Source organism: Ursus americanus, chromosome 8 (genome assembly GCF_024610735.1).
Source record: "Ursus americanus isolate L20-20 chromosome 8, mUrsAme1.1.p, whole genome shotgun sequence".
NCBI classification, from domain to species: Eukaryota; Metazoa; Chordata; class Mammalia; order Carnivora; family Ursidae; genus Ursus; species Ursus americanus.
In genome coordinates, this window is record NC_142134.1 from 73232186 (window position 1) to 73304274 (window position 72089).

At 40.2% G+C, this 72089-nt stretch overlaps 1 long non-coding RNA gene across 1 annotated transcript; it reads left to right on the forward strand.

The window, feature by feature from the left end:
- The first annotated feature begins 21299 nt into the window (after nucleotides 1-21299).
- On the forward strand, nucleotides 21300-45943 carry LOC148109606 (uncharacterized). The gene is made up of 3 exons (XR_015725410.1): nucleotides 21300-21479; nucleotides 33831-33934; nucleotides 45777-45943. It is a non-coding gene; the product is annotated as an uncharacterized LOC148109606 (long non-coding RNA).
- Nucleotides 45944-72089: the final 26146 nt, after the last annotated feature.

The following is a 72089-nucleotide window of genomic DNA, read 5'->3' on the forward strand; positions in this document are numbered from 1 at the left end:
CCCTGGTCTAACCGGCTTCCACTAGATAAGGCGAGGCTATGTGGAACAAAATAACACTGGATATTCCTTACCACAGATGGAGAGGTATCTTTAGAAGGACTAAGGGTGGAACAGTAACAATGATATCTCTAGTTAAGTGGCTTTCGTGGTGCAGCCTAGGAATAGGGATAGGGAAATTTGATCAATCCACTCAATACTGCAATGCTCTTGCATGGGATGTGCTCTCTGCCTAGAACTTGGAGTTCTTCTTCTTCCTACACCTTTTTTTTTTCTGTTTTCTCCCCTGCTCATCTTGTGATCATCCTTTGAGGCTCAGTCCACCCACTGCAGGTCAAGAAAGGTGTCCTCAACTTCTGTCCCTGTGCAGGTGTTTCCATTCTGATCTCAAAGAACCCTGTGCTTGCTTCTATTATAATCTTTTTCCATTTGATTAGTTGTCTTTTTCCTTATTTGTTTCCCCTTCTAGGTCTCAACAAGGCTAACAGGGTTAGCTTCTCATTTCTGTACATCTAGCCCCTGAAACGACATCTGACCCTCACTAAGACACACTATGAGATGAAACAGGGAAACAAGGCTCTCCTTCTTCTGTCCCAGGTCAGGATGAAAGCCCATTTTCTAGAGCAGATATTAGTTTGGTGCTCACATCTGTATAGCAACACTCCAGGATGAGAGTTTGAAGTCCTAGCGCACACACTGAGACCACAACCACGTATTCTTTTCCATGGATTTTCTGGAAATTTCTTCTTTTGCCATTTTCTCATCTCTTTTCTAGACCCACACTCTGTGTCAACTTGTCCCACAATTATCACATTCTTGTAATCACTATTCCTTCCCTTCTAGGTCTTTACATACAACCCCTACTGTCTTCTGTTGAAATCTAAGCCTCTGTTGAACTCCTCTGTTGAGGAAGTTTGTTTTGGAAGACTTGGGGTGTGAGACCCAGCTCCACATCTCTAAGTAAGTGACTGCAAACAAGTCACTTGATTTCCTCATCTCTAAAGTAAGAATTACAATTCCTTTTCTGCCCATCTCAAGAACTGCTGAAAGTATCCAGTGATATAAGCACAGAAGAAGGTTTCTAAGTCCTTGGCCAATGTTAGTGACAAGTATTATTCAGCTTCCTTTCCTACTCCCATTCCATCTCCCATCTTTGTTGCTTATTTACAATCTCTGACTTCCAGAAAGGATTTGAGGCAATTGTCTCAGCAATATACCTTTCTAAAGCTGTGTGAATTCAATTTAATAAATATTGATCTCCTGTTATATTAACTTTATTGAGCACTTGCTATGCCCCGGGAGCTGCATAAATCGTATCACTGAAACCACACACAAAACACTTGAGGGAAATATTTTTATTTACCTTTGCTTGCTGATGATTGTGTTGAGGTTTATGGATGTTAGATAACTTGGTCCAGGTTGCACTTAGAAGTTATGGACTCCAGATTTAACTCAGATCTCGAAGAGTCCAAAGTCTATGCACTTAACTGTTACTCTATACCACCCTTCATGTCCTGTGGCCCCAAATGAATCACTTTTTTGATGTCAAACTAATCTTTCACAGTCTTTTCCAAACATTATTCTGGAAGCTGTCCTGAAACTCTTGTCAAATTAGTGGATGGTGTTTATGCTCATAGGTACATACCACTCAAGGAGCCTGCCCGTGGGCTCTGTGTTCCTTGAGTAGGTGACTCATTTTCTCCCTGTAATTTTCATCTCACCTGTCAGTCTACCTAATTAAATTCTGAGCTCTTCAGAAAATATTAGAAGTGATATCTACGTACTGTATTCCCTGTCTAGTTCATTTTTTTTGACACAAGTTAATGTAAAAAGGTAATTACATTGTAATATGAGGGTTAGAAGTTTATTATGTCATATATCACAGTGTTTAATTTTGAAATTCAGATTCTTACATTCTTTTCCTTGAGCAGCAGAAACCATTAACTCAGAAAATGGAAACTGGAACTTCTGAGTTGTGAGGGAATGGAGAAAGTCCCCTAATCCAGAGTTTTTATTTTTGGATGTGAGAAGAGGGAAGCCTGGATCAGGGAAGTGACTTGGTTTGAAAAAGACATATATTTTGAGTGGTTCAAATTCTTATCTTTTTGATTCATCACTGTGCATCTAGTAATAGCAATACAGAAGAGTAGAAACAAGAGTAGATTAGAATAGGGGAGAATGAATACTGGTCTTGCTGTCCCCACCTGCTTCTTTTCTTCTTCTTCTTTTTTTTTTTTTTAGATTTTATTTATTTATTTAACAGAGAGAGAGACAGTCAGCAAGAGAGGGAACACAAGCAGGGGGAGTGGGAGAGGAAGAAGCAGGTTCCCAGTGGAGGAGCCTGATGTGGGGCTCGATCCCAAACGCCGGGATCACGCCCTGAGCCGAAGGCAGACGCTTCTTGATGCTGGCTGGGCCACTTCATTCCTCTGACACTCATATAGCTCCACCAGATAATGGAGAACAATGTCTACTGTTAGGTGATCATTAAGTCCCATCAAACTTGAATATTCTGCTGGTTGAGGTTTCCATTGTGTTCTAGAAGGTGGAGAACGCAACAGAGAAAACTTAGTCTTCACTTTGAAGGAATTTCATTAAAAGTTCCATGTTGAACATGCTCAGACACAGCAACACTCACATCATGAAGCTAAAACAACAAACTAGTTTTATGCTGAAAGGCATGAAAATGATAACTCATGTTGCACAAATTGAGAGGCATAAAGGTCATTAGGGGTGGCATTATCAGGTCATTTCCTATGATAAAAGCAAATCACTAAAGTAGCCCTCGAAGGACCACATAGAGAAAAGTGAGGACTGTGGTCCAAACAGAAATACCAGAACAGGCAAGTGTGGAGAAGTGGGAATGAGCACAGGCAGGAAAAGGATGGATAGGAGATCATGCAATGGGTGTCAAAGCCAATTTTGAGAATGGTGATGAAAATATTTAGACTGGTGCTTATATTTAACAAACAGCTATGGAGTTCCTACTATGTGTGAGGCCCTGTGCTAAGCTATGAAATGTGGCATTGAGCAGGACAGATACTGTCCTTTTCTGTCTGGCCCTTCCATTGTAGAAGGGGGGGGCACTAATTAGGATCATTAAAAATTAGATGTGATGAGCATTGTGGAAGGACTGGGAGTAAAAACAGAAGACCCCAACAAAAAGCTGTTCTCTGTAATATCTGCCACATCATCCACCCTCTCCTTTGCCTCCATATTCTTTAAAGCTCAGAGATGGCAATTGTCCTGCAGTCCTGTGCACTCTTGGTATATAGCTATTTAATTACATCTTTTCCTGGGGTGTCTGGGTGGCTCGGTTGGTTAAGCATCTGCCTTCAGTTCAGATCAGGATCTCGGGGTCCTGAAATTGAGCCCTGCATCAAGCTGGGAGTCTGCTTGTCCCTCTCTCTATCTGCCCTTCTCCCCTGCTTGTCCTCTCTCTCTCTCTCTCCCTCCCTCTCAAATGATTAAATAAAATCTTTAAAAAATAAAATAAAATAAGAAGAATTACATCTCTTCCCTCTGTTGTATTGTGAACTCATAGAGACTGGGGATGATGCTCTGCTTATGCTTAAATCTCCAACACCTAACTTAAAGCTTGTCATATACTACATGGAATGAGAGAATGAAATATCATCTTTCCTCTTCTATGAAAAACACATCACTATCCTCAGCTTTTCTCTAAATGGGCTCTGCCATGATAGCCCCAATGCTTTTGTGAACTATCAAGCTAGCATGCATTCCCATAAGGGCCAGCCTTCTGTGTCCCAACACTGTATGTATATGGTTGCTTAGCAATTCAGTGTAGGAAATATGACTTGATCGGCAGGCAAACACAAGCTTAGTTTGAAGGCAGAGCAATAATTTAACACATGCACGATGTTTGGGGCTGCCTCGTGCAGGAACATCATTAGCTGCAAAGGGGTGCGGAGAAGCAAGAGATATCCAGGAGTCTTTGATTGTTGTTTTGGAATGTTGCATTGCTTATTTCTCCTTTCCTAACTTGAATCTTAGGTTGACAATGAGGAGTGGATGGGATTTCAGAGGAGGATTAAGTAAATAAGTCATATTAAAATGACAAAATGGGTAAATAGAATATAACATGGAATGAAATGTAAATTGGATTTAGGCAAACAGTTTTATACAGCCTTACCATCCAACCTTATCCGACCGCTTCGGATTCCTACAGTGGCTTCTGTGCACAGTGCTATTACATGTTGCCACTCAAGGGCATTTGATGTTTTCTCTCTCTGGAAATCCATTTGCATTTAAATGATTTGAAATAATCATAAAAGCCAAGTGCTATGAAGTTTGAAATTAGTTACTGTCTATAAATTGCGATGCCATTAAAAGATGATTGTGGAGAGCTTTGCTGTCTCAAATGTAGGCAGATTAAAATCTAACAAAGTACACCTTGTTACAAACCTGTTAAGAATGATGGGATATAGAGTTAAATTGATTTGTTCCCCTACCAATGCCTGTAAACTCAATGCACTTGAGTTTATTCTTGGAGTAACAAACTTTTCATCTGGCCTGTGTCTTTCCTCTTTAAATCTATGGATGTTTTATAGAACTTACGAGATTTCATTCTTATCCTTTATGGAAAAATGAAAGGAAGGGGAACTGGGTTGCATTTTCTTTTTAAACCCAGGGCTCTGGGCAACATGCTTTGGAAGAGAAGCTTGGACGTCAGCAGGTGTACGTTTGAAAGCCTCAGATCAAAGTTATCTCCAATAGAAACTCCTATTCTAGCCATCCTGGAAGACTCACATAACAATATGGCAATGGCTAAAAGTGCAGGCTCAGGGGTCAGAAATTTAGTTTTAAATGATAGTTCTGACTGCCACTATCTATATGACCCTGGGTAAGTTGCTTGATCTTTTTGATTTCAAACTGGGAATAATAACAATATCTATATTACAGGATAATGGGTAGAGGAGAAAGAAATAAAGCACATAAACATTTAGTACAGTGCCCAGGGCATGGAGAGTACTCCACAAATGTTAGTTGTTATTTTTTACAAGGCATAACAAAGATGCTCCATCCTTGACTTTGGTTCCTAGTTTCAATTCTTAAGATGTTTTCACACATGGCCTCAGTATTATTTGATCCTTTTTTCCAAGAAGAAGTGAGACAACATTTATGTTCCTTCCCTTTGAATCTGGCTTCTTAATTTTTTTTTAAAGATTTTATTTATTTATTTGACAGAGATAGAGACAGCCAGTGAGAGAGGGAACACAAGCAGGGGGAGTGGGAGAGGAAGAAGCAGGCTCATAGCGGAGGAGCCTGACGTGGGGCTCAATCCCACAATGCCGGGATCACGCCCTGAGCCGAAGGCAGACACTTAACTGCTGTGCTACCCAGACGCCCCAGGCTTCTTAATTTTTGACCAATAGAATACAGAGGGAAAATGGCACCATGCCAGTTTCTGTGCCCAAGCTGGAAGAGACTGGCAGTTTCTGCTTCCCTGTTCTTGGCATGTTTATTCTTGGAACCCAGCCAGCATGCCACGGGGAAACTCGAGGCCCTCCAGGGAGAATCCCATGTGCAGAGAAACTAATAGCTAGCTAGATTGCTTTCTTAGGGCTGCTGCTCAAAAGTACCACAAACTGCACGGCTTGAAGAACAGAAATGTATTGTCTGACAGCTCTGGAGATCATAAATCTGAGCTCGAGGTGTCAGCATGTTTGGTTTCTTCTGGGGGCAACAAGGGAGCATCTGTTCCAGACCTCTCCGCCATTCCAGTAGATGGCCATCTTCTCCCTGTGTCTTCACAGTCTCCCTTCTATATATGTCTGTGTCTAAATGTCCCCTTCTTATAAGGACATTAGTTATATTGGGTTAGGAGCCCCACTAATGACCACATTTTAATTTGATTACCTCTATAAAAACCCTGTTTTAAAATAAGATCACTTTCTGATGTACCAGGAGTTAGAATTTCAACATGTGAATTTTGGGGGGATACAATCTAATCCATAGTACTTATATTTACTTGCCAGTTGCGTGAGTATGCTATCTTCAAAGTAGATCCGTCAGCCTCCATAGTACCACATGAACCTGGCACATATTACTAATTCATGAGGGAAATAAATGATTATTGTTATTTTAAGCCACTAAGTTTGGTTTGAGTTCTTATGTAGCAATACATAACTCAAACATGCTCTTCTGTGGACTGGACACTTATCGTTGATTTTCATAACATAATCTAAGAACTTTGTCTTCAGCTGATCCTTTGTTCAATTGACCCATTTTATTCCCAGCTGCCTTAGGTAGGGTTTATAATCAGGTTCTGGCCCCCAAGAGTGAAACCTCAGCTCTGTATAGAGTTAAAACTATACAATCTGCCCCCCATACCCAGTCAGTCCAAAACATAGAGTTTGGACATCTGGCCACCCACCCAAAGCACCCCTAAGGTCTCTTACAGACACAACGTGGCTTGTGACAAGGAGATGCCCATGAAAGAACTCTTGAAGAAGATAGGCTAGTGTATCAGAGAAGTGAGACTAATGTTAATTTTGCAGAGCACCTGGATGGCTCAGCCAGTTAAGCATCTGCCTTTGGCTGAGGTCATGATCTCAGGGTCCTGAGATGGAGCCCCACATCTGGCTCTCTGCTCAGCAGAGAACTCTGCTTCTCCCTCTCCCTCTCCCCCTCCCCCCGCTCATGCACTCATGCTCTCTCTCTCTCTTTCTCTCTCAAATAAATATTTTTTTAAAAGATTAATTTTGCAAAATGAGTCACTGCTTCTTCTGACCTTTACTATCCTAATATCTAAAAAAAGCCTGTTCACATAACTATTCTTAGCAATATAGTCCCATGGAGATTGACCTCCAATGGCATCAGCATGAGACTTCTTCGACTTCATTCTTATCAATTTTCCATCACCTTTCTGGATTGTTTCTTCTAGTTCTCTCTTTCTTTTAACTTAATTTTATTTAAATTCAATTAATTAACATATAGTAAATCATTAGTTTCAGAGGTAGAATTTAGTGATTCATCCGTTGCATATAACGCCCAGTGCTCATTACATCATGTGCCCTCCTTCATGCCCATCACCCAGTTCTCTTTCTGTTTAAATATCACATTTTGGAGAACCAGGTCTTGTGTGTGTGTGTGTGTGTGTGTGTGTGTGTGTGTGTGTGTGTCCCTAAGCAAGAGTAATGATAGTCTTTTCTACCTGAGACAACCAGGAATGGGAAAATCAAATGACACAACTGGCCAAAGTCTTAGAGAATATCAGGGTGGAAGCTGAGAAGACCCAGATCATATGATCATATATCAAGTTCAAAGAACAGGACAAGAGTTAAACCAGAAGAAAACAGTCTAGAGGCTCATTATTCCTCCACTTTCTCTTTGGTTTTCACTGTCTTCCCATCAATTTTCTTTCCTGGAATAGACACTGAGGGAAGTTGGGAAAATCCTATTTGCTTGGAGGGCCTGGGCCTAGGACTCCAGGCAGAGGAAATCCAGGTACCTCCAGATGCAGGGACTTTGATCGTTGATCCCCTGTGACCTCTGAGTTCTGGTTCAACTTCAGGAAGTGTCACAGAGACTCTGTAAGATTGAAGACTGTGGACAGGGTTAACACATTTTGCAGAGTGGCTCAAGCTACAGTTACTGATTAGAAGATATACCTTTGTACCTATGGAAATTTTTTTTTGCAAAAAGCATTATATTCTTAAGCTCAAAGGCTGGAATCATTGTGGGAACAAAATAATTAAGTGACTCATGAGGATAGGGCTATGTATGATTATCAGCACCACAGAAATTAAGGGAGAATGTGATTTTTTATAATAATTTTTTATTATGTTATGTTAGTCACCATATCCTTAGTTTTTGATGTAATGCTCCATGATTCATTATTTGCATATAACATCCAGTGCTCCATGCAATTTGTGCCCTCCTTAATACCCATCACCGGCCTATCCCGGTCCCCCACCCCACTCCCCTCTGAAACTCTGGGAAACAAACTGATTTTCTTTTCTTTTCTTTCTTTCTTTCTTTCTTTCTTTCTTTCTTTCTTTCTTTCTTTCTTTCTTTCTTTCTTCTTTCTTTCTTTCTTTCTTCTTTCTTTCTTTTCTTTTTTTTTTTTTTTTTGATGTTGATCACCTTAGGACAACCAACCAGACATCTAAACCTAAAAACTTTCTCTTTATAGCAAGCAGGTTGATTGTCTAAGGCAAAAACCTCTAACTTAATTTTTGTTTAAAAGATCTCTTAGTTCAGACCACCATTGGCCATGTAGAATATTTGCATAGCTTTTTTTTTTTTTGCCTTAGGGTTTATTTCATGTAGAAGATCTCCCAATTTAAGATGTAGCAATTCTTTGGTACCTGAAAGGCAAAGAAGTTCTCCATTTTAATTTGATAATTTTGGGCTTCACAGTTCATTACGAGAACCAAACTCAAGGGTTTATGTATCGACAGATGGCATGATTATACTCATTAAATGTGTTGCACTCCTATAGATTTTCCTTAAACTCAGACTTGTCAACTTATATGTGATGGAGTAAGCCCAGGGATAAAACAGAAGGGAACCAGTGAGTATGTGCCTTTTTTAAAAGAACAGAATAAAATGTATATTTTTATAATAAGCTACACAATGTGTATTCCCCTTCACTGAAGAGGTAATGCCATATAAACATGCAGGGGGGCAAAGGGGAGGTTTGAAGATGCCCTTGTGTCATTGACCTTGAAAGGGAGTAAAATGAGACCTGGAATTTCAATTGTTTACTTAGTAGTTAGCCTTTCTTCTATTAAATATTTACTTACGATATTTGTAGACCTGTGTTCAGGATCAGAAGATTAAATCATCTGACCAGAGTTACAGCCAGGGCTGTGATTATGAGTAGGCTATATGGGATTGTGTAATTGGAATCCCCAGCCTCACTATCAGATAAAATAGAGTAAAAGCTACACTACTTCCAGGATAGCTTCAGCCTTCTCCTCCAGTGGAGGGAATGTATATTCACTGGCAAGACAAGACAGACTAGAACAAGCACAATAAAACAAGTATTAAAAATTCATGAAAAAATGAACTCAATCTGAGTAAGTCTTATGAGACTCAAAGGAATTTGACCACAGCCTGGAAGGATGGGATTAATTTTAACACTTAGCACCCAGACGGTGAACTCTTCCAACACATAACAAGCTCCTAAAGGGCAAGACTTAGGACAACGTTACTACTTTACTGTGTCTGGTTCATGGTCATTGTTTGTTTTAGTAATAGTGCTTTTGATTCCAACTAACAGAACACTCAATTTAGCTGACTTAAACAATAGGGACAAATATATTAGCTCACGTCTATGGGTCATGTGGCTCCAGAGTTGGTCATTCAGTGTCTCAACAATCCAACAAGTACCTAGTTGTTTTTTTTTTCCATCTTTCACTTTTACCATCTTCATTAATTTGATTAGAACACTGCATTATCACTTTCAGTGGAAGAAAAGGGACTATTTATTCCTATATTTCTATATAAGGGTTATGGAATTTTCATGGAAAACCACCAGCAAGCTTGTCCCTTACAACTCATTGACTAAAATTGGATCACAGACTTCTGTCAAACCAATGATTGTTAATGGAAAAGGGATAACCACGTTTGGGTGCAATAAATCAGGATTTGCCTCTGAGCTGTATAGTGAAGGAGTGAAACAAAATCAGGTATTCTTGTTGGGTAGGCAACCAATAGTGCTTGACCCATTGTCCAACATATACTAAATTTGAACTGAGGTGGAATAGTGTATCTAGATAGAAAGTGCAGCATTAGCAAAGATAAAGAGAGCTCCCATGTTACCCTTGTTGGATGATTCCCAGCACTTCCTCACTGTCTTCAATCTCTTCCCCTCCAATCTATCTTCCAAACAACTTTCAGAATGATCTTTTTAAAATGCTAAACAAGTTGTTCTCTTGCTCTCAAAAATAAAAAAGTACTGCAAAAAGGCTTGAACGTAGGTTTTCATTTCTAGTCCAATATTCTTTTCTACAAACTATGATGCTTACTTAATTTTACATTTTTATAGTAGAACCGTAGCAGGCTGTTTTAGTCTATCCTGGTTGCTATAACAAAAAATATCATAGACTAGGTATCTTATAATAGCAAACATTTATTATTCATAGTTTTGGAGGTTGGAAAGTCCAATATCAAGATGCTGACAGATTTGGTGCCGATGAGACCCGACTTCCTGGTTCATACGTGACCATCTTCTCATGCATCCTCACATGGCAGAAAGGCTTAGGGACCTCTCTGGGGCCTCTTTTATAAGGGCACTAATCCCATTCATGAGGGCTCTGCCTTCCATGACCCAATCACCTCCCAAAGTCCTTACCTCCTGATGCCATCACACTGAACATTAGATTTTCAGCATAAGAATTTTGGGAGACACAAATGTTCAGACCATAGTGCATGCCAAATTACAAGAGAAAAAAGAGTTTTACAAGCAAAATATAGTGTAATCTATACAGAATTAGACCTGATATAATTTAATAGTTATACACTGTGCATCACTTCCAAGTGGGCCCTTTAATAGTGCAACATAGGAAGGGGCATACACTGAGAAGATGTCACATTTGTTATTTTAAAACCCAAACATAAAGAGACTCTACTCTGCAAAGGGATTTTAGAACCAGTCCCATCATCATAGTAGGAACACGGTATGTGTGGTGGAGGAAAGGGCTGATGTCCCCAGTGCAAAAACAGAGAGCAGGTTTCTGGACGGAGATGATAGTCACAGGATCAGACAGACAGCCATTCCCATGGCTAATGAGTCAAGATTCAAAAATTGTTTGCTTATAAGCTCTTTATTTTGAAATAATTACAGATTCATAAGAAGTTGTGAAGATAGTACAGAAAGGACCTGGGTACACTTCATCCAAATTCTTCGTGGTTACATTATATATAATTGTAGCACAATATCAAAACAATAATTTTACATGTGCATGTAGTTTTATGTCATTTTTTTCACAAGTGCGGATTTGTGTAACTACCACAGAAGCAAGATAGAGAATTATTCCACCGCCACAAAGATTTCCGTCATGCTTCTCCTATTAAGTTACATCCAGCCTCTCCCTTCTTCCAAGATCCCTAAGTCACTAGTGGCAACCACGAATTTGTTTTCCATTGCTGTATTATGTTATTTCAAGAAGGTTATATAAAAGAAATCATACATGATGTGACCTTTGCTACTGGCTTTTTTTCCCCCCCACTCAGCATAATGACCTTGAGGTCCATCCATGCTATTTCATGTATCAGTAGTTCTTTCATTTTTAACACTGAGTAGTAGTCCATGGTGTCTTAATCTGCTCAGTCTGCTATAATGGATGGAATTTCAGACTGTGTGGCTTAAATAACAAATTTATTTCTCACAGTTCCAGAGACCAGGAAGTCCAAAATCAATATGTTAGCCTATTTGGTGTCTGGTTAGAACTCTCTTCCTGCTTTGCAGATGGATGTCTTCATGCTGAATCCTCAAATGACAAAGAGAGGAAACAAGGTTCTGGTCTTCTTCTTCTTCTTCTTCTTCTTCTTCTGCTTCTGCTTCTGCTTCTGCTTCTGCTTCTGCTTCTATCAATTAATTAAGATATAGTATATTATCAGTTTCAGAGCTAGAGTTTAGTGATTCGTCAGTTACATACAACACTCAGCACTCATTACAGCAAGTTCCCTCCTTAATGTCTGTCACCCAGTTACCCCAACCCCCTATCCACCTCCCCTCCAGCAGCCCTGTTGGTTTCCTAGAGTTAAGAGTCTCTTATGATTTGTGTCTGGTCTCTTCTTAAAAGGGTGTTAATCCCTTCATAAGAACTCTGCCTCATTACCTAATTGTTTCCCAAAGGCTATATCCAAGTACCATTACCATGGGGATTAGGATTTCAACATATGTATTTTAGGATGGATGCGAGTATTCAGTCCATAGCACATGGTATAGATGTACCACATTCAACCACTCAGCTATTAAAGAATATTTTGGTTGTTTCCAGATTGGAGCTATTATAAATAAAAATGCTATAAACTATCATGTAAAGGTTTTTGTTCAGAAAAAAAAAAGTTTTCATTTCTGTAGGATAAATGCCCAGGAACACAACTGCTTGTTCATAAGGTTGGTGTGCATTTAGTTTTTGTTTTTGTTTTTTTTTTTTGAAACTGTAAAGTGTTTTCAAGAGTGGCTGTGCCATTTTACATTCACACCAAAACTTATAAAAGGTCTACTTTTTCTGCATGATTATCAACACTTGGTATTGTTATCATTTTTTTTTTCTGTAGTTATTCTAATAGGTGTGTAGTGGTATCTAATTATGGTCTTAATTTACATTTCCCTAATGACTAGTGATGTTGAACATCTTTATGTGCTTAATTACATTGTATATCTTCTTTGGTGAAAATATGTCTTTTGCCCATTTTCTAATTGGATAGTTTTATTATTGTTGAGTTTTGAGAGCTATTTATATATTCTATGTATGTAGTTTCCAAATATTTTCTCCAATCTGTAGCTTGTCTTTTTAATTCTCTTAACAGGATTTCACAGAGCAAACATTTCTAATTTTGAAGTTCAATTTATCATTTTTTAATAATATTTTTATTATGTTAGTCACCATACAGTACATCCCTAGTTTTTGATGTAAAGTTCCATGATTCATTACTTGCATATAACACCCAGTGCACCATGCAATACATGCCCTTCTTAATACCCATCACCAGCCTATCCCAATCCCCCACACCCCTCCCCTCTGAAGCCCTCAGTTTGTTTCCCAGAGTCCATAGTCTCTCATGGTTCATTCGCCTTTCTGTTTACCCCCCCCTTCTTCTTCCCTTTCTTCTCCTACAGATCTTTGTATTTCTTATGTTCCATAAATGAGTGAAACCATATGATAATTGCTTTCTCTGCTTGACTTATTTCGCTTAGCATTATCTCCTCCAGTCCCGTCCATGTTGCAGCAAATGTCGAGAAATCATTCTTTTTTATGGCTGAGTAATATTCCATTATATGTATATATCTGGATTAATAAGATGTGGTCCATATATACAATTTATCATTTCTTTAAATGGAATTGTCTTTTCGTGTCATGTCTAAGAACTCTTACTCAAACCTTATGTCCAAGATTTTCCCAATATTAACTTCTAATTTTTTTTATAGTTTTATGTTTTACCTTCTATGGTCCATGTTGAGTTGATTCATGCAAAAGAAAGATATGAGATTTAGGTCAAAGTGTTTTTTTTCTTTGTTTTTGTTTCATTGTTTTCTTTTGCCTGTGAATGCTCAGTTGTTCCTTCTGTTTAATATCCTATCTCTCCATTGCTGAGTTTCTTTTGCATATTGCATTTGTAAGTACTCCTTATATATTAGGATATTAATAATCTCTTATACAGATTGAGTGCTAAAGATCAGTTGACTGTACTTGTGTGCAGCTATTTATAGGTTTTCTGTTTTGTTCTTTTGATCTATGTGTCTATCCCTCCACAGATACCACACAATCTTAATTACTATAGCTATGTAAGAAGGTTTGAAATTGAGTAGAGTAATTCATCCTTCCTATTTTTTTCCTTAAAATTGTACCAATTCTAGCTTCTTTGCCATTCTATATAAGTGGAAGAATAGTTTTGTCTATAGCTACATAAAAACTTGTTGATATTTTGATAAAAAATTATGTTAAACCTGTTTACAAGTTTGGGACAACTGGCATCTTTACTATTTCTCTTTTGATCCATGTGTACACTTTTCCTATTTAGAATCTCTTTGATTTCTTTTATCAGCACTTTTTTAGTTTCCCCCATACCATTCCTGCACACATTTTGCTAGATTTACACACAAGTATTTTATTGTTGATTGTAGTTAGCAGGAGAAATAGGGAAGTTTATATCTAGCACATCCTCCCAGTAGCGGAAGTTCCCAAATATTGTTCTTTGAGAAACATGTAAGCAATATATAAGACTGAAAAATCAATGAATAAAAGCAATATGTGCACATCTATACTGGATGACACCAAACTGTATGGGAAAACAGCAGCATAGGATTTTTCAGAGACAATCTTTGTTGTTCAAGCCTACATGACTACATAAGATTTTGAGTGTGTGTGTGTGTGTGCACAAAACTTGACATATTATCTTTTTCACTTTACAATGTACTTTGGAAAATATTTCCAGACCAGTAGTAGAACTGCCCCACTTATTTTTAGCTGGTTTCACAGTATTTCATAGCACGGGTCCGGATCACTTACCTTTAATTGTCAAATCCCAAAGCCCCCCAAACTTAGTATTACCCCAAATTTTGATACCCAAACTATCTAGCAACAAACTCACTTGAGTTGATATGAGAATACTTATCTCTTTGGTAATCTCACTTAGTTTCATGGAGTATGCTTCAGAAGTATGAATATATTATATTGCTGGGTTCTCCTCAGTGTCTGCTAGAAATGGGAGTATATATCATACTTGGGTTGTATTACTTTACTAAAATAAAAAAGGAGAATCTGCGTTCTTTTTTTTTTTTTTTAATAGGATGTGGAGCCCACTGTGGGGCTCGAACTCACAACTCTGAGATTAAGACCTGAGTTGGGATCAAAAGTCAGATGCTTAACTGACTAAGCCACCTACGAGCCCCAAAAAGGAGAATCTGCATTTTGAATCAAAATTGGCCCTAAGGATTCTGGATAAGAGAGTGTAGACATTTATCATGTTTTATTAAACCTGCTCCTATTGATGAACATTTTAATCGTTTCCAATATTTGTTCTTACAAACAATGCTAATACATACATGATTTCATGCTTGTGTGAGTTATCTGTAAGGTAAAGTCTTCAAAGAAGACTTCCATGGGCCAAAGTATTTGAGTATTTATAATTGTGCTCAGTTTGACCAAACTGCTCTTGTGCTCCCACCAGCACTATAAGAGTATCAGTTTTCTCTGTCTGTGGGCTTTTCGTATCTACAGAGTGCAATCAGCTCTCAGTCAGCCAATGCTTCATTAGCTGAAACTCTCCATCATCCAGGGCCCTACTCTCCTGGATTGTTTGGATTTGGTGACAGTGAGACCCACAAGGGTTTAATGATAAGAAGTGTAACTGGTGCTGAGGCTTGTTTGAGCATCAGGTGGAGTTGACTGCAGCCTCACTCTTGGAAAATAGGCAGCTGGTATACTAGATGAGGCTTACTGCCGAAGTCATGAGACTGATGTTTTAAACAAGCCAGATTCTAGGCAGTGATAACACTGTGCGTCACAAGGTTTGCCTGAAGGGAGATGACTGTGTCATTTATTGTTTTAGCAACTGCAAGGTTACCCTGGTCATTGAATCAGAACACAAGTCATTACTCGTCTAGACAACAAAGCTTATCATTAAAGGAACATGGTGTCAGGAAAGGATCTGCGTTCAAATCCTGCCTTTGTTTCCTAGTAGCTGTATTAATTTAGGCAAGTCACTTGACTATCCAGAGATTTGGTTTTCTCACCTGTTTAATTAGAATAATAATACATTATGATTATGATTAAGTGAGATGAATGTATTTTAGATATCTGGCATGTAGTAGGTACTCAATAAATGACTAGTTTAATTTTGAAGTTCTGAGCTAAGAGGCTCTAGATGCCTGTTAATTTTTAAAATCTCAGAATTTTTGAAATCTTACAGATAGGCCCTTCATTAGATCTTTTAAAAAGGTTGGTTTGAACAAGCTTCAGTATAAATGAGCGAATCTTAAGGAGACTCTTCCGGGTTGTGTTATAAATAAACTCATTATTTTCAAAGTTTATTCAGGACAGGAAAAAATATATAACATCAGAAATTTAAAAGTGGTAAATAATATATATGGACAGGACATTTATAAATTATAAGAGATATTTAGTTAAATTTTATACTAACAAATTTGAGTAGCTCACACAATGAATACTTTTTTTAAGAAAATATATTTGACAAAGTTTAATTATAAAGAAGTAAAATATTTAAATAACACAATACTCACAAAAGATAAGAATGAATTGAACCTATTGATATGTTAAAGGTATTATATAATATGTCCCATAAGGGTTTTTCCAAGACTCAAGAGTGGTTCAACATTAAGAAGTTATTAATCAACATTTATTGCAATAAGAGAGAAAGGAAAAAATAGGTTTGAACTATCTGATAGGTTGCTATAAGTCTGTTAATAAAATTAAATACCTACTCTTGAATCAAAAAAATTAGTATATTAATCATTAAGGAGAATAATACTTCTGTAGCATGATAAAGTATGTGTCAGAATCTAACAGTAAATATCATGCCTCCTAATCACTATCATACTGAACATTTGCCACCTGCAGCAATTGTTCTAAGTACTTGTACATGTATTAGCTCACTTAATGCCCAAAACACCCCTAGATAGGTAGTGTTATTTTCCTCTTTTTACAGATAAGAAAATTGAAGAACAAAAATGTGATGCAATTTCATCAAAATCCTACATTAGGAAACAATAGAGGTGTCCTTTGAACTCAGACAGACTGGCTTCCAAGTAGGCTTTACCATGCAATAATCTTTTATGAGTATTACACGCAACTTCCACTAAAATCCAGTACAAGAAACTTATTAGGTGCCTGGCGTCAATATTAATAAAAAATATTTTGGGAAGATTAGAGCAAAATGCAATAAGATCACATGTGTGCATATATACCTTCATTCTTATAATTCATATATAGTATATATGTCTCAATCTCATTCAAAATAGCAATTGAATTTTATTTATTTTCTTCTCTAAAAAGATTTTTTAATTTATTTTTATTCTTATTTTTTAAATTTAAATTCAATAGCCAACATATTTACTTATTTTTAGAGAGAAAGAGAGAGAGAGCAGGGGGAGGAGCAGAGGGAGAGAATTTCAAGCAGACTCCCTGCTGAGCATGGAGCCTGACAAGGGGCTCAATCCCATGACCCATGAGATCATTACCTGAGCCAAAACCAGGGGTTGAACATTCAACCAACTGAGCCACCCAGGCACCTCATAGCAATAGAATTTTAAAATGCATGATTATTAACAAACAAGAAAGATGCAAAATTTTGACTTTGATGAAGAAAACCACAAAATTGTACCCAAGTGTACAAAGGAAAACTTAATATATTTACTTATAATGTTACTAGATAATAAAACTTGGTATCTATTATATAGTTCTTGCAAAAAATAAATTTAATCCTTTCCCAATCAAAATTTCTAGTTGCCAAGTTGTTTATTTACATAAATAAATGCACAATAATATCTAATAAACACCTGGGATAGAATATAATGGTGTTGGGAACTGTGCAGGATGACTTAGGGGATTGTTCTACCAGAGATCTGCTACAAAGATACAGAAAATAGAATAGAGAGATAGTGGCATGGATACAGATAGAAACAGATAAATTGAAAGGAAAGAACAGAATATACAGAAAGAGACTTTTCTGTATACAAGAAATTGGCCTATGATAACACCAGTCTTTCAAAATTCCTGGGGAAAGAGGGGCAATTTGAAAAATGGGGAGACAAATGGACTCAGAAAACAAAGTCAAATCCATTTATCGCACCTTCAGTTAAGATGAATTCCAGATGGATATAAAATATAAATCTAAAAAAACAAATATTATAAGCCATATCATGAAGATGTGGAGATATATACAGACATCTAAGAAGTCTTGAAGGCGATACCACAAACTGAGACCTGCTTAGTACTGTCAATGGATGCATTCAGCTTGGCCAGGGGAGGGAGTTCAAGGAAGAAGGGAAGGAAGGAAGGAAGGAAGGAAGGAAGGAAGGAAGGAAGGAAGGAAGGAAGGAAGGAAGGAAGGAAGGAAGGAAGGAAGGAAGGAAGGAGTGTGGGAGGGAAGGAAAGAAGGAAGGAAGGAAAGATAATAAAAAAAAAAGAATTGAGGTGGAAGCCTCAAAGACACACCATTTCTGATTGTCTCAGTAATAAAATATTAGGAGGTCTTACATATAGTCCCTTTACACATATCTGTTACCTTCTTGACTCCTGAAGGCATTTGATTTTGTGTGACTCTCTTCCTAATCATAAAGAAATAGATGTAAATATTTTAGTTCAAACCATGTGTGTATGTAAATATGAAATAAAATGATAAAGTTAGAAGACAAATAGCACTCAGTAAAATCTTTAACGTGAATGACAAACTGAGTGGTAATATCCTTAATATATAAAAATCAATTTGCAAAAGTTAAAAAAACTCAATACAGTAATGGGTGAAGAATACAAGCAGATACAAAGGTATATGGAAGACAATATAAACAAAGACATTTCACAGCACAAGTGCTCTAAGAGATGAGTATATGATTATTTGGTGAGAGCTGAAATATTAGTGATCTTCCATATTAGCAAGTGCAAGGGAGAAATAGGCACCTCCAGATATTGTTGATGGGGTTATACATTTGTATGTTTTTTCTATATACAACTTGACAACATATGTCAAAATATAAAATATGCATACCTTCTGACTCAATAATCCCACTTCAAGAAAATTTCATTTAATCAACTAATAGATACTGAGATTGTATTACATGATAAATACTACAGTATATACTGGGGATAAAAAGATGGACAAGTTCTTTAAGCCTCCCTTCTTCTCACATGAATTGTCCATTTTCTTGGGAATATATCCTTAGTAGATGATTGAACAAATATACACATATATATAGGTGCAAGGGTACTTTTCCCATATGCTTGATGTAGCTAAATTTAAAACTCAAATGCCATCAATAATATGGGTTAGATAAATTAATTATTTCATATTCCAGAAATGACCACTACGCAGCCATTTATAAGGTGATAGCAGAGCCAAATTATTTGACATAGAAAATGTCCATGATGTATTACTAAGGGAAAATGCAGATTATAGAACTGTACAGCAGGGTCTATCTACCAATTGAAAAGAATTATGCCTAAATATTATAGCTAGTGACCTCTAGATGGTAGCATTATAGACAGTTTCATTTTCTTTTTACTTAGGTGCGTTTTCTGTAATGAAAATAATTATATGTGTTAAATATTGAAGTGAAAACTTCATTCCACTGACGTTACTCTCATATAATAAATCACCCACTTTTTTCCTGTTACATAATGTCTTCCTTTTAGAGATCTGTTAGGTACTCAGCTGGCCGTCTCCAATGTGGTGGAACAGAGAGAAGTAGTGTGTCCTTCCACCAGACCAGAGGTAGGCCAGGGCGATGAGGACAGATCATGCCTGAGCTTGATGTGCAGGCTGGCATCAGAGCGTGCAAATTGGAGTAGGGCAAAATTTCAAGGCTGATGGAAAAATCTATTGCCCAAGGAGATAGAGATCCCTGGTTCTTTGAATGACAATGCCAAATATCAGCAGTCCAGAAGCCTGAAAGTTCCAGGAGAGCCTCATAACAGTCCAGATTTTTTTAGGCTGGAAAGGATTTGTGGAAAGGAATTAGCTCAACAACTTGGCTTCATCCTTAAGAAACCTGAGGCTCAGTGAAGACAGAGGGTGGAAAGGGCATGGGAATAACAGTCACCATGTATTAGTATTGTGAACTTTATGTTCCCTTCAAAACTATCATGCTGTTACTATTTTCGACATACACAGAAAATAAAACAGAATGGGTAGGAGTTGTTTGAGGCTACAAAGTTAGCAAGACAGGCAGCCCCATCTGCCCCCACAACTGGTGCCCTTTAATCTACCCCCCCCCCCAACCACAAAGGTCACTGGGGACAGAGAGAGGAGATGACTGACTCCCAAACCAAAGCTCCCCTGAGGGCTCGGTGCTTTGACCACAGGGGCTTCAGACCTATGCAGTGGGTTCTGCTTTCTCCTGGACATTCTCCGGGAGTGTCCAGTCCCAGCACAAATTGGATCGGAGGGCCAGAGTCTCTGACACATCTGATTCCATAGACGCACATATCCCCTGGAGCTGCTACAGCCAGGTTGCTGGGGAAAGGCCCTTTTCCTCAGTGTCCTTCCCTGTCCCCTTCTCTGGAGAGTCTACCTACAACAGTCAGGGCATGGACTCAGACAGAATGAGAGCTCCCGTGGAGTCTTCCAGTCATGATTGTGGTTTTATCAGTTCAAGTTAGGGGTTCTCAACCTCGGCACTATGGACATTTTGGGCCAGGTGATTCCTATTGCTGGGGGCTTTCCTCTGCATTATGGGGGTGTTCAGCAACATTGCTGGTCTCTACCCATTAGATGCTAGTAGCTCCCTCCTCCAAGTCCAGGTCATCACCGTAAAAACGTCTCCAGACATTTGCTCTGAAGACAAATCTCCCCGAAGTGAGAACACTGGTTTGGAGAAATGTCCACACTCTTTCTCCTCCCCAAACACCCTTAAAAAAACTAAATGAAAACCTAGGAAGGAGAATCACACACCTTTTCTGGAGGCTAATTAGGCCCTTATCTGCCTCTTGTGTGCGTATGGAGATGCCCAAATAGTGAGGGTTTTACCTGATTCAGTGAGGTAATGCCCCCTCCTTTCCACTTTTTAGGCTGCCTTTACTTATTTCCTTACCATTCATCTGCCTCTTGATGTTTTTATTTTCTGAGCTTTTACATGGAGAAGACCCTTGTTTAGAATTTTTTAATTCTGTCAGCCCTTGCTTCCTAGATTCCTTTAAATCTTTTCTGTACCCCTCCTGTTACCCTTCCCTCCTGTTTCCCAGCCAGTTTTGTCATTCTTCGTAAAGACAGAAGGCTGGCTGAGGTAGAGTTCGGGGGCCTGCGTCAGGTCTGTGCCCCTTCTTTGTCATCCTTTCATTGTCTCATAGTCTCGAACAACTCACACAACTCACATACCCTCTCTGAGACTCAGTTCCTCATCTATAAATAGGGGGAGGCTTGCCCGCCTTTCTTACCTCACTAGATTGTATTAAGGGTCAAATGATGGAATAGATGTGAAAGTGCTTTGCAAAGAATAAAGGGACATAATTTATTAAAATTATCATTATTATGACCAATTGCCCACATCATTTAAGTTACAGATGGGACAGATGAGCTTTTTATCACGTGGTCTCAGGCTCTCTCTTCAGCCTTGCTTGGCACAGGGAAGACACATTTGCCCGGAGTCTGGGAGCTGGCTCTATGACCTAGACTTGCCCTGTGTTTGTCACTGCCCTTCTTTGAACTCCAGGTTTCTTGTCTAGTTCAAGCAGAGGATTTGGCTGGATACCCTGATGTCCCTCCCCTCTTTCTCCCTAGCAGACTAATCTGTGGGATGAGGTGTTGCCTCCACGGCAGTGATTAGAGTAACTGGCCTCTTCCAGTTTACCTCAATTTTTATTCTGTCTTCTAAACTGCATTTGGGATGCTGACACCTGGAATAACACTGAGCATTTTTCTAGGAGACCCTCGAAGAGGAGAAGGATCACCTCAGAATTCCCTCAGGAGAATTTTTCAAATTATCCAATTCCATATTCACTTCTGACCTCTTGGATGGCAGCATACTTCAAGTTCCACTAAACTAGAATACTATATGGAAGCAAGATAAGAGGACCACCCCCAGGAGTTTCTACAGGATTATGTGGGAAGTAAGTAGAAGCCCGCTAGGACAGTAGGTGGAAGGCGTGCCCACTGTAAGCTCACTAATGCCCTTAGGATGTAAGAGCAGGAGCTAGGGGCTGGCTGGGCTGAGCTCAAGGGGTTGGTGGAAGGTCAGACCCAATCCTCAGCCCAGTGCTGCTCAAAGACCTTTCTGAGTTGATAGAAATATTCTGATCTACATTTTCTTTTCTTTATTTTTTTAGCAGCCCTCTTGAGGTGTAATTGATACACACAACGGTATATGTTTAATGTGCACAATTTGAGAGTTTGAATGTATAAAGATGTTCATGGTACCATCACCACAATCTAGGTGTTAAAACACCCAGCACCTCCTAATGAATGTTACCTGGGTCTTTTTTTTCTTTTCTCTTTCTTTTCTTTCTCCTCTTTCTTTCTTTATCCTCTTCCTTTCTTTCTTCTCTTTTCCTTCCTTCCTTCCTTCCTTCCTTCCTTCCTTCCTTCCCTTTCTTTCTCTCCCCTCTCCTCCTCCTTCTTCTTCCTCTTCTTTATTTTTATTATTATTATTTTTGTGCTAACAACACTCTAAATTAAATCTACTTTTTTAATAAAAATTTGAGTGCATAATACTGTACTGTTAGCTACAGACCCTGTGTTGTGCCACAGTTCTCTAGAACTTATTGGTCTTGCACAACTGAAACTTTGTATCCAATGAGCAACATTGGTTCATGTGCCCCTCCCCCCAGCCTCTGACAACCACCATTCTACTCCTTGCTTCTATGGGTTTTGACTATTTTAGATATCCCATGTAAGTGGAATAATGTAGTATTTGTCCTTCTGTGGTTGGCTTATTTCAATTCACTAATGTCCTCCAGCTTCATCCATGTTATCATTAATGATAGGATCTCCTACTTTTTAACAGTCTGAAAAATATTCTATTGTACTTATATACTGCATTTTCTTTATCTATTCATTTGTAAAAGGACATTTGTGTTGTTTCCATGTTTGGGTTATTATACCCACTGGGCACATGTGATATTGGGTATTTGAAATATGACTGCTATGACTGAGGAACTGGATTTTTATTGTATTGAATTTTGATTAATTTTATTTAAATTTAAATAACCACATGTGTGTGTCAAAATTATATTCAACTTTCTGGATACCAGGGGCCAAAGGTGCTCAGTGAAGGGGGAGGATGCCATCAATGCTGTCACTAAAGGTTGGGATTCATGTCAGTCAGAGAAAGCAGTGAGATGCCAACTGGCATAGAGCTCCTAGAACACTCATGAGAAAGAAAATTCCTACCTAAGCGTATATTTTCCTACTGCAGTGACATTTATTCATATCTCCTTTTATCTAGTCCCTATAATATACCAAATCTACAAATGAAAACAAAAAAGCAAATCCATCAGATCCATCCTACAGATCAGTGTGGAAGGAAGGAAAGAGGGCATTAGAGCATCTAGCCTAGTCTCCTGGTTAAGCTAGAAGAGAAAAAACCTGGAGTTCAAAGAAGGAAAGCGACCAGCAAGTGTAGGTCACAAATTCATGCCTCTAAACTGCCAGCCAGTGTGTTTTCCCTCATCTCCAATTTCAGATGCAAATAGCAGAGCATCATGTAGAGAGATGTGTGCTGTCAGAAGCACTGTCAGCTCCCAGTATTAAATAAATTGACCTTCTGGAATCTAAGGGTATGAAAAGAGAGGGGAAAAGAACTAAAAAAAAAGAGGGGGGTAAGAAATTGGATTAAGGGGCACCTGGGTGGTGCAGTCGTTAAGCATCTGCCTTCAGCTCAGGGCATGATCCCGGCGTTCTGGGATCGAGCCCCACATCAGGCTCCTCTGCTGGAAGCCTGCTTCTTCCTCTCTCACTCCCCCTGCTTGTGTTCCCTCTCTCGCTGGCTGTCTCTCTCTGTCAAATAAATAAATAAAATCTTTATAAAAAAAAAGAAATTGGATTAAAAAAAAGCAAAATTCCAGGACATATATTTAGGGTATGTTCATTCATATTTTCACCAAGACTTGAGGGATATCAAATCAGTAAAGAAAGAAAGGTGATTATGAATCAGAGTGATTGAAAACCAAGATATTTTATAAAATGGAGAGACATGATTTCAGAATTGAAGAAAAAAGTAATGGAGACACTGGGCAGAATTGGATAAGAAAAGTAAATGTATCAGAATTTGAGAAGTTGGTTCAAATATATTTCCATCGCTCAAGGAAAATAATAGAAATATGACAAAAGAGAAAATAAATGATATGTAGGATCAGATGAGAAATGAAAGAAATCATAAAATTAGAATGAATAATTAATGTTCAAATCAGAAGGTCTCACCCATGAAATTAACGTTATGAAGCTCATAACTAGGATACTAGCATATGGCCTTGTGGCATTCACAGTGAAAAGGGAAAGGAAACAGAATTTGTCATTTTAAGCAGGAAGTAAAATGGGACTATACCTACAGTGGCCAAAAGTTTCTTGCTTCCACTTCACCTCTCCACAGTACTACATGGGACAAGGCCATTCAGATGTGTCAAGCATGACACCACCTATACAAACACCTTCTATTTCCTCCCAAAGCAGTTCGAATAAATTACAAACTCATTACATATTTTCAAAGAAATAAATTCAAAGTCAATATCCCCAGCACTTTTATAGTGGATTTCCAACTCTTAAGGAATAGGTAAGTCATATGTTATCTAAATTATTCCAGACCTAAGTGTTTTATGAGGTAAACGTAACCTTGTGAACTTGCAAAAGACAGTCCAGAAACAAAATTCCAGTCCAATCCCATTTATGAGCACAGGGGTCCAAATTTATACATGCACACACACAAATTACAAGGAAATCTATCACAGTATTTTCAGTAATAATGCCCATTATTTACTTGAGAAATTGTTCAATATTAAGAAATAAATTGACAATTTTTTTTGCAATTCTTGGCATATAATAATAATAGCTCATGCTTAATGAGCACTTACTATATGCCAGGTGTTATTCTAAATGTAATTAAATCCTCGTAACACCCTTTGAGGTCGTTGTTATTGTCCCCATTTTATAGAAAGGGAAGGATTTTGCCCAAAATCCCACAGATAGAAGAGTCGGAGGCAGGATAGGAATACAGGCAGCCTACCCCTGATCTTGAGGTTCTTAACCCTCATGCTGCCCAGCAGGCACATGGTAAATATTTGTTGACCTACATTTATTATCTTTATTATTTGTACTAAGATTATCTCTTACTTCATGCCAACCCCCCCAATGCCAAATGTAATTTCTTAAAATAAAATGCATTATTGTGACTCACAGGTTTCTGTGGGTTGACTGGGAAAGCTCCCAGTTCCATGTGAGATTGTAGCTGAATGTGTGGCTGCACGGGACACCTGGAGGCTTGTTTACAATGTGTCAGCGTCCCTGATGCTTCTCAGCCTCGGCACTAGGCTTGGGCTTCTTACAGATGGTAAACTGTATATAAGTAGCTGCATTTATTCAATAGCCCTTAGCTTCCTAGAGGTGGGAAGTGGAAGCTTCTAGGCCAATTGATGGCATCCCAAGTGGACACAGTATCACTTCCACCACATTCCTTGGGACAAGCAGTCAAAGGCTCCCTCTGGATTCAAAAGGACATAGAGGACATAAGAAACAGGCTCACCTGTGGGTGGGGAGTGGCAGTAGCCCACGACAGAAGAGCAGGCGTGACCTGCCACAGTTACTATTCTTATTTAATAATGCAAAAGCAAAGCACTATGCAGTGATAGTGGAAAGGAAGACTCCTTCCTTCCATATTTGCCCTCATCTTTTTGGTTTGCCTCAGCTCTTTCCAACTGGCAACCACGTTCATTCCTTTGCCTCCCAGGTCCCTTATGGAAACATAAACAAAAACAAATGTATATCCTTCTCTTCCTAGTTCTTACACAAAAGGGGGCACATTGTATACACTAGCAATCATCTTAAATCTTGGAGAACTGCCTGTATTAATATGTACAAAGAGAGAAAAGGGGATAGAAGGAAAGGAGGGGGGAGAAAGAACGGGGGAGGAAGGAAGGATAGAGGATAGAACTTAGAAACTACATACCAACAACAACGACAAAAAATGCGAGTTCACACTACATTATTAATGACAGTTCTCTCTCTATGGAGCAATTAATGCAATTTTTTCCTCTTTTCTGCATTTTCTAAATTTGCTATAATGAACATATGCTACATTTGTGATAAAAATGTTTTCAATACCCAAACCACATGGTTCAATTTTTATTCTGCTCTGTATTTTGTACTTGTCCTTGTGTGCCTGTTTTTGAGAAATTGATCTCCAACCATAGTATAGATAGAAAAAGAGGACTGATGTGGCTTTTTGGGGGGATTTCTCAAACATACCCGCACGTGCTCAGAGAGTTGTACTGTGCCGATTCCCTTTTTCTACAACCTGACCTTCTATTAAACCCATGATATTACCCTATTATAATGAGTATAATCCTTGAGTTATGTACCTAGCACATGCAAGGCAAGGCATTGTGCTCTATGTTTGGATTATGGAGATGGCCAGGAAGAGCATATATACACCTCTCTGGGCTATAATTTGATAAGGGTCATTTAGCAACCTTTTTGGGATCGAAAAGCAAAGACCCATCAATTTTGCCCATAGGCATCCGGGGCACAGTTTGCGTAGCGGGTGCTATTTGAGCTGATTCATCAAACAACCCATTTTTGAAAAAGGTTGGATAAGGCAGTCTGAGTAGGAGCTGTGATCTCTGCTGGGGAGCCTGGTGAGGCACCTTTGTGGATGAAGTGGTAGCAAATGACGCTGCAAATACAGACCAGGCTCCAAGGACAGAAGGGCTTGCAGCCAAACTGAGAAGTTGTAAGTTCTGCCCTTGAGCACTGTAGGGACAGCCAAGGAAGGAGCGTGACCATGTGCCAGGCACCAGATCTGTCTTTCCCCTGTTCCAGCTGCCTTTTGCGCAAGACACAGTGTGTTAATATTTGTTCTTGTAACAGGTACTTTCTGAGTTCAAGGAAATAAATCCTTAAGTTGTTTATTTCATTTACACTCTCGGCAAACTCAAAAGAAGACATTGTGTCCCCTGAGATTTCAGCAGAGGTGAAAACACAGGTATTAGACTGGGTTCAAAGCTCTCTTGAGACTCCTCTGGGCATCGCTGATGGGTATAACGCACTTTGCCTCCAAAAAATAAAATAAAAAATAAATAATCACACTGAATTGTAATTCTTGGTGCTCCCTCTTTCCCATGGGTAAGAGCCCTGAGAAACTAGGTAGGGACTGTTGTTGGGGTCACCAGGGCACTCAGCCCCATGCCTGGCCCATTCTAGATGCTCAAAGCAAGTTAATTAGCATACGCTGTGAAGCAGGACCGAAACACACATTCTGAACGACAATCTGCAGAAATGAGTCTTATACCAGCTTTATCTCCCTGTTGGTACTCGCGGGTGTCTCTGGCAGGAGGAAAACCAGACAGTGGGTGCACAGAGCACAGAGTAGAAAACCGTGAGAGCTGGTGTAACATTTAGGTGGTGAGGCCAAAATCGTTAGATTCCTACTTTCCTCTGTTCGCTGGAAGCCACTTTTCCCTGATGGCCCAGGGGGAGGGAGAGGAGGCTTGCCAAGCCCAGCCATCATGAGACCATCTGGGAAGACTGGTCTGTTGGAGGTATATGTTTAATGTCTGTCCTTCAGGACCCACTAGGGAGATAGGGGACTTAGAAACTGCTTGAGCTCCTCACAGTTAGAGGGTCCCCCTCGGAGATTTCACAGGCTCGTTCAATGCCTCACCAGCCAAGTTACTGCTCGAATAAGAAGCCTCCCTTAATTCTTCAGCTGGAAATGCACCCCTGTATTTTCTGAATCAGCAAAGCACTTTTCGTTTAAGGATCCCTTAGACCCCTTAGAACACTGCGGCAGGTCAGAGAGAACGCTGGTTTTTAACCCAGATGACCCTGGTTTTGATATCTTGCTGTCCCACGTGCTTGCTCTGTGACCTTGGAAATATATTTATTTGAGTCCATATTGCTTTTATCATTAAAGAGAAGGTACTATTGACTATGGGATTGTTGTGAGAACGAGCCAAAGCTCTGTGTAAATGACTGCTTAGTTATTAGTCAGGCTTAAATTCAAAACCCCATTTCTACCATGTAATCTCTGGGTAAGACTTGAGGACAGTTTCTTAGCCGTTAGATATTTGAGTGTCCTCTTTCTGAAAAATGACATCCACCTTGTATAATGGTTGTAAGAATTAGTGGAAATGTAGATAATATGCCCAGCATGGTTTCTGGTGTCTGGCAGATACCCAAATATGACCACTCCTCTTTTTATTTCTCCGTGATGTTGCCTAGTCTGTCCCACCCTTCAGATGGTGAAAAGACTGTAAAGACTTTTTGAAGGTTAGACGCATGCCTGCTCCCAGCATCTTCAACTTATTGAATAAATAAAACACAAAGATATGCTGAAAAATTATCTGGGCAACCCTGGGGAATAAGAGGAATAAATCCACGGGTGGCTTCCTGTAATGTTAGATTACAGTTAAACTATTCTGAGTGGTGCAAGCCCAGCCTCCGGAGAGTCCTTGCCTCTGTCACCACTGTGTAGACACAATGATGTCACCATGTCCTGAAGCAGCCAGCGCTTCCCAGACTCGGGGCATTTGTGTACTTTCTTTGCCTGGGATATTGTTCCCAGGAATTTCCATCTGGCTGTTTCCTTCTTGCCCTTTGAAAGAGTCCCTCTCGTTGAAAGACCAATTCTTTGGGGAGCTTTTCCCAGGCCGTGCTCTCAGAGTGAGCATTTTCTCCAGTGTTTTTTCCTCACGTATTTTTTCTTTCACATAACTTACTAACATCTAAATTATAGTGGAGCATATTTTTGAGTTTTGCTGCCCAGAATCTTCTTGGTTCAGGATAATTTAAATTTAGCTTTTGAGAAGCTGGGAGGTTTGGGTGAAGCTGACTTCATCCCAGGGCTCCAGGACAGGACTGCACGCCGTAGAACAAAGCAATCATTAAACTCTAGCCCTCTGCTCATGGTGATGGGTTCAAAGATCTCTCTCACTCTCAAATCAGGATAGTGTAGCCAAATGAAACTCAATTCGGGGCCATAAAAAGTGATTTTTATTCCTCTTTCCTATGGACATGAATCAAGAAAGATGTAGAGGCTGGAGCTAAAGTAGTCATCTTCTAGCAAAGAAAGAGAAAGGGAGATGCTAGTGTGCGTGTGTGTGCGTGCGTGCGTGTGTGTGTGTGTGTCTCCTTTATGATTATCATTTAAACACCTGGATCAATCTATTCCTGAACTGGACCCACTGACAGAGTCTTCAGTTACATACCAAATATATAATTGACCCTTGAACAACGCAAAGGTTAGGGACACTGATCCCCTGTGTATTAAAAAAAACCCATGTATAACTTTGACTCCCCCAAAACTTAAGTACTAATAGCCTTCTGTTGACTGGAAGCTTTATGATAATATAAACATTATGATTAACACATAGGTTGCATGTTATGTGTATTATATACTACATTTTTACGTTAAAAAACTGGAGAAAATAAAATGTTATAAAGAAAGTCATAAAGAAGAGAAAATGCATTTATAATACTGTACTATATTCGTCAAAAAGTCTGCATATAAGTGGATCCACAGAGTTCAAGCTCATGTTGTTCAAAAGTCAATGGTATTTCTTTTGATTATCCATTTTGAGTTGAGTTTTCTGGCATGTTCCAAAAATCATCAAGATAGATACGCTCGTTTAGTGTCTGTCTTTACCACTAAGCTAAAGCTTCAGGAGGGAAGAATTAGGTTTCTTTCTTAGTTATATCATTCATGCCTAGTACAGTGGTAGTTACAAAACAAGTTCTTCTAAAATAAGTTCTTTGTTGAATGGATCGATATGGTATAGTGCCAAGCTCCCAGGGGGCTCCGGTCTTCTCTAGATGTGGTCTCACTCAGACATTAGAAGTGTTGTAAAGGCTTGGAAATGGTTGGGTTGGATTTCATAATAGTGACAAGTGTGGAACATCCAGGATGCCAGCATTAGTTTGCAGATTTTTATCAAGTGTTCTGTACCTGGGTAGATCTCAATGAAGGCCCCGTGTTGAGGCAGTTTCTGAGCTCCCAGGGTAGGATAGGCACACTCAACTTCACCAGAAGTCCTACCTTTTCCTGCTGCTCAGATCATTCGGGGACTGCTGACGCTGAGTCCTGGAATCAGAATTTTCAAATTAAAATAAGCCCTAGGGATTCTTTAATCTTATTGTACAGAGACAGAAACGTGTGCCCGTGTGGCTGAAGAACCGGTCGTGCAGCTCACCACACGTCGCTCCACCCCACAATTCTTTATTGCTCCTCTCTTCCTTCCCCCCTTTCTTTCATTTCAAATATCTTCACAGATGACTTTTTCTTTCCCTGTCAGCCACATCCATATGTGGGTGCCATACTTATACTGGCAAATATAACATGATCGTTGCCCTTAAGCATCTCACGATCTATTAGAAAACGGAGAAAAGCCGAAGGACATTTATAACAGCATGTGGTCGTTATTGGAAGTTGTTGAAGCCCATTTGTCAGGCAGCATAGCCAATCTGCTGGCTGAGGGGGATGAGTAATTGTGGTGGGTGGTCGAAGGAAGATTATGGGGGACTTCGAAAAGGTAAAACATGAACTGAGTCCTCAACTCTGCCTCAGGTAGAGGTCACCAAAATATTAAGATTGGAGTTAAGGTGACTTAATAACTAAACATGGCAGGAGTATGGTTAATTATATGCGCAGTGTGGAGAGATGGGAGTGTAGAGGCACGTGGAGGTTGTGTGCAAATGGCCTTGCTGGTCATGCGGGGACTTCTAACATTATCACAGGGACAGCAAGCCTTTGAGAGATTATGAGCGGGGAAGAAGCATGGTGAAACGGGCATCAGAGAGTGACTGCTCTAACTGCCCAGATTGATGGGTGGATAGGACAGATGACAAGCAGAGAGTTAGGAGGCTGTGTCGGTAATCAGGGTGGGGGTGGGGGGCTGGTGAAGGCTGGCGGAGGTGTGACAACACAGACTGCTATGACAAGACACCCTGACATTCTGATGCTCTGCTAGCCTCCCTTCTCCCTCCTTCCCTCACCTTTAATGATTTCTAGATGTTCTGAAGTGGAACCTGGCAGATAGCATTTTAAGGAAAACTGACTTCACAGCCCCAGGTTCCGATCTGATTTATGTATTTTTCTACCAGAAGGAGATGAGATGCGGTACCTTCTTAGGTAATTAATGCTTCAACATGCTGCCTTTGCACAATGAAATTGAAGCGGCTGGAAGCCTCATTTGCAGCCATAAGAATTCAAAGGACACAAGAAGGCTGATTTGTGATTGTTGCTTTTCCTCAATAAAAATTAAACTGATTACAAAGAGCTGACAATGAGACAATGTCTTGCGGAAGTAATGTTTCTGACATTTCGCTGAGTGTTTACCACAAATATTCAAATTTATCATTCTTGACATTCTTTAGAAAAATGGAGATAAAATATTATTTTGGTCCTGCAATATTTGCTTGTATGCACATTTATATGCATGCATAATTGACAGAAAATTAAAAGATTTCTGAGCTCCCCTCATATTCATTTTTTAAATTAAGGACTCTGATGAGAGATCATGGAATTAAGCCCGTAGAGCTTGTACTTTGGATATAAAAAGCATTTAAAGAGTGATAGGTATTTTCTGTAGAGAGAATGTGCCCATTGTTAAAATCCTGGGATTCTTTTGTGAATTCAGCTTTTGGAGAAGAAATATTAACAAAAATAATAGATAACATTCATATGGACCTTGAAAGCTTACAGATATGATCTTATTTAAGTATTTCAATGATCATTTTGATATTTTTACTATCCCATTTCACAGATGGGACCAGAATTGTGCTCCCTGTTTGATATCAGACAAGTTCCTACACTCTCGAGATTTAGTTCCCTTGTCTGTACATGGAATTGATTGTCCTTGTGTCATGGGGCGAGTGTCAGGATCACGCGGTCCAAATAAAGCACAGCACAGCCACTTGTTAGTAATGCTTGTTGATATTATGATAACAACCGCTCCATTTACACTAAGCCACAGTTTAATTCTGACTTTGTTATTTCTGTTTCAATAATCTTGGAGTCATCCTAAATCAAATCATTCCATTGTTATATAGGCTCTTCTTTCACGATATGCTCTTTTGTTTTGTTTTTGTTTTCCTTTCATTCCATTCCCTCTACCATTGGCCCTGTACACAGTTTTACAAAATTTCCCTAATGCTGCTCACCTGGTCTTCCCTCCAGCATCCTTTCCATTCATTTCATCCTCCACGATGACACTGTGTGGACCTTCCAAAACATTAGCTTTGGTTATATTACTTCCCTGATGAATTTTTGTTGTCTACAAAGTTGAGAACATATTCCATCCCTGCCACTCAAGGACTCCTGTATCCAGTTACCTTCTAATTCCTCCCTAAAATTTTTTTTTAATGAGTACTAAAACAAGAACAGCTTTTGCTGATGTAATGTTTTATAATTTATAAAGTGTCTATGGATGCCCATGACATTTGATATGAAAACATTAATTTCTTCTGTCATAGCTATCAGAGACATGTTTAATTGTATTACATTGGAAGTGTAATGGTGTTGCCTAATGGAAAAATGCATTTTATCTCAGATTCTTTAAAAAAAAGTGACTATTTCTAAATAAGGTACACACCTGTTAAGATGGCTAAAATTAAAGAAAAACACCTGACAATTCCAAGTGTTGTGACGATGAGCGGCTACTTGATCGCTCATACATTTCTGTAAAGAATGCAAAATGGTACAACTATCCTGGAAAATAGTTTGGCAGTGTTTAATAAAGTTAAGAATGCATTTCTTATATGGCCTAACAATTCCACCTCTGAGTATTAACCACAAAGTAATGAATAGTTTTGCACACAAACCTTGTCACCAATGTTCAGCTTCATTTATAAAAATTAAAAATAGCAGCTTCATTTCCAATGGCCAAAACCTGGAAACAACCTACATGTCCTTTAGAGAGTGAAGAATTAAACAAACACTAGTATATCCATCCGATGGAATACTATTCAGTAATGAAAAGGAGCAAATTATTGATTGATACAGCAGCTTGATGGCATTTAAGCATGATAAACTGAGTGAAAAACCAATTTAAACTGTGGCAGGGACGCTCAGTCGGTTAAGCGTCTGCCTTCGGCTCATGTCCTGGTGCCCGGGTCCTGGGATGGAGCCCCAAGTTGGGCTCCCTGCTCAGTGGGAAGTCCAATTTCCCTCTCCCTCTGGCCCTTCCCCCTGCTCTCTCACACTCTTTTTCTCAAATAAATAAATAAAATCTTCAAATAAAATGTTGCATACTGTATGATTTTGTTTAACATTCTCAACATGACGAAATTAGAGAGAAAGAGAGCAGATGAGTGGTTGTCAGGGGTTAGAGGGAGGGTGCAACCATTAAAGAAGGAGAATTAGGGATTTCCTTTGTGGTGATGGAATAGTCCTGTATCTTGATTGCGCTGGTGGTTTTACAAAACTGTGTGGGTTACAAAATGTCAGAACCATACACAGACACAAACGCAGAAATGAGTGTATGTGGAAGCCGGTGAATTCTGCATATGGCCTGTAGTTTGGTTATTATTATGTGTGAATGGTTACCATGGTCAATGAAGATGTTATCCCTGGAGGACACTGAATGAAGAGGGTGCGGGAATTTTCCTTGCTCTTTTTGCATCTTTTATGCCAACCTAAAATAATTTCAAAATTTTAAAAAAAAGTTTTTAAAATGTGAGAGAGGTAGTAAAACTATCTCCGTAGCCATAACAAAGATTAAAAAAAGCAAATTACACAGACGGACTTTGGACACAAAACTGTCTGCCCAGCACAGCAGAGGGCTATACCACCATCTTCATTTTCATTAACAGCCGTAGCCAGCATGTGAGAGAGAGCAGAGCCTTTCAAAATGTATGTGTGTATGTATGTATGTATGTATGTATGTATTTTGGAGGTCAACTGACAGAGATTCAGTCTTTAAAGTCTATATTTTAGGCAAATGCTTAAGCCTAGCCTAAAAGCTTTATAAAGCAAAAAGTACTTATGTCCACACAAATAATAGTTAACATAGGACCCAGAATAGAAACCAATCTGGAAAAAAGCCCGGTCGTTCTACTACAAAGATTATTTGTGAGCTGATTCAGAAGTCCTGGTCTAGGAACTGTTTTCAAACTCTTCAAATGTTAGAGAGGAGAAACAAAACAAAACACATCACGCTCACACTCTGACACAAAGCAAGTTGGTTCAACAGACTAAATAAACCTGGGCTTTACTGTGTTGATAGATGTTATAGATTATTTTTTAAATCTTTTTACAGAGAAGAAGCCTGAAGCTCTCAGGACATGCCAGATGCTCTAGAATTTGTAGTGTGTGGCTTGGTGCTATAACCCATTTAAAGGCGCAGATTTCTCATCCCAAAGGGTAAGTTTAATCTCAGTGGTTCCTTCTGCATGTAGTCATTAATTTCTCCATTCATTTGTTGACCAATATGAATTGCTTCTTTATCATGTGCCATGAACCTTACCAGTAGGGGATACAACAATGAACAAGAAAGTGAGACTTCACGAAGCTATTAGAGCGGGGGAGATATTACCCAATAACTACAACAATAATTAAAATTGTGATGTGTACAACACAAGAAACGGGCATGATGTTATAAAAACAAATGACTGGGATGCTGATCGATTCTGGACTTAGCGATAGCTTCCTTTTTTTTTTTTAAGATTTTATTTATTTATTCGACAGAGATAGAGACAGCCAGCGAGAGAGGGAACACAAGCAGGGGGAGTGGGAGAGGAAGAAGCAGGCTCATAGCGGAGGAGCCTGATGTGGGGCTCGATCCCATAACGCGGGGATCACGCCCTGAGCTGAAGGCAGACGCTTAACCGCTGTGCCACCCAGGCACCCCTGGACTTAGTGATAGCTTCCTAAAACCACTGTCCTCTACCCCGTTTCAGATTGCTGTGGAAAAACAGCAGAGATCCCGTGGGATAGATATGGGATGGAAGGGGTGTCTCCATCCCACTCACGACGCCGGATAAGAGGGGTCCCTGAAGAGGGGGAGTGAGGGCAGGGGTGTGGAGGCTGCTGATCTGGAATCGGGCTAGGTAATTTCACTCAGAAATACAGAGGGACAGCCTGCTGGTTCCTGTGAGGTTTTTGAGGTAGCAGGTCTAATACCTTAGCTGGGCATGAACAGCACTCGATTCCCTGAGGAAGAAAGAGAACTGGGGAACCCACAGAGTTGGTAGCTGGAAACGCAGCTGACGTCAGCGAACCGAGCAGAGAACAGGTATGTAGTCTCAGGAGGCTGGTAAGTCAACTGGGAAACTGGCTGGAAGGAAAAGGGTCCTCCTTAAGGCTGAGTTTGACGCCCGTAGGTTAATACCAGCTAGCACCCCCACCTTTCTCAACTTTGACTAATCCCTCAGCCTCCTGCCTAATTTCTTCAACCTTTTCCTCCATCTGTGGGCACTATTTGATCCTGACGTGAGGCAGGAAAAGCTTAAGCTGTGTGAGCTCTCATAGCCAGCTTTCGAAGGTCAGCTTGATAATTGACTACTTCCCTATAAACCTTAAAGGAAACCGGTCCTTCCGGTGTGATTTTGTTTGCCAAGGAATAAAAACAAGTTCCCCAGAGGGCATAAGTGGCAACACTACGACACTTTAAAATGACCTTCCTGACCAACTCTGAACTACCTTTACTCGGCAAACTGTAGTTTGTTTTTCTGCTCAGGACACCAAGAACAGGACTCATGAAGACGCCCTCGAAAGCATCTTCATCTTTCCTTTACCACACTTCTCATCATGTTTTCCCTGCAAAGGTGTGGATATCCAGATGTCATTGAGAGCTCTGATACCTGAGAATTACCATGATAAACATGGAGGTCAAAGTCCCTCGCCCCACCATGAACCATGTCATTCACGATGAAACTAAAATTCAGAGTGATATAAACATTGGGGAAACACAAGTTCCAGGAGTGTTCATGGAGGAAGTTACTGCCAGTGGGGGAATAGGGAGAGCTTCAAAGTGGAGCTGGCAAGTGAGTGACACATTGAAGAACTGATAGGGTAGAAGCCATGCAGTTGCATGACTCAGTGCTCCTCTCAGGAGAACCTGCCGCAAAAGCAGGTGGATTGACGGCTTCCGGCTGCCATACCTTATCTTTGAATCCATACAGCAGCCAACCTGAGGCCATGATTCCCAGCCAATGACTGAACATAATGGGGCACTGGGGCCAGGCTATTTCTTCCCAGTGTGGGACTCTTCTAATGAGCAACTTTGCTCCCAGACTCCCCTTGACCTGGTTGAAACTTTCTCAGAGTTGCAATGTGGTCTATACATATAGTTCTTGTATCTCATCTTCTTTCCTTCCTTCTTCCCGTTTGTGGGCGCAAGAGTTACATCACAGTCTGAAGGCTCTTCCCCCTTCTGCACACGTGTCTCTTTATCCTTCACGGGTGTTTCTGTGGAGGGATTTATTTCCTCAATAAATCTCTTCTACATCTAATCCTGTCTTGATGTCTGCTTCATAAAGGTTCTGATTCAGATAGGGTTTTTGAATGATTGATTTGATTAATGGATGGATTAATCAACATAATCACAGCTCTGCCTAATTTAATGGACATATCCACACCCAAGTATCAGTCATGTGTGGGATTTCCCTTGGTTCCTTAAGAACTGAAGCCGGAAAACATCTAGGCCTGTAACAGCACTCGAGCTGGTCTGAAGGGTTAACATGCTTCAAGGTAACGCACTCCTTGCCTGCTGACTTAAGGTCCTTGATCGGTAACAGAACTCATGTATTTACTTCCTTGAGATTTGAAGACCACTGGCCCTGGGGAATGAAGGACCAGAACTTTCCCAGGCTACAGAGGCCAGCAAGTCTGTTTGAAGTCCCCTTAGTTTTCTGATTAGCTCAGCAATCTTTGAGCAGAATGTTTTTCTTTTTTAAGGTCACACAAATGACTTTACTGACCTCCCTTTGTGCATCTGTAGGCCTTGCCCTCCTTTGCAGAAAGAGCAGGGTACTCTTGCACAGCCCCTGGGTACCAGGGAACGAGACCTTCATGCACACACACAACCCCTCTGCTTCCCCCCCCACACCCCAATCCTGGAGACCAGGGAACTAGAACTTCTTGCACAACCTCTGAGTACCGACTCTGTAGCTGACATCATGGAGTCTGCACGTAAGCAAGAAACGTCACAGACCCCTGTACTCCCTTAGCTGATTAAACCCCTTTAAAAATCTGTGGGCCAGGCAGAAACCTGGGAGTTGGCCTTTGGGCAAGAGTCTGCCTTCTCCCCAGGCAGCCAGCCTCCTGAAGAAAGTTCATATCCCCTTCCAGTCAAAACTCGTCTCTTCAGTATTGGCCTTTCACGCCATGGGAAGCTGAACTTGGGTTTCAGTAGCAGGATGTGCCAAGTGGTAAAAGGGCAGCCACACTGAAGTCACTTTGCGTTCTGAGTGGTGGCCCTTGAGGCCTCGGTCCTACTTACTCTCAGATTTCCCTCAGACCCTCTCAACCCCAATCCCATCTAACTAAGGAGCAGAATCTGCCTCCTTCCTCTAAGGACAGTTAAAAATTTTCATACCTTTATCCCCTCAGGCTTGGTGTCCTAGGTACAGGACCTCAGAAGTCTTTATCTTGGTCTCTCATCAACCTATTCATTCGTTTAATAAATCCTACCTGAGGACTTGTAGAAGAGCGTTATTAAGTTCAGTGAAAGAGAGTAGACTTTGGAGCCCAAATGCCTGTGTAAAGAGAAAGACAAATACCAGATGATTTCAGTAATATGTGGAATTTAAGAAACAAAACAAATGAACTTAGGGGAAGGGAAGGAAAAGTAAGATAAGATGAAAATAGAGAGGGAGGCAAACTATAAGAGACTTTTAACTCTAGGAAACAAACTGAGGGTTGCTGGAGGGGAAGTTGGTGGAGGGAAGGGGTAACTGGGTGATAGGCATTAAGGAGGGCACTTGATGTAATGAGCACTGGGTGTTATATGCAACTGATGAATCATTAAATTCTACCCCTGAAACTAAAAAAATAAAAATAAAAAATAAAAATAAATCTCAGCCCTACCATTTCAATCAACAGGACTTAAATTCTCTGTGACTCAGTTTCCTCATCTATAAAAAAGAATAATAAATTACCTGTCCTATGGAGAGAATATAAAATATCATAAATATAAACATTTAGAATAGAATCTGCTACATAGAAAGTATTCATAAAAGTGATTATTAGGCAGTATTTCTATGTGCCATAATCTGTGCCAGGATTTGGAAATGCAATAGTTAATAAAAGAGACAGCCCATGCCTTCAAGGAACTTTTGTTTTAGTAGAAAAGGAAAAAAAAAAAACCACCCAAAAACAAAAACCCAAAAATCCAAGAACATTAAATACGTATTAATTAAAAATTATATACTTCGGCATGGTATTTAGTGCTGTAAAGGAGAAGGGGGTACTGGGCTGGTATAGTACTACATAATTTGGGGGTCAGAGACAGCCTTTCCTTTGGGGAAGAACAAAACAGGAGGAGACAAAAGCATTTGCAAAGACCCTGTGGCAGACAGGCAGGGGCTTAGAGTGTTGGAAAATGAAAGAAAAAATAAAAGAGCAACATATGCACCCCAATGTTCATAGCAGCATTGTCCACAATAGCTAAATCATGGAAGGAGCTGAGTTGCCCTTCAACAGATGACTGGATTAAGAAGATGTGGTCCATATATACAATGGAATATTACTCAACCATCAGAAAGAACGATTTCTCAACATTTGTAGCAACATGGATGGGACTGGAGGAGATTATGCTAAGTGAAATAAGTCAGGCAGAAAAAGACAATTATCATATGGTTTCTTTCATTTATGGAACATAAATAGTAGGAAGATCAGTAGGGGAAGAAGGGGAGGGGGGTAAACAGAAGGGGGAATGAACCATGACAAACTATGGACAACTAGGGATGTACTGTATGGTGACTAACATAATATAATAAAAAAATATTATTATAAAAAAAAAAGAGCAGGGTATCTCAACAAATATATGCATCCTAGAAATCTATGCTCACATATATTCCAGACATATTCTAGGGTGGCTTCTTGGTGCCACCTTCACGTTTTGGCCTGGCTCCCTGCTGAGGTTTAATATTAGAATCCACCTGGCCTTTTACATATGGCAGCCCCACCTTTACCCCCACATTACACCCAGGTATTTTTTGTGGTAATTGCTCTAACCATTTCCTGGGTATGAGCCAATTGCTACTCTGTGCTTGTCCCTGTGCTTATCCAACCCATCACTCTGAGAAGCATCCAACTTAGAAGATAAGAGCACAAACTCTGGATCCATTTCCCAAATTTCCCACCATCACTTGACCTTGGACTAGCTAGTTACCTGCCTGTGCTTCATATTACTCATCTGTAAAATGGCGGTTACAAATATTGTCCAGTCCATAAGTCTACTGTATTTGATGGCTTAGCATAAATGAAATAGGCCTATACTTGCCAGCCTGTCAATGCTAGCCGTTATTGTTATAAACACCGTCATTATTATATAGGCTCCTGTTCTTCCTTCGGGGTTCTATCTTTGGGGACACTGCCGGTGTTTCATTGTGTCTGTGTGAGCCTCTCCTTCGTCTTCACTCGTAGACAGTCTCCCACTGACTTCCCCAGCCTGGGTTTTGGGCCAATCAGGAGAGGAAAGTTCCGAGTGGCACTGGGAATGCCTAAGTGCTCACATGCGGGCACAAGGGTACATCCAAACACACCCTCTACCTCTTTCCCTCCTCGGTGCCACCTGAAATGGTGCATCTTCCTTCACTCTAGGTTCCATCTCTTGCTGTGTTGATATTCTTCCCTATGTCCCAATAAATGATAATTTTAGGGAAAGCAACTGACATTTTAAATAATCACGATCTTCAGTAAAATGGCACTAATTTTAATGCTTTCAACCGCTGCTCCTTTTCGAGGCACAAAGCAGCCAGATTTCCTTTTCACTGAAGAGCTTGCTAATGTGATGACATCCAAACCATCGGCTGCCTCCCACGCGGATATTGGCAGCTGGGGTGCTTTCAGCGCGCGCCACAGTTACGGCCCCTCTCCATTTGCCTCTCTTGCAGATTAGATTGAAATGGTAGCGTTTCACTCCAGTTGAGACCAGGGGGTTCTGCGGACTGACAGATATAATTATCATGTTTGCTTCCCGGCATGTGGTATCTAAGTAATAGTCTCCATATTTATCCCTCGTTAATCAGGAAAGAGTCCAATCAGTTGGAGAGGGTTTTTTCAAAGCGGGCCCTGCCTGGAGAACTCATCCAGGAGTGATGGTTCTCATTTCTGATATGAGGCTGCTGTCTTGCCCCAGTTCATTTGGCCGGTGAGGGGGGCACAGAGTTCACATGAAGGAAGAAGCCAAGACATGAAGCAGCTTTATAAATGGCGGGTGCATTTGTCACAGTTATTTTGATTTATGTTGTGCTTGACTTGAGGAGATGGAGGGGGCCTTCAAACATAAGTGGTCCAACCCCCATTCTCTCACACCCCTGAGAAGGGCAGTCCAATCTCTCCTTGGATGTCTTCCATGAAGTATGGCCACCCAACTATCGCAAAGAGTCAGAGACTGGAAAGGTAAGTGACAAGGCCAAAGAGAAAGCCCACATGAGTGCTGCTCCTAATAATAGTAATTAATGGTGGTAGTAATTGTAATAATAGTCTAACGTTGGACCATTGTTTATTCCAGACCAAGCAACTTTCAAGGGCCTTACGTGAATCATCTTATTTAAATTTTTCTGTAATCCCATGAGTCAGGTGTCTTTTATTTCCTTAATTAAAAAATGTGGCTTAGGGGCGCCTGGGTAGTGCAGTCGTTAAGCGTCTGCCTTCAGCTCAGGGCGTGATCCCGGTGTTCCGGGATCGAGTCCCACATCGGGCTCCTCCTCTGGGAGCCTGCTTCTTCCTCTTCCACTCCCCTGCTGTGTTCCTTCTCTTGCTGGCTCTCTCTCTGTCTGTCAAATAAATAAATAAAATCTTTTTTAAAAAATGTGGCTTAAAATATTAAGAAAATTCCTCTGGGTCAGGCAGTGGTCGAATGACAGAACTACAATTGTCTGAAGATTTTTTTCTTAGCCACAATGCCATGCTGCCCTCCATGTACCCCTTCATGTACTCAGATCACCAGTTCAAGGAGAACATGCAGGAGAGAGGGAGTTTGGCTTGGTGTTTCCTTAGGAAAAAAGTCTGTAATAAATAGTGAAAGATCACATGAGCTCAGGCAGAAATGAAAGTTCAACCCAAACAGAAGTTAAAAGTGGAGAAACACAGCTAGCTAAGTTTGATTCTCCAATCGCTGTGTGTCTTCTGGGGAGGCTCATCAAATGGCCCACTACCTCTTTATCTGTTAATTTTATTTTGTTTGTAAGCTCACTGAGCAGAAACAAGTCTCTTCTCTGTGGCACGCCCGTAAAAGTTAAATAACGCTTCTATTTAAAAACACGGGGAGGATTCATTCCATTTTCTTTGGAGACTTAGTCACCACTATCCTACCTCTAGTGTGACCATCTTAAATAGATTTTATTCTCCCAGTGGGTATGGTAAGTCTGTTCCAATTAGTTGGGATGTTTTCCTGAAAGAAGAAAGGGGCAATCTGAGCCACACTGTATGTTTTAGGCTTTCCTGGAAAGGGGAACATGAATGCGGACATTTCTTCAAACAGTAGTTCAGTGTGTTCAAGCATTATTCTGAGTAGCTTACCCCACAGCAACCTGTTGAAGTAGGTGTCCTGACGATCCACAGCTTACAGAGGAGGAAAGTGCAGTGCAAGAGAGGATGCACTTGAACAAGGTCATAGCGCCGGTGTGCCGCGGAGCTAGGATGCTTACAATCTTGCTGTAGACCCAGATATAAGAACTGCGGGGAGAATGCCAGTTATGTGTAAAGGGGGACATAGAAGTCCTCTCTGAGGAGACATCTGAGCTGAGACCTGAAGCATGGGAAGGAGCGGGGAAAAGAGCATTTTGAGCCGAAAGAACAAGTACCAAAGCTCCAGATGAGAACTACCACTTTCAAGGAAGAGCAAAGATGTCATGAGGGTTCCAGGAGGCTGTCTGAATAAGCCGTAGAGCTGAGATTCAAATTCATGCAGTGTGCTTTCCAACCCCATAGCAACCACACTGTTAACTGACTCTCTCAATCCTATTGAGTGCTGCAGGGACTCCCGAGTAAGAATAAGACACAGAACTGCCCATTGATTTTGCATTCTGGAGACCTTAACAAGAGTCATATCCTCGGCATGGTGGTTGGCAGAAACCAGATAGGAAAGGTGGGAAGAGTAAATAGTAGACTGTGAAGAAGAGACAGCAAGTGTCAATAACTTTCTCAAAAAGTTTGTTTGTTTGCTTTTTTTTTTTTTTTTCATTTTTGAGACTGCCAGAGGAGAATGTAAGGTCAAGAGAGGGTTTGTGAAAGGAGAAAAAAAAATGTGTGAATGCTGATAAAATTGATCCAGGAGAGAGAGAATGAGTCGTGATGCGTGAGAGAGAAATTGATTATGTCCAGAAACATTGGTGCATGATTTGATTCTTAGCCTTTGGCTAAAAGGGATTTATGGACATCTAGGAACTGTGGATATATGTTCCATCCTGTTTATCTTGTTTCCATACTGTGCCCATTCCTCATTTGGGTGAAGCCAAGTACGATCGATATATAATATACATGTTGCTTTTATTGGCAGTGGTTTTATTTTTTTTCCCCAAAGCTCATTGATTGATTCTCTCCTTTGTGATAATTAAATGAGATAATCAGCCAATTAACTTATTATCTCATTCTCTCAACAAATATGTTTGACCATCTTCAATATGTCAGATACCATAACAAATGGAGTGATATAAAGATGGATGATATAAACATAAAATGGCCGCTCCTAAGAAGTTCTCACTCTTAAGGGATACAATGCAATATTCTACACCACACATTAACAATGCTTTGTTCAATCAATGTAAGTTTTCTTTTTTTATCTGTGGGATTGGAAAGACACAGATATGTAAATCGATGAGTTAGAATTTCAAGCATTTTTAGAGATCTTTCCCCTTATCTTCTGTCCCTTTCTTTTTATCTCTTCTTTTCTTAAATGTTCATATATATACATATACCCATATATATATGTGTACCCATACATATATATATTCAATTATGTATATTATAATGAATATATAATATGTTATACCTGAAAAAAGTATATATACATATGTATATATATCTCCAGAATATGTAATGAGCTTTTACAAATAAATAATAAGACTAATTTCCCAATTAAAAATTGGACAAATGACTTGTACAGACACTTCACACACACACACACACACACACACACAAAGATATATAAATGACCAATGAACATATAAAAAGTTACTTAAGATCATTAGTCATCAGGAAAACACAGAGAGATACCGGTACACATTCTCAGGAATAGCTCAGATTGGAAAGACTGATGGAAAATGTCAGTAAGGATGTGTACCAGCTGTAATTCTCATACATTACCAGGAAGTTGGAGTGGGTATGTAAAATCCTACAACCAATTTGGAATACTACTTGGCAGTCCAACATATATCTGCCTAAAAACCCAGAAACTCCTGCACCTAGTTATCTACTCAAAATAAATAGGAAGTCATCACACAAACATTTCTCAAGAATGTTTACAACAGCTTTATTCGTAAGAGTCACAATTCAAACATCCATCAATACTTCAATCAATAAACACATTGTGGTCTGGTCATATAAAGGAATACTATTTCTTAATGACATGAACAAACAACTGATCTATATAACATCATGGCTGAGTCTCAAAAATATTATTATAAGACAAAGAAGCCAAACACAAGAGGGTACACACCATGTGATTCCACTTATATGAAGTCAAAACCAATCTATGGTCATAGAAATGAACACAGTGTTTATCTGTGGGGTTGAGGTTTGACTAGAATGGGCACAAGGGAAGTTTCTGATGGAAAATGGCCCAAATCTTGGTTGGGGTGGTGTGACATGGGTATAAAAATGGTCAAAACTCAGCAAATTGTACACTGAGCATGGTACACAGAATTTCAAGAAAATCTGTGACTTTTGTCTCTTCTGTGACTCCCATGATTTCCTTATGATAGAGGACAAAGAAGAGATTTTTTAGGTGGCCCTAATATCATCACAGGATTCCTTGGAAAGTGTAGAGTTTTCTCCACTTGGTAAGACAAGGAGAAATCAGAGAGCTTTGACACATGAGAAAGATTTAAGGTACCTTTGCTGGTTTGAAGATGGAGGAGGCCATATGACAGGGAACACAGAGGGTCTCTAGAATTGGAAGGCTGACTGACAGCCAGCAAGAGTATGGGGACCTCAGACCTACAGCTGCAAGGACTGCATTCTGCCATCAGCCTGAAGAGTTGAAAGTGAATTCTTCCCCAGGGCCTCCAAACAAGAGCCTGGCTGATATTTTGATTTTGGCCTGTGAGACCCTAAGTAGAGAATCAAGCTGACCTCATGCACATGTCTGACCACTTGTAAGATAATAAATGGGTGCGTTTAAAGCCATTAACTTTGTGATAACTTGTTATTTGGCAATAGAAAGCTGGCACATTTACAATCACCGTATGTACATGTTACCTCTCTCTCTCCATATGTGTATGTCTACTTCAAGGAATTTAGGCAGATTTAGAAACAGTGATTTTTAATAGAAAACACACAGATAAGAAGCTGAGTTTATCTCATGGTTGTAGATACAGTAAGAGACCTCTGCTTCCCCAGCTGGTGAGGAGTACAAACACAGGACTCTTAAACAGAGCTCTTTGCATTTCTAGAAAAGATAAATGTATGTTTAGGGGCAAAAATATTTTTGTTTTCCTAAAGTTGTTCTTCTCCAGTTTTCCTATAGCTAACATTTATTGAGCTCTTACTGTGTACTAGCCATGCTTTTAAGCTCTTTCCACGTATTAACTTACGCAATCCTCACAAAAACCCTTGGAGGTACACAGGCACTTTCACCACCTCCAGTTTATAGTTTACTTCACTGCAGGATAATACACAAGTTACACAGTGAGGTGGTCTCACTCTGGAGCCCCAGCTCTTAACCACAGTGCCATATTTTGCCCCATTGAAAGTAGAATTATCCCTGTGTCCTTCTCTCACACCCCAAATTCAACCCATCAGAGCCTCCTAGTGGCACTGCCTTCTAAGCATATCCCACCCCATCCAAGCCACCATCAAACCTCGCCTAGACCACTGGGAAAGCCCCCTCACTGCCCTCCCTGCTTCTGACCTTGACCCCATCCAAGGGGGCTCATTTGGTCCAATCAGCTCTTTTCTTTCCTCTGCTTAAAACCCTCTGATGGCTTCAAGTGCAGTTAGAATAAGGATCTAACAGTAGCTTCCAGGGAACATTTGGCAGTATCTAGAGATGTTTTTGGGTGTCATGCCTTCAGGGTGGGAGTGTTCTTGGTATCCAGCGGGTAGGGGCCAGAGATGCTATTAAGCCTTCTGAAATGCACAGGTTATCCCCCAAAACAAAGAATTATCCAACTCACAATGTCAGTAGTGTTGAGGTGAGAGCCCCTGTTCTGTTGGACATAGCAACAAATTCAACGCGGAGAGTATCGCATACCTTCCAGCCCTGGTATTTAAGAGCGCCCGGGCTCTCGCCAAACTGCCATGGGGATACAGCAGTCGGCAGGCTGGGGAAGTCAGACATGCAGCCTCACTCCAACACAGAGCGGCGAGCTTGCCCTGAGCTGAGACTGAAATCCTGAGACTCTGCAAGTGGCAAATTGAATTCTGAAGAGTGATGACACAAAAGAGGAACATTCTTCAAAGACACCATAAAGGAATGGCTGCCGCGGCTCTGACCGCAGGAACACCTGCTTTTCTCCTGCTGCTCCTGATCGTTGCTCATCCACGCTCAGATGTCAATGACTAACATGGTAGCGCATTTATATAAGGATTGATTTTTAGTAACATTCTTTTCTCATAAGATAATACGATTTTAATGTAAAAAATGGTTGGGAGATCTTTTTTTTTAATATTAAACACCTAAAAAACAGGGAAGAAGAAAAAAAATATAATTCCACTACTCAGAAATAACCACTGATAATACTTTGGGGTGTGTGTGTGTTGTGTGTGTGTGTGTGTGTGTAAAGGGCATGTTTTATCATGAACATTCTCTCGCGTCATTAAAATGTTGAAGACTATTGTATAATATTCTACCTTATGACAGTGTTGTTGATTTCAGGCTCTTCCCAGTTTTGTCATTGGGATGAATAGCACCCACTTCACTGGTCCATTGTCAGAATGAATGGAGAGACTGTTTACTCAACAAACGTGAGATGTTTTCTACGTGTCAGACCTATACTAAGTGCTGTGTGTAAACCATGAATAAAATAGGACTTCTGCATTCCAGGTGAATCCAGTAGCAGTGGTGGGTGGTGTGTGGGCACAGAGCAGATGAGAAGCTGGAAGCAGCTTCTGCAGAGGCTCTGGACAATCACTGGTTTGGTGGAGAACTTAGCAAAGGAGACCATTTGCAGCCTCCTCCCGCTGATCCAGAAGCTTCTCACATTCATGAGCCCCACTCCCTGCCCATCCCAACTGCGTGTAGACTTCTAAATCCCTGTACGGAAAACTATATTAGTCTTCTAGGGCTATTATATCACCGTAGACTGGGCAGCCTAAATGACAGATTTATTTCTCACATTTCTGGAAGCCGAGACATCCAAAATCAATGTTCCGGTCAGTTCCGTTCCTGTGAGAGCTCTCTTCCGGGCTGCGAATGGTCACCGTCACGGGAACCCCACCCTCATGACTTCCACAAGCTCCAATCACCTCCCCAAACCCCATCTCCCAATAGCGTCACGTTGAGGGGTACGGCTGCAACATACACATTTTGGAGGGACACCGTTCAGGCCATAGCAGGTTACCTAGAGTGTATTTCTTTTGTGGTTTGTAAAACCTTAATTTCATTCTATAAAAATGTGTTCATGCACCGTGGAGATAATTTGTTATCCAGTTAGTGTATATCTCCCCTTTATCACCTCGCATGTGGCTCATGTTAAACATATTACATATAACGTATTACACTTTACCATCGGTTCGCGTGTGTATTCCATGAATATTTACACATCCCCATCTTATGGTGGGTTCTGAGGCTACTGGTAGAGAGTTGAATCTGACCTTACAGAGCTCAGAATCTAATATAAATTGGGGTTTTTTTCCCCCAAGTTTGACTGTTAAACAAATGTTTCAGTGAATATTATTTATGTCTAACTCTGCTCTTAACTGACATGTGTGTTTTAAGAAGACTTGTGTGTGTGTGCCTGCCAACTAACATGGACTTTGTAATTTCTTTCAGGCATTGATAGTCTGTGTCTTCGGAGAGTCACGTCCTTGGGACTGGGACCCTTGTCACATGAGTCCTTATGTGCCCTGCACATTTCACAGAGCTGCACGCATACTGGACACCCCACGATGCTGACTGAATGAATGAGGAAGGCATTGGCATTCCGTATTACTCAACTCAGGCCGCTATAACAAAACACCGTCGACCGGATGGCTTAAACAACAGAGGTGTATTTTCTCACTGTTCTGGAGGTGGAAGTTTGAGATCAGGGTAGCAGCAAGGGCACATTTTGACAAGATCCCTCTTCTTGGCTTGCACATGGCCATCTTCTCACTGTGTCTTCACATGGCAAGAAGAGAGAGGGAGAATAAGCTCTCTGTCTCCCCTTACAAAAGCCCTAATTCTATTGGAACAGAGCCCTAACCTTCTGATCTCATTTAACCTTAGTTATTTTGGTAAAGGCTCTTTCTCCAGATATGGTCACATTGAGAGTTAAGGCTTCAGCATATGAATTTTGTTGGGGGGGGCACAAACACTCAGTCCATAATAATTCCCATTTTACAGATAGAAAATCAGGATGTGACAGGATGTCAGCAGTGCTTTGTTCCAAATGCTGACTCCCTCTGATGAGTACTGGCTGCTTGGAGCCTGGAAGGGGAAGGATCCTGGAGCCACGCTTAGGCTCAGAGGGAAGGTGGGCGTGAATCAGTGAACTGTGTGTATGAGCAGGGAGCAGGAACGAGCAGTGGGCGTGCTGGGCACTGCCCAGCACTATCTTCCTCTTTAATACTCACACCCTGAGAGGCGAGCTTTTTCTTTCCCAGATTACAATGAGTGCCTTAAAGCTAGAGAATTTAAATATTTTTCCAGAGGGTAATTAAAGGTAGAACTTCTATTTGAACCAGTTTAAGTGCCTTTTATGGTGCAACTGACTTAACTTGAATTCCTCTAATACTGACGATTTTGTCAGTTTCTCATTTCACAAGACATTTTGAAAAACATATTCATCAGTCAAATTACAGTATTCAAGGAAGTAGAAGCACAATTGACTCTCAGAGATCATCTAAATTGAGTGATTTAAATATATGTATATATGTATTATATATATATATATGGAAATCTTTTTGTCAGTGGGGTGTTACTAGAACTCCACTACATGAAAAGCAGAGTGGAGCAGGACAAATGCTTCCCTTTGCCACCCGCAGATCCCTGGAACTATCTCCAAGAAACCCCAGAATTCCATGGGACAGAATTTATAAACCACTGCTCCAGCTCACCGTCTTCATCCAGTTGAGAAAGGCACCAATTACTTACTGAAGGTCACACAGCGAATTAATGGCAGGGCCTGGCGTCGAGCTCTGGCCTCTTGATTCTTAACGCGATGCTGCTTCAATACACAGGTGTTGAAATATTTTTAAAAATCATCTGTCACTTTGAGGCACCAGGCTTCTCTGGAATCATAACTGAATTAGGTAGGGCACGTGAGGTTTCTTGAAAATCCCAAAGAAAACAAAGGGAAATTGGAAAAGCACTGTGGGATTGACTGCAAACAATTGAAATTCTTCTCCGTTAAATGTCGAGATGAAAAGGCCAAGACAAGCACCGTTCTGCAAAGAGGAGAAATGAAAAGCCAAGTCAGAAAGCTTTACAGATGTCGATATTCTGCTGAGAAGACTTAGTTCCAGAAGAAAAGAAAAGCTCTGGTTATGGAGCACACACCAGCCTCTGGTTCCAGTATAAATGCCCAGTCTGACTCTGGCTCAACCTGGTGTGTATTTAATGAATATTTCACAGGTTCCTACAGAGTTGAAGGACTTTTGAGGTCAATGAGGCCCTTCTACCACCTCCTGCGAGAATCCTCTCCACAGCAACTAACATCCAGGTAGGCTACCAGCTCTCACACCTGGTCGGATAGCTCTGAGCATTAGCAAGACCACACTTGTACAGAGCTTTAAAAGAAAGGGGAAAGGAAAATTCTTTCTGTGAAATTAAATTCACCCATTTTATTTTTTCCAACAGTCTGTTGAGGATGGTACAATAGTCATCATTGTACAGGTGAGAAAAATGAAGCTCAGAAAAGTTAGACAACGGGTCCTGGGTACGGAGCTAATTATGTCACAACTGGCACATGGACCTAAATCTGCCTGAAGTCCTCCTACAGTTTGGCAGAGGCCACTTGTGCGTACAAATACTGGTTTCTGCTTTCCATCACGGGCAAACCACTGGAGTACGTGCTCTGGATTCTTATTCAGCTCAGGTGAACCTGGGAAACTGATTTATGGCCAATGTGATCAGAAGTGTGGGGAGTCATGTCCCAAGCTGGTCCTTAAGAGCACCTGTTCCTTTCCATTAATGGTGGAGAGGAAGAAAGAGAGTTCTGAGGATGTTGAAGGAGATAGAGCTACAGGACGGACGGAGTTTGGGTCCTTGAGTGACTTCGCAGAGCTAAGCCTGTCTGCCACGCCCCCAGGCCTGCCTCCTCACTCAGCTCTGCTTCAGATTATTAACCAGTCATTATTTCCTGTTGCAACTACAGACTAGCAGACCCTGGACATGTTTGGGAACAGCCTCCTTTAGCTGTTGCAGTAAAATGACAGGAAGGTGGCTCTAACCACAGCTCCAGGGCTATTCGAGCCAGCATTGTGACACTCCAGGCTAGAACTTTTATCGGGTCACCTGCTGCAGAATTATGGGCTAAAGTCCACATCTGGATTCCCATCACGCTTTAATAACATCGTCAAAGAGCTGTGATAGGGAGATATGCTACCAGCCCCCGGCCCCCATTCGAGGATGAAAGGCTCATTCCCCCAAGGTGAAGGAAGCGTTGGTAGGTCCTAGCTTGCGTTTGAGTCTCTCTCAAGAGATGGCTCTTAGATGAAGAAATCCACCTCACATAACATCATAACCCCTTCCCAGGCACATCATTTATCCAATGACTGGTCCAATGCTGAAATATAAAAGCCCTGCCCCCTTATCAAAATTCAGGACAATTTTGTAGGCTATCCCAGTTCCAGAGCCACCTACCCTCCCCCACCCTCAACCATGAGATTATTGGAAGCATTGGTTGTCACTGTGTCACACCCTGAGGTCTCCTTTCCCTTGATCCTGGTGAAGTGTCCAAACCTTATAGTTAAAACAATGATTAGGAAGATCGGTAGGAGAAGGAAGGGAAGAATGGGGGGGGGTCGGTAAACAGAAGGGGGAATGAAGCATGAGAGGCTGTGGACTCTGGGAAACAAACTGAGGACTTCAGAGGGGTGGGGGTGGGATAGGCCGGTGATGGGTAGTAAGGAGGGCACACATATTGCATGGAACCCTGGGTGTTATACGCAAATAATGAATCATGGAACACTACATCAAAAACTAAGGACGTACTGTATGGTGAGTAACGTAACATAATAAAAAAATATTATAAAAATAAAGCATAAAACAAAAAAATGATTTTTAATGATTATGTATTTCTAAAAGCGTGGCCTTAGGATAAGGATATTCAAATAACAATTTTCTCTATAAAAGAAGGGAAATGATGGTATGCTCAAAGCCAGGTGCCCCCAGAGGATTCTGGAACTGCTTTAATTTCCTTTGTGATGTTTAGCCCACTCACTTAGGCTCTGCCTGGTAATGAAGTGTTTAGACTTAGCAGGAAGCCATTGTCCTACCCCAAATATTGTGTGGCCTGTGACCCTATCACTCTTCTTTCTTATAATCATATTTACCCAATCCCCTTCTGAGGCCTTTTCTGCATCGGGTACATACTCCTGTCGTCGTTTACATCATATCATCACAGCCTACTCATTTTAATTGTGATTATCTATTTACATATCCTTTTCCACCCGTCTGGGATTTCCTCCAGGACAAATAAGGACACTGGCTTTTTAATTTCTGAACTGCCCTGGTTTTCGTAGGAAGTGCTCCTCAAGAATAGTTTCTTCAGTGTTGATGGAATGAATTCACATCATAGCACTTGACACGTAAAGGCCAGTTGCAATGGCTTTAGTTACCACTGTTCTTTTGTTACGTTGTCTAAAACAAACATAAAATGGAAATCTTCGTAAAACCCAATCTGGTCATAAAGTTGAATAAGATGATATGAATGTAAAAATACACTCTGTTCATCTCAACAAAAGGGAGAGGCCTTCCAAAAGAATAGCAGTCAGCCTGGAGGAGGAGTTTAAAGAAGGAAGTTTTCATATAAGTTGGTATTAATAGGTCTGTCTCCCTCCGTCCTCAACATCCCCCCCCAAAGCAATTAACATCTCGTGCTCTAAACTTATAGAATCTATAATGAAGAATATGTGGTTTTCCTTCTCATGCAAATACAGGGCCTTGCACATAGTAGGGTCACTGCATAGTAAATATGTGTTTAAGGAAAGAAAGAAAAAAGATAAATACAAGGAAAAAAGGGAAGAAGAAGTGAAGGGAAGAAGGAAGGAAGAAAGGAAGGGAAGAAGGGAGGCAGTGGTGGAGGGAGGGAGGGAGGGAGGGGGGAGGGGGGGAGGGAAATCAGGACCATGTTGAAGAGAGTAAATTGAGGTTTATCTTACAGCTTTCTACTTTTGTCATAACAAAGCCAACAGACTTTCTATTACACCATACAATCTCTCTGATAGATTAAATCTCTTCTGGAGGTATAATATATATAAAGCAGCTGATTCAACTGACCTAGGAATTCAGAGGGTATCCCAGTCATGCCTGGTGCTTCAGTCTTCCTGGAATCTGGCCTTCCCTTGATCTGTGGTCTGATTCCCACTCTTAAGCAGTTGACTCCATGATAGAACTGAAGACAATCTGGATATTCCTTTAAAAAAACTAAGTAGGGAAAGATTAAAGGTCCAGATGATGGGTGTGTGAAATCAAACCAAACCCTTAAGTAAGACATACTTTGGTTCCAAGTAAAATAGAACACAATCTGCTATAATAAGGAAAAGACATATTAGTTAATCCCGAGGGCAGGGACACATTGAAGTATGAAATCTGGTATCTCACAAAAAGCTTCAAGGGTCAAAGTTATACAAACATGCAATCCTACAGAGAATGGAAAATCTCCTGACTTGATGCTCCTGTCATTAATTGCTGAACTCCGGGTTACCCAATGAAGCATTATATAATTTTTGCTCTGGGCACGGATGTAGCAATGTCTTAAAATAAACAAGATAGGCAATTAGAATTAATCTGTTAAAAAATTACCCTGCCAAGACAAACTGTGGAAAGGGGAAACAAAAATAAAACAGTGTTAAGGAACAAGGGATACGTTTCTGAGCCCAGCAGTGATCACTAATCTCATAACTCATAAGGTCCAATTGCTAATATGTTCACTCATCCATCCAGTCTGAATTATTCCCCTATTCCTGGAGATGGGTTAGACACGCTCGGGCACTGGCCACTGGATTGGGGCTTGGCTGCAAAGTTCTGAATGAAGGATGCAAGTGGTCCAAGATGGTCTAAGCAAGGGGAGCCAAGTTTAAAAGCCAGAGGCTGAATTAAACACTCATTTCAAAGGAGAGAATACAGCATGGGGATGAAGCCCCACAGGAAATATATCCAGACACTGGTGGGTGTCTCAGACACTCATGAATGTTTTGGCTTCTCTTTAAGGGCTATCACATGGATCTTACAGGGACTCAAGGGGGTGCATCTACTTTCAAAAGTCAAGTGTTGAGATGGACCTCTTTTCATCCATTTTCCTAGCACCCATCCATGCTTTCGCATATCCACCACTTATTCCGTTCAGCAAGTTGGAGTAGGAGGAGTGAATGGAGACGCGGCTACGTGCCCGCTGGTCGAGCCCCGTTCACCTATGTTCACACAGCACACACCACCAAAATTTAGAAAAAGACCCACCAGTTTGTACTGTGGTATTAGCTCTGTTCTCATCATCCACATTAAGAGGTAACAAGAGCTTTCACAGTAATTAAACAGCCTGGTTGGCGTAATCCAACAGCAGAAATACTTTGATTTCCTCACCCGTAAATGGAGCTGAGACTAGAACCTACCTCAAAGCGCTATTATGAAGGTTAAGTGAACTAACAAATGTAAATTATGCTTAGCACTAGTACGAAGTTTGAGTGCCTATAGATAAATAGTAGTTTATATTTTGAAGAGTATTATCACAGACGGTATTTCATGGGATTCTCCACAAACACTTGCAAATAAAGTGCATTTCTTCTCATTTCGGAGCTTAGAAAATATCCGACAACCCCTTTCACTCTCTCCAAAATAATTGAGCTTCTTGAGGGCAAGGCTCGGGATGTTTCCTACCTGGTCTGCCCAGTGCACGCAGTACGTGGTAGATGAGCAGCCACCACCAGTGAAGCTGTCTAAGTTGCAGAATCCTCCTGGATGCTCTTCCCGTCTGTCTTGTCTACCTCTCTTTTGTCGCCGCCCCGGTTTCGGTCTCACGTGTCCTCTGGATTGCGGCCACAGCCACCCACCTGGGATTCCTGCTGCCAGATACATTTTTCTCTAGTGAGTTCAGAGTCATCTGTTCAAAATTAAATTTGGCCATGCTGTTTCTAAAGCTCTCAATGGCTCACCCTTTCAGCAGGAGGTAGCCCTCAGTCCTCACTCTTGCTCACCAGGCTCTTTGCAAAGGGCAGGTCTCACCATTATTGCAGAGCTGTGAAAGTCAGCCCACGCTAGTGACTGGTCACGGGGGAGCGATGGGGCCAGGAGGGGAGGGGACATCTCCCCTCCTGTCCCAGCTCCCCCACCTGGCATAGAGCATCCCCCCTCTCTCTACCCACTCTCAGCCCAGAACACCGGTGTCTGGGGGACCTGCATGGTAAAGGTCTCTGCGCTGAGCCCTGAGGGCAGAGAGGATGGGAATATTTCAGGGAAGGCGGATGCTTTCCTTTCATTCCACTGTCTTCAAAATTTTAATAAATAGGAACGTCTGTTCAAAAACACGTACATCACAGGATAAACTTATTCTTTCGGCATCCCAAACAAACCACATGGGTCATGAAGCAGCCAGTCATTTTGAGAAAGATTAATGGCAACGGCTGTGACTGTACTGGGCATTTTTGCTACATTGTATAATTTCAGTCCTTGCAATAACGTGAGAGTATCATAGTAATTAAATTTTACAGATTCGAAAACTGACCTTCAAAATGTTAAGTAACTTTGCTAGGATCAACCAGCATGTATGTGCAGAGGCAGGATTTAAATTCAAGTTAGGACGATGTTTACAATGAAACATATAAGCATAAATCCCACTTGTGAAGGGCTTCATAATCCTTATTAACCCCTGTTTAGGTGAATCCCTCTCTGTCTGTAGGACAACCTCACCAAATTTTAGTCTACCTGTGAAAGGTGCTATATTTGAATTCCCAGGAATATTACAAAGCTCTCCAGGGGATACTGAGAATCCCCTTGTATACTCTTGCACATTCTGTTCCTCATCGAAGATTAAACACTTTGCTGGCTTAGTTTAATTGATGTTGGGATAGAGACTGTAAGAGCGATTATGTTGCCACATGAAAGACTATGACACCTGAGTGGGACTCTCTAGGTGGGCATTGGAGAGCAGAGTGACTTGGTGAGACACCTAGAAGGAAGCATCAAATTGAGCAGGAGCTGGGAACAGTGCCAGAAGGCACCTTCACATTGAAATGATTGATTTCTTTACTCATCTGCTTCCGCCTACACCGTAAGCTCCGTGGAGGCAGGGGCCATGTCTTCTTTGAGCTGGATGCATCGTTTCTAGCAATGCCCAATGCAGAGTGTTTTTATTACACAGCTTGAAACAGCTAGTGACTTCTCAGTAGGATAGAAATGCCCGAAGAGCTGAGCTGCAGTCCTCGTGGGCAGAGCTGGACTGTCATAATATGGGAATCCTATGGGATCCACCCCTGCCTCCCTATACAGCTTCGTTCCCAACACTCACCCTCACTCACTGTGCATGCCCCCACCACACTGACCTTCTGCTAGTTTCTGGAATATACCAAACCCCCCTCTGCCTTAGGGTCTTAAGGTGCTGTTGCCTGTCTGAGATGATCTTGTCCACGTTCCACTCTAAGACTCCCTCTTCTTCCATCTCCAAATATACCCTCTCTGACCCAGCTTTTGTTCTGCCTTCCTTTTATGAGCTCCCAGAGAACACTTTTTTTCATAGTATTCACACAATTGTAAGCTTAATACTTACTTAGTAGACCTTGCTTGTTACCTGTTTCTTGCACTAGACTGAAATCTCCATCACGACAGGAGACAGTCTGGTTAGTGCTCATTCTTAGTGCTCATGACAGTGTCAAAGACAGAGTACTCATTACTTGTTGAATCGTTGATTTTCAATAAGCCAGAAATTATGATGCCCAATGGGATAAGTAAATATCACTGCATTTATGTTCTTTATGATGAAGTAAAGAATATAAAAAACTCTGGGTGGGGGCACCTGAGTTGGTCAGTCCATCAAGCAACTGCCTTCGGCTCAGGTCATGATCCCAGGGTCCTGGGAACGAGTCCCAGCATCTGGCTCCCTGCTCAGCAGGGGAGTCTGCATCTCCCTCTCCCTCTGCCTCTCCCCCTCCACTCGTGTGCTCTCTCTCTCCCCCAAATAAACAAATAAATTTTTAAAATAAATAAATAAATAAATAAATAAATAAATAGCACTGGGAATTGGGTAGTGTAGAGAATAGAGGGTTTGGAGTAGCATGCACTAGACACTGTATTAAAAGGGATGGGCATGTTTTTTACTTAATCCAAAATTTAATATGGTCCTATGTCTAGGTCTTTATGTGAGAGCTAATATGTGAGTAAAGAACATTGCCGCGTTGACAGTGTTAGCTATTCTTGCACGGAGCCTACCAAAGCAATAGACTCAAAAATGGCAGAAAAATCTAGTTCAGAGAATTTGAGAGCCAAAGTGGTGGATGCACAGGTGAGAGGTGTTTTTTCGTAACGATGATGGGGTGTATGCACATATTACATTTTATAACTCTCACAACACTTTCTTGGTTAGCCACCAATTCTCTTGGTCCTAAGGCTGTTAAGCCATGACACCTGCCTCTCGCGAGCGCAGATCGGTGGTGCTCAGCAGCGGAGCCGTTTCTGTGAAGCTGGGGTTCTGCCGAGCGGGTCGTCCGATGATTTCACCCATACACGTTCATTAAAGATCTTAAATTTTGATTTTTTAAAAATGTTATCTACAAATAGAGAGCACTCTGTATGTGTGTTTGTGTGTACTCTTCATGATCTAGTCTTGACATTTTTTTTATCTTTTAGTATCCTGGAACCCTTAAAATTGGGGAAAGTCTATGTCATTGAGAGGCCCTGTGTCCACAGTCCCTTATAAATTGAATAGAAAGGACACGTTCAACAGGCCCAAGAACCAGCAAGGCTCAGACTTCTCCTTCCTCTGGCCCCCAGACTCCCTGGGAGCATGGGTGTCATGCACATTTTTTAAATTTCAGGGCCATGATTCTCAGCTGTGTGAATACTGGTGAGTCATATCACCTCTCTGGGTTTAAGTTTCTTCATCTGTTAGGTGACAATGCAAATTTCAGCCCACAATCCCTATTCCACAATTCTGAAATCCAGAAAAAGTCCTGAAATACGAATGAATTTTTTTTCCATATGTTTGGTGCAGAAGTTCTTTCTGGCAGCAAAACTTTTCTGAATTGACATGCAACAATTTAAGTAATCATTTGTCCACTTTCTCTCAATATTCACATTGTGAGAACAGAAATGTTAATGTGATTATGCTGGAAATGCTTTTATAGAGCTGTAAACTTCTGCAAGTTCCAGGGGCTTCATGTGAGGGACTGTGGCCCTGTTCTTCATGGTGTGAGGCTGGGGTTTGAAAAAGGTAGGGTCCTTGGCTCAAAGTAAGAACTCAACAAAGCTTAGCCCCCTTTTCAAGGTATTCTTGGGGCTCTCCCTCATTAAACATTAGCACCCCTGCCCCTTTGCTGGCCATCTGGTTGGTAAACATCAGGCTTTGGATCAAGCTTTCATTCTATTTGTGATTGAGTATAATATCAGCAATTGGTTGTTTAAGGAATAGGAAGAGGGGAAGGAAAGGGAAGGAAAAGAAGAAGAGGAGGAGAAGTGAAAACAGAAAACAAAACCAAGGAGAGAACAAAAGAATCAAGGCTATAAGAACGAAACCTGCCTGTTGCCCTAGCAGTGGGGTTTACACTCATCACACCTGTAAAACTGTTCTCTCTTGAGTCTCTGTTGGTATCTGTGTTGCCATATTCAATGGCAAAGTGCTTAAGAGGAGCCCCTGGAGTCACTGTCTGTTTGACACCAAACAGATGGATGATTGTGGTGGACAGACCCTAAATGACACCCCCCACCCATGATCCCTGTCTTCTGGTGCTCATGACTTTGTATAATCTCCTCCCTGTGGCTGCGGCTGGAACTTGTGACTTGCTTCTAATCAATGAAATGTGACCAAGGTTATGGGTGGTCATGATTGCATTACATTATAAAAGACTATGTCTTGCTAGAAGACTCATTGTAGAGATTCTTCTCGCAGGCTACATGAGGTAAATGGCTACACTGAGGAAATTCACATGGCAAAGAACTGGAGGTAGCCTCTAGAAATTTCATGAAGCCTCTTGCCATCAGCCAGCAAAGCACTGAATGAACTTGGAAGCAGAATCTTCCCTCTTTGAACCTACAAATAAGAACACAGCTCCGCCAAACTTTGGCTGCAGGTTTGTGAGGCTTTAAGCAAAGGACCCAAACATGCTGTGGCTAGACTTCTGATCCACAAAACTGAGATAATAAATACATGTTTTGTTTGAGCTGTTATAATTGTAGTATTGTCATTATACAGCGTAGGAAACTAATACAGTGACTTAGGGAGCAAAGGCATAGAAAGCTTGGCGCCCAAAGTCACTGTGGGTTGGGTGCCAGCCTTTCCATGCCTTGGCTCCCTGTGCCACAAAATGGAAATGGCAATAGTATTCATCCTGGGGCATTGTTGTGAACAATGTGATGATAAGATATGCAACACAAAATAGTACTGACACATCAAGAGTAATGTAAGCTTAGCTATTATAATTATACATGACATATTACCTTGACATGATTTAGCATCTTGAAAATATTTGTTTCGTTGGCCTTTAGAAAATCTTGTCCTCTTGGTTCCCCTTTTATTTTTACTCATATTTCTCAGTCTCATTCACAAACTGTTCTTTAATCCTTCCATCAGGATCCCATCTTCTTGTCTGCTTACCTTTAGCATCCCCCTGAGTGCTCCAGGGAAGAATTCAAGTACAGGGATGAATTCAAGTAAAAATAGTATTTTAGGCCCCTGGTGCACCTACGACATAGTGCCAGGCACATTCACATTGTGTAATTAATCCATATAGCCGTCCCCCAAGACTGGCATTATTTGAACCAAGGAAAGAAAAAAAGAGAGGCCCAAAGAAGCGAGTGGCAGTGTGAGTGAAGGAAACAGCATTAGCTTTGGAGATAAATCTGGATTCGAACTCAGCCCCTGCCTCTTGATAGCTGTGTGACTCTAAACAAGTTGTTGAGGCTTTCTGAGCAAAATGAGGGTAGAAATATTAATATGGATGATAGGTAGATATAAAGATAGAGAAATAGGTGATAGCTGAAAATTCCCTGGAAGAAAAATGCGAACTAAGTCTTCATGAAATATTTAAGGTGATACTTGATGATTCTGGATGATCTTCAGGGAGAATGTCATGACGGAGTTGAAGAAGTTTTTAAAGTCCTCTGGTTGGAGGGAGCGCCTGGGTGGCACAGTTGTTAAGCGTCTGCCTTCGGCTCAGCGCGTGATCCCGGCATTCTGGGATCGAGCCCCACATCAGGCTCCTCCGCTAGGAGCCTGCTTCTTCCTCTCCCACTCCCCCTGCTTGTGTTCCCTCTCTCACTGGCTGTCTCTCTCTGTCAAATTAATAAAATAAAATCTTTAAAAAAAATAAAAATAAAAAAATAAAGTCCTCTGGTTGATGGAGAGGAATAGAGGGCTTAGGAAAAACACCTGTGCTCCAGATGGCCTCAAGAAGGTCCAGTGTTGCTTATTTTATGCATAAAGAGGCTGTGATTCAAAGACTCTAAGTGCATTTTGAAAGCAAAACTCTTGGTGCTTCATCCTTAAAGCCTTAAAGTGTGTTTGGACCCACGTGTCTACCTCAGCACCGGAGAAGAGCATCGCTTCTATCGCCATAGTGCTTTATGCCTTGCCGTAGAAACCCATGTATTCTAGGATTCAGGCACCTCTGGCTGGACGGAAAGTTGGGTAAAGGACTCTGCAACAAGGTGGGGTCTGAGAGATCCATTGAAAGAACTTATCCTAAAGGAATAGCGGCCAGAATGCCAAAGGAGAGTCTAAGGAAAGGACGTGAATGGACAAAGAAGGACTGGGGAGTCCCAGGATTCTTAACCCCCTCCATCCACCTTCTACTGTCCACCATGCCCACATTCCAGAGACTTTAGATATGGGAAGAAGAGGTCTTAGAAACAAAAGACCAGTCTCACTAAAATCTCTGTCATTCCTAGAAAGGAAAGACATCCTGTTTCACTTCACTGTGAGGGTGAGGGGCCAGGAGTCTGGTCTAAGGGAAAACGTTTTTGACTATCTCCGATCATGACAAAGCACAGAACTGGGAGAGAATAGGATCTCAAGCACCCCTGAAAGGCATGCTGAGGCAGCCATCAGGAATGTGAAGATATCCGTACTCTCAGCAATTCTTCCGGTAAAAGTGAAGGTAGCAAAATTTTGTTTTCTATCTATAGAAATTGTGTGTCCCTGTAGCCATTTTTATGTTTAGAAATTTTGTGTTACTACCAATCTCCCTGCTATTTCCTATGGGTAGGAGAAGGAAGGGAAGAATTAAGGGGGGGCGGGTAAACAGAAGGGGGAATGAACCATGAGAAGTCTCTCATGGCGAGCAAACTGAGGGCTTTAGAGGGGAGGGGGGTGGGGGAATGGGATGGGCTGGTGATGGGTAGTAAGGAGGGCACGTATTTCATGGTGCACTGGGTGTTATACGCAAACAATGAATCATGGAACATACATCAAAAACTAATGATGGACTGTACGGTGACTAACATAACATAATAAAAAGTTAAAAAAAAAAGAAATTTTGTGTTTCAGTAACCATTAAAAAAAAAAAATCTCTGGGCTAGAGAAATCCCCAAAACATACTGACATGTGAAGCGTTGGGCCACTTGCAGGTAGGACTGCCGTTACATGAGTCAGTAAAGTTGGAACCATGGAGGGGTGTTTGCTCACTTTGTAAAATGGCGGGTAAGGCAAGCTGTAGCTTCAAGCTGAATCATGAGAAACGGAAACACCTTAATGAGGGGAAGGTAGTGACTCCAAAAGCAAGCTCTGGGAAAGACCTCGCTTCAGCCGTCAGAGAGCACCTTCAGGAGATTGCACAGTGCTTGTTCAAGAATCTGGCTGTCTGGCCCTTTAGGGAAATCCCTTGTCAGCAGGAGCCCTTTTCCTGAAGTAAGTTAGGCCAGGTCTCATCTTCCCAGGCCTGATTCCTACTTTTTAAAAATTTCTTTCTATTACCAAATTTGACCCTCAATTCTCATCGATGACTCCAACTGCCGTCTTCTGCCCTGGCTTCTTTGTGCGTATGCCCAGACACCTAGAAATCGGCTTTCCCTCAATGCTTGCCCCGACCTTGATCCCTAGACTGTGTTTGCCTGTGCCTCAGTCGGAACGGTGACCTCTGAACTACCCTGTAGTCTGTCTGTTCTCCATGTGGAAGCTCTGGGCTCGTGGACACACATGCAGTCCCAAGGTCAGCACTGAAACAGGGCTCAGAGACTATCCCTCCCACCCTGCGCTTCTCTGAAGACGTCCTCTGTGCTTTCCTTGTCCTTTACGGCTAATAACAAATAGTCTGTTCACCTGCGTTTACAACACACATGCAAATAGGGGTGGAGGGCAGCGTGATTTTCCTTGAGAATAATATCCCATAGGGTAATTCTGTTAATGAAATATTATCATTACATCCATCAGAAGGAGAGAGGGAGACCTCAGGTTTAAAGGCAGAAGAATCCAAGCCGGTATAGAGGGCACTGCAAAGAACGCAGAAGGACTTGTTGATGTGGTCGGAGGTAGAAGATTCTATACCTGCCAAGCTATCTGCTGTAATCAGGGCATTTTGCTCCTGAGGATGGGTCACTGATCCGCACAAACACATACAGACCCATAAAGTGAAGGGTGCCCCTTTTGATGCACAGGTGTTATTATTAGCTAGTAATGAACCAATTTCAACTGTACCTAGGATCTTCAGTATTCCCACATGAACAACAGTGACAGACCTTTATATACATGTGTAAAAGCCCTAAAATCAGCCAAAGTAGTAGTAAAATAGTTGTGGTGAAAAAAAAGGGGGAAGTGACATTTCTAGTGACTCATAGAGCACTTTAAAGAAGACTAAAGACCAAGCGAAGTTTGTGTGGAACTTCCAGCTCTCCAGGGACCACTTATAACCCTAATCCATTTCAAGTTATTTCCTGAACTATTACTTCTCTACAGTCCATAAAAACACTTTTTCTCCCTTCATCTAATACCCTTATTGGGATTGATTTATGTCTCAGCAAATTAGATGGTGTTGACATCTGGCTCATGTGGCTTCACTCTCTTTGTAGGAAATCCAGAGTCATGGGAAACATCTGGCAGGTGCGTCTCGGAGTATTTTAACTGGGCGGCTATGGTGACCAGTAAAGTCTTTAAGAGTTCTTAAAGGGAGGTTATAAAATTTCCTCTCTCCTGCTCATCACCCCACAGACTGTAAACATTTTCCCATACTAAGCAAACTTTCTTATTATTGTTATTGTTATTAGTAATAGCAGTATATTAACATTAGTAGTAGTAGTATTTTATTTTTTGTAAGTGAAAAGGGACCAATATAACATTGCTCTGTGAAGGGTGTTGTAGAGATTGGGTTGAGGTTTCCCAAAGAAGATGGTGCATTCTTTCAGCGGGAAGAGGAGGTGCAATTGAGACTGTTAAAGCTGAAATGAACCAAAGAGATCCTTTAATCTAATGCATTTCTTCTGCTAACGTGGAAACTGAGGCTTCCAGACACTGTGGTATTTAACCATCATCCATGTAGAAAAACTTTGAAAAAGTGATGTTTCAGATGTCATAATAGAGATAACAAAATCATTCTTCTTTTATATTTTTTAGGTTGACCCTCAGAGTGTTTCATACCGCCTTTCTTTTTTCTTTTTCTTTTTTTTTTTTTTTCGTCCTCCGGTGTCCTGGCACACCCTAAGCACACATATGCACATGCACATTACGTATCAAATAAAAATTCACTCTTATGCATTTGCTCAAAACAAGTTCTGAAGATCAGAATTTCACTGGTCTGAGCCACGGTGACAGTGTGGTTCTGCAAGCCCTCTTTCTGAAGCCGACTCCCCTGCCATTTGGTTCTCTTCGGTGAATAGTTTCTGTTGGAACACTCAGCATCCTCTGCTCACTCCGGCAGAGAGGGGCACCTTACAATCATTTTGATACAAAGACTTGTTTCTTGCTTGCATTCTGAGCTAAAAGTGGATCGATACTTTTCCTTCCTAAATTAAAAACAAAACTGCGTTACGATGACATTTCCAATATTCATTCCATAAATAACCATCTCACAGGTCTTTACTGACTTGCAACAATTACAATTTCAGATATTTCCACTTAACGGCATCCTGCCTGCTGCCACGTTAAGTCCCGGGGATCAGAAGAACTGACATGATTATTCCAATTGTACATGGCAGGAAAAATGAAGAAGACAGTATTATTGAGGTTTTTTTTTACACCTGATATTGTGTATATCACACATCCCCACCATATGGATATTTAGTTGTTCCAGAACCATGTACTGATGTACTCTTACTTGTTATTTCTATTTGGTATTTTTTGAAAAAAATCAACTGACGATATTGATATGAGTTATTTCTGGAATATCTACTTCTCTCCATTTTTTATGTCTTCAATTATTCTCAGCATTTTTTAAAACAATAATCAGTACATAGACCTAGACATATTTTGTTAGTTTCACATTTTTATATGCTTTTTAAAATGATACTGTTTTTATTTTAAAATATAAATCTTCACTGCCAGTTTATAAAAACAAAATTAATCACTACTATTAATCAAGACATTATGAATTATATTAGACAGCATTGCTAAATCCCTTATCACCTATAGTAGCTCCTGTAAATCCCTTTAGATTTTTTACATAGCTGTTTAGTCTTCTGTAAATATACTATTTAGCCTTTTCCTTTCTGATTGGTGTGGCTTTTGTTTTCCCCCAATACAATGTTGGAGAAAGATGGTGAGAGTAAACATACTGCCTGGTTTTTTATTTTATAGGGAAAGCATTCAGTCTTTCAACACTGCGTGTAATATTAGCTAGAGGTTTTCTGGTAGATGCTATTTACTAGAATGAGGAAGTTCCTTTCTATTTCTAATGTGCTGCGGGTTTTTTTTTGGGGGGGTGTTTTGTTTTGTTTTTTCATCTTAGTCTTGTAAGGTGTGGAATTTCATCCATTGTTTTTTTCCTGCAATAGTTTAGATGATCATATTATTTTCTCCTTTATTCTGTTAATATTATGAATTAGATTGATTTTTTGAAATGTGAAATTAACCTTGTATTCTCAGAATAAACCAAACTAGATAATATGTTATTACTCTTTTATATATTGCTGGATTTTTATCCTAATATTTTTGTTAAGAATATTTTTATAATAGGTTTATTGAGGTATGATTAAGAAATAAAAATTGTGTATATTTAAGCTATCCAATTTGATGTTTGATATACACATACGCATTGTGAAATGATTACGACAAGCCAATTAATACATTCATCACCTCACATAATTACTATTTTCCTTTTCTTCTCTTTTCTTTTTGTGATGAAAACATTTAAGATCTTTAAGGTCAGCAAACTTCAAGTATACAGTACATGATTATTCACTACAGTAACCATGCTGTACATTAGATCTCCAGTTTATCCATCTTTTATAACTGAAACTCTGTACTCTTTGGCCAACATAACCCCATTTCTCCCTCCCCACAGCCTCTGGCAATCACCATTCCACTTTCTTTGACCCTTTTAGATTCTACGTATAATTGAGATCATGCAGTGATAGTCTTTGTCTGGCTTATTTCGCTTAATATAAATAATCTCTTCCAGATTCATCCATGTTGTCACAAATGGCAGAATTTCCTTCTTTTTAAGGCTAAGTAATATTTCATTAGTGGATAGATAGATTATATATATATATATATATATACACACACAAATTATATATATATATTATACACATTACATGCACATGTATATATAGACACACACACACACACACATATATATATATATATATATATATGAGATACACATTACATGCACACACATGCACGCACCACCTCTCCTGTATTCGTCAACAGACACTTTGTTTCCACGTTTTGGCTGTTGTGAGTAATGCTGTGTGGCTCTGAGAGTGCAGATTCTGTTTGAAGTCCTGATTGCTTTGGAATACATACCTAGAAGTCTGAGTCTATGTTGAGGGATGCAGGTCAGCAGTTTTTCTTCTTAACAATGATTTTGTCAGGTATTGTTTTTTTGGTATTAACATAATGATGGTATCACAAACTAAGTTGGGTTGGAAAGTTTCTTTTGTCCTCTGTTTTCTGAAAGGTTTGTATAGAATTTACCTGCGAAGCTATGTGGGAATGAGGTCTCCTTTGTGTGGGAATTTTTTATATTATGAATTCAATGCTGTTAAGAGTAATAGGGATATTCAGATTTTCTGTTTTTTCTTGGATCAGTTAGGGGAATTTGTGTCTTTCAAAGAATGTTTTGTTCGTTAATGTTGTTTAAGTAACTGATATCACTTTCTTCATTTGATTCCTTTACGCTTATTTTGATTTTGAAGGAACTATATTGATTTCTTTTTAATTTCTGATATTGGCAATTGGTTTCTTTCTTCTTCTTCTTCTTCTTTTTTTCCATCATTAGCCAGCCAGAATTTAATCATGTGTTGGTCTTTCCAATAGATCAACTTTTGGTTTCATTGATTTTCTCCATTATTTGTTAGTTTACTGTTTCATTGACTTTTGTACTTATTTTTATTATTTTCTTCCTGCTGCCTAGTTTTTATTCCCTCCCCTTTACATTTCTAGTTCCCTGTCATAGCACTTTGGTAACTGATTTTGCACCTTTACTATTTTCTTGTATGTGCATTTCAAGCTGTAAATTTCACTTAAAAAAAAAAAAAGATTTTATTTATTTATTTGACATAGAGAGAGACAGCCAGCAAGAGAGGGAACACAAGCCGGGTGTGTGGGAGAGGAAGAGAACCCCATGCGGGGCTCGATCCTAGGACCCTGGGACAATGCCCTGAGCTGGAGGCAGACGCTTAACGACTAAGCCACCCAGGCGCCCTTGTAAATTTCATTTTTTAACACTGCTTTCATGCATAAAATTTAGTTTTTTTAATTTTTTATAATTTCGAAGTCTTATTTAAATTCTCTTTGATTTCTTCTTTGATTCAAGAGCTATTTAGAAGTGTTTAATTTCTTAACATTAGCTGTTTTCTAAATATTTTTTAAAAATTATTTTTAATGCAATTCAACTGTGGTCAGAAAACTTAATTTTTTGAAATGTATTATGACTAATTTCATAGGTACATGGTCTCTGAGGGAACATTCTTTTCATTCTTGCAATAAATGTTTATTTTGCTGTAGAACTTTCTGCAAAAGACAATTAGTTCAAGCTGGTTGATAGTCTTGTTCAAAACTGCTATGTCTCTGCAAATTTCTCTCTACTTGATTTGTTGATTACTAAGGGAAATTTCCAATCATAATCATGATTTGATCTATTTCTACTTTTGCTTCCATCAGTTTTTGCTTCATAAAACTTGAAGCACTTTATCAAGTGCATACACAGCTATGAATATTAGTTATACTTTATAAATTCATCTTTTTATCATTTTGAAATATACCTTTTTGACTCCAGCAATATTTTTTATTCTGAAGTCTGTTTTATCTGGTATTAATATAGCCAGTGAGACTTTCTGGAGATTAATGCTTGACAGTTGTATTTTTTCCAATTTTTTACCTTTAAAAACTATCTATGACGTTATAGTTAAAAAGAGATTCTTAAAGACAACTGTGTTTTGGCATTGCTCTTTTACCTAGTCAGGCAATCTCTGTCTTTTAATTGAAATACATAGATCATTTACTTTTTATTTGTGTTTTATTTTCTTTAAGGTTTTATGTGTTTATTTATTTTAGAAAAAGAGAGTGTGCATGCATGCATGTGTGCAAATGGGTGCGGGGAGAGAGAGAGAGAATCTGAAGCAGACTTGATAGCTTGATCAAACCCATGCGGGGCTTGAACTCACACCCCAAGATCATGACCTGAGCCAAAATCAAGAGTCCATTAACTGACTGAGCCACCCAGGCACCCCGATAATTTACTTAAAAAAAAATTTCATGAGAGACTCTGGACTCTGAGAAACAAACTGAGGGTTAAAGAAGGGAGAGGGGGTGGGGGAGTGGGGTAACTGGGTGATGGGTATTAAGGAAGGCATGTGTTGTGATGAGCACTGGGTGTTATACGTAACTAATGAATCATTGAACACTACATCAAAAACTAATGATATACACTGAACATAATAATAAAAAAACCTTTCAATATTTTTTTAATTGAAGTATAATTAATATACAGTTATATTAGTTTCAGGTGTACAATATAGTGGTTCAACAATTCTATCCATTACTCATGATAACTGTACTCTTAATCCCCTTACCTATTTCACCCATCCCCCACCTGCCTCCCCTCTGATAACCACCAGTTTGTTCTCTATAGTCGAAAGTCTATTTTTGGGGTGCCTGGGTGGCTCAGTCGTTAAGCGTCTGCCTTCGGCTCAGGGCATGATCCCAGGGTCCTGGGATTGAGCCCCACATCGGGCTCCCTGCTCCACTGGGAGCCTGCTTCTTCCTCTCCCACTCCCCCTGCTGTGTTCCCTCTTTCACTGGCTGTCTCTCTGTCAAATAAATAAATAAAATCTTAAAAAAAAAAAGTCTATTTTTGGAAGGGTTTTTTTTTTTTTTGGTTAGATAATTTAATTTTAATGTAATTATGATATGGTTTAAATCCACTATCTCATTATTTTTTTTTTTTTACTTTGACTCATCTAGTCTACTTTCCTTGTTTTCTCTTTCCTAGGTTTTTTCTTGAATGAGCTGATTCTTTCTTTAGTGTTTAATTTTATCTCCATTACTGACTTACTGGCTATATCTATTTGTGTTATTTAGTGACTTTTCTAGCATATAACCTGCCAAAGTTTAACTCGAAATACAGGAAGAATTTTATTAAGATATACTTCGTTTTCTTCCTCCTGTCATTCAGAAAATCATTTCATGTATTTTACGTCATATATTCTGTAAATCCCACCTACATTGTTATTATTCTTACACCAAAGCGTTAATTACCTTTCAAAGGAATTAAAACATGAGAATAAAAAGGCTTTGTTTTTTTTAATATTTAAGCAAATATTCCAGTGCTCTTCGTTCCTTTGCATTCATCCAAAGTTTCATTTGGTATTACTTTCCTGAAGCCTGAAAAAAAATTTTTGTTAACACTTCTTATAGTGTAGGTCTCCTGGGAATGAATTATCTCAGCTTTTGCTTCTCTGACAAATTCCTTATTTCATCTTTATTATTGAAGAATATTATCACTGGATGAAGAATTCTAAGTTGAGAGTTTTTTGCAGTACTTAAAAAAATATCTTCACGTTAGTTCTGGCTTGCAGTTTCTGATGACTGCTTATTTGTATCTTTATTTACATACAGCTCATGTGTTTGGGTTGATATGAGATTTTTTGCCTATGAGTCATTTTCTGCAATTTGATTATGGCACATTTTGGTATTATTTCTTTGTATTTATCTTTCTTGATAGTCACTGAGTTTCTTGGATAATAAATGTTATCAAATTAGGAAAATGTTTGGCTATTTCTTCAAAAATTTATTTCTTTTCCATTCCCCAATTTCTCCTTTTGGTGTTGTGGTTCATTGTTGTTAGGATGCTGGATATTGTTCTGGAGCTTACTAATTTTTTTCTTTAGTCTTTTATTTTCTCTTCCTTCCTTTTTTGCATAATTTATATTGCTATTTTCCAAGTTCACTAATACTTTATTCTGCCATGCCTGATCCCACATTAATCCAATCCTATTTTTTAATCCTACTATTAATTTCTCATTTTATATATTTTCATTTCGGACAGTTTTTTAAATAGTCTGTATCTTCCCTTCTCTGTATTTAAATAATTGTATGTAGTTATATACTAGCCACTTTAACCTCTTTCTCTGTTAATTCCATCTTCTCTTTCATTTGTCTGTTTCCATTGACTGCTTTTTCTCCTGGGTGTGGTTTATTTATTCCCGCTCCTTTGCATGTCTGGTAATTTTGACCAGATTCTGGATACCCTGATGTTTCATTGTACATTTTCTGGGATTTATTGATTTTATTTAATGAATGTTGGGTTTTGTTCTTGAAGACTATTAATTATTTCCAGTTCAGTGTGAGTCCTGAGGTTTGCCTTTAACAATAGTTAGGACAGATCTGAACTAGTCTTTATTTTAGGGACTGTTTACTCACACTAATAAGATGGAGCCCTTCTGAGTTTTCTCTTGAATACCCTGAGTGATCAGTACTTAGTACCGATTTGTACTTCATACTATGGAAGCATTTGATCCCTGTATTCCTTGCCCTTCTTCATGGAGTTTCACCCTATGCTTGTGCGTCTCGGTGTTTAGCAAGCAAGCATCCCTGTACAGATTTCTGGAGTTCCTTCTTTCCTTTCCTGCCTTCCTGCCTTCCTGCCTTCTTTCCTTTCCTCCCTCTCTCACTTCTTTCTCTCCTTCTCTCTTTCTTTCTTTCTTTCTTTCTTTCTTTCTTTCTTTCTTTCTTTCTTCTTCCTTTCTTTCTTTCACATTTAGCTCCACCCCTTATGAAACTCTGCAGATCTCATTTACCTCAGCCTCCTTCAACTCCAATTTTTGCCACCTAAATTCAATGAGACCAACATTTCGTGCTTGTGTTATTCCTCTTGGCTTCGTGGTCTGATATGTGCCTCCAGTTGAAATGACAGGATGATCACAGGACCCATCTGACTGTTGTCCTTCTCTCAAGAACCCCAGTCCCTTGCCGCCTTGTTTCCAATGTCTGAAAATAATTGTTTCATGTATTTTGTCTAGTTTTCTAGCAGTAAGTGTCAAAAGAATAATTTGGATTTTGTTATTCCATTATAGTCAAGAAAGAAAATAGCTCCTATATTTTTCAATTTACCCCCCTTGTGCAAAACAGTTTGACAATGGTATTATTGGGGGTAAATGAATGACTGAAAGCCACCAATAAAATAGCAAGTATTGGGTGAGTACTATAATGGGAGAGTTATAATACCACAATACCAGATTTACTAAATAATTCAGTTCAGCAGTCTCCTGAAACTAATTCAGTACATTAACAGAGAACTTCAGCCTCAAAATATTCTGATGGACTTTAATTAGCAGGAGTCATCATTGTGAGATGAGAGCAGAGTCTAAAGAAACCAAAATTTTTATTCATATAAAAAGTCGATTTTCAGTAAGAGCAGAAGAGCAGCATCAGAAACAATCACTAAGAAAATTTTCTAAAAAGGCATGTGCTCCTTGAAAATAAAATATAACCTCTTGGGGCGCCTGGGTGGCTCAGTTGGTTAAGCATCAGACTCTTGGTTTCAGCTCAGGTCATGATCTCAGGGTCATGAGTTCAAGCCCCACTTCGGGCCCTGCACTCAGTGAGGAGTCTGCTTAAGATTCTCTCTCCCTCTCCCTCTGCTCCTCCCCTCACTCTTGTGCTTTCTCTTGCATGCTCGCTCTCTAGAAACATAAATAATCTTTTTAAAAAAGATTTTATTTATTTATTTGAGAGAGAGAGAGAGCATAGAAGGAGATTGAGAGGGAGAAGCAGACTCCCTGTTGAGCAGAGAGCCTGATATGGGGCTTGATCCCAGGACCCTGGCATCATGACCTGAGCTGAAGGCAGATGCTCAACTGACCGAGCCACCCAGATACCCCAACATAAGTAATCTTAAAAAAGAAAAAAAGGAAGAAAGAAAGAAAGAAAGAAAGAAAGAAAGAAAGAAAGAAAGAGAATAACTTCTTGTTGAATTTGTGCCCCGAATTTGAAAATATTATTCAATATTTTTCATAGGACCTATGGAGCTATGTTATATATAATATATAAGGAATATGTCATATGTTATATAGGAAAAAATTAAGTGCTTTTAAAATCACCTGACATAATCTTGTGTTTCATTTAACTAGAAAAAAAAAATAGCAGTTGTGCTTCAGAAATGGAAATTTGGTTTTCAATGCACCTTTGTTAATTAGATCTAAACTATGCCACATGGACATCTAGAACCCACGAACAAACATTACTTACCAGGTGTTGTCATAAGAATGTCACAAACCACCAACTGAGGAATATTTTACCTATTTGTACTTTTACAAGGCTCAGTGGTGGGGATATGTCCCATTTACCGCACTTGCCAGCTCAGTGATCTTAGGCAAGTTGCTTTTCAGAATCTCTATATGCTCTTCTGCAAAATGGTGGTGATGATGATTTATACCCCATAGACATACTAGGAAGGCTAACTGTGCAGTAAGTCTAACGTACTGACAACAGACTCCCGTAATAAGTAGTAAACCCATGTTAACTTTATTACTGTTGTTATTAAGACTAATCCTACATCTGTGTCCTGATAGTTTTATTTTCTGGGTTCTTTTCTCCTAAATCATCATTTGCCTTGATGAAATAGAGCTACCCTATGACCCAGCAATTGTACTACTAGGTATTTACCCCAAAGATAAAGATGTAGTGAAAAGAAGGGGCACATGCACCCCAGTGTTCATAGTAACAATGTCCACAATAGCCAAACTATGGAAGGAGCCGAGATGCCCTTCAACAGATGAATGGATAAAGAAGATGTGGTTCATATATACAATGGAATATTACTCAGCCGTCAGAAAGAATAAATACCCACCATTTGCATTGAGATGGATGGAACTGGAGGGTATTATGCTAAGTGAAATAAGTCAAGCAGAGAAAGACAATTATCATATGGTTTCACTTATATGTGGAACATAAGGAATAGAGCAGAGGACCACAGGGGAAGGGAGGGAAAACTGAATGGGAAGAAATCAGAGAGGGAGACAAACCACGAAAGACTCGGGACTCCAGGAATCAAACTGAGAGTTACAGAAGGGAGGGGGCAGGGGGATGGGGTAACCGGGTGATGGGTATTAAGGAGGGCACGCGATGTGATGAGCACTGGGTGTTATACACGGCTAATGAATCATTGAACACTACATCAAAAACTAATGATGTCCTATATGATGGCTAACTGAACATTAAAAAAAAAAAGAAAGAAAGAAAGCAGTCTCTCCCTTGATTGTGCGTCTGTCCCCAGTCTCTCTCCTTTCTGCGCTGTGATCACCATTCTAGGATTCTTGTGCTTGTTTTCTCTGCAATCGTCTCCTCATTTCCACGTGTCTACTCTTTAATTCAAAATGTTCAGTCTTATCTTCTTAGAATCAGGGTTTGTTTTTTTTTTTTCATTGTTAACAAGTTTTCTGATCTGTAAGAGCCATGATAATATGTCAAACTTGTCTCGGTCTCCTTGATGGAGGAGATGAAAGTGACAATAGTGAGTACACAGAGCCGTCCTTTATCCTTTCCTTTTCAGTGCACCCAGGCTCCAGCTCTGGGCCACGCCTCACCTTCCAGAAACATAGCACGCGTCCCACTGCCGTCTTTACTTCTGTGCTATTTCTTCTAGCAGGAAGGCTTGTGACACCTCGGAAGAATGTCACATCCTTCAGGAACACTTGCTGAGGCAGATGTCCCTCTTCTACGTCTATCTCATGGATCACAGTGTAATATAATCTTCCAATCGTGGCCTTTTAAAATCCTCTAGTGAATGAATTTCAAGTGCAGGGATTGTGACTCCGTCATCTTTGTATTTTGAGCACTTTCCCTCAGTTTCTGGATCTAGTAAGTGTTCAATAAATGCTCATTGAATGTATGCATATGCAAACACTTTGCTAGGTGAAGTTAAAAGCTTAATATGTGTCTAAAATGTGCTGCGTTTTTTACCACCGAAATTATCTCACTCTTAAGATACTTAAGAAAGTGAGGCAAGTGTGATGAATAAAATGGGCTGA